The sequence below is a fragment of the Eschrichtius robustus genome, chromosome 1 (assembly GCF_028021215.1).
Source record: "Eschrichtius robustus isolate mEscRob2 chromosome 1, mEscRob2.pri, whole genome shotgun sequence".
Lineage (NCBI taxonomy): Eukaryota > Metazoa > Chordata > Mammalia > Artiodactyla > Eschrichtiidae > Eschrichtius > Eschrichtius robustus.
Window position 1 is genome coordinate 198,946,562 of NC_090824.1, and position 66,731 is coordinate 199,013,292.

Here is a 66,731-nt window from a genome sequence, read left to right on the forward strand (position 1 = left end):
ACATCTCTGTCCCCCCTTTATGTTGTAATTGTCACAAAGTACATCTGTATACATTGTGTGTCCATTACATAGATTTATAATCACTGTTTTATGCATTTGTCCCTTAAATCATATACAAAGTAAAAATTACCAGAAAAATACAGTAATTCTGGCTTTTCTATTTACCTACATAGTTGACCTCATTCTTGTACTTTATTCTTTCGTATGGCTTTGAGTTATGTCTAATGCCCTTCATTTAAGCCTGAAGTTTCCCTTTAGCATTTCTCGTAGGGCATGTCTCCAGGTGACTGGCTGCCTCAGCTTTTGTTCATCCAGCAAAATCCTATTCTCCTTCAGTTTTGAAGGATAGTTTTGCCAGATACAGTATTCTTGTTTGACAGGTCTTTTCCTTCCAGACTTTCAATATATTATCCACTCTCTGGCATCCATGATTTCTGATAAGAAATTGGCTGTTAATCTTATTCAGGATTTCCTGTACATGATGGGTCACTTTCAAGCCTCTCTCTGGCTTTGATGGTTTAATTATAATGTGTCTTGGTGTGAATCTCTTTGAATTTATCCCGAGCTTCTTGCATTTGTAGATTCACATCTTTCACCAAATTTGGTGAAGGCCATTATTTTTTCAAATATTCCTTCTGCCCTTTTCTTTCTCTTCTCTGCTTGGATTTCCATTATGCATATGTTGTAAGCTTGATCAGGTCCCACAAGTCTGTGGGTTCTGTCCACTTTTCTTTTCTGCTCTCTAGACTGGATCTCAAATACCTACCTTCAAGCTCATTGATCCTTCCTTCTACCTACTCAAATCTATTGTTATATTTTTCCAAAGAATTTTTTAATTGTTTTAAGTTTCAAAATTTCTATTTGGCTCCTTTTTATGGTTTGTGTCTCTTTATTGGTATGTTCTACTTGGTGAGACATTATTCCCCTATTTCCTTTACTTCTTTGCTTATGAGATCCTTGATCTCTTGGCATATTTAAGATGTTCTAAAGTCCTTGTCTAGTTAAGTCCAATGTCTGTGCTTCCTCTGGGACAGTTACTGTTATTTTTTCCCAAATAATGGGCCATACTTTGTTTCTTTGCATGCAACATAATATTTTTTGAAACCTGGACATTTTGAATATTATAATGTGGCAACCCTGGGTTTGTTGTTGCTACTTTGAGGGAGGTTGTAGTTGTTTGTTTAGTGGCTTTTCTAAAATAAATTTGTAAAGACAGTATTCTTTGTCATTAATGGCCACTGAAATCTCTGTTATTTAAGCTTATTGGTCAGCTAGTGATTTAACAGAGATTTCCTTAAATGACTTGATCTAATCATCATTGTCATCACCGTCATCACTGTCACCTCCCAGTCTTTGCAGATTGGCTCTGTGTTTAAGCACTCCAGTGCTTAGTCAAGCTGTTTATGACTGCAATTCCTGATTCTCTGGAGCCTACATGTCAGTTGGAGGTGAAAGCTTAGGACCTTCTCAGGTCTTGAATGAGCATGCCTCCAGTCCTGTGCATGTGAGTGGCTTTCTAGATTCCCTGTATACCTGAGAGCTTTTCAAAGCCCCTATATCCCTATACATTTCCTTTCCCAGTCTCTTCTTTCCTGGAATTTTTCAGTGTGTCTACTGCTTGTCCCAGTTGTTATCTCTTACCCCCAGGCAGCTATAGCAAGTATATTTGTCACTAAATGCTTTGGACAAATGTTTCCCGGGGAATCTCATGTGTCTCTGAGAAGGTTCTGAGGCAGACGAAAGAAAGCCAAGCCCGTGAGTTGATTCCTCAGGGAGTCACCAAATGGATCAAGACACATAACCACAATTATTTGAGAATTGGGTCCATATTACTCCCTCTGCACCAGGAAGCTAACTAAGTATGTGGGTTGCTATCTTCATAGTCACTGCCGAGCACAGGAGTAAGAAATGGCAAACAGGTGAATTAAAAGGCCACAGAGCCCTCCCTGAAATTCAGCAGCTTCCTTTTTCATTATGCATCCTCTCATTGTTTTAAGTTTTTTTTTTTGTTAGATTTCAAACTTCAAGAAAAGTTGATTCTGAAAGATTCTGCCAGCTTAATCCTTGTTTCAGGGGAGGGATGGCATTTTGGAATTCCCTACCCTACCATGTTCAATAATGACTCTATGGACAATGGAACAAAGTCAATTTGATGGATAACCGTATGCAAAACAAGGTACTCGATCCATACTCTACATCGCATATAAAAATTAACTCAGAATGAAACATAAACTAAATTTAAAATATAAAACATCTGCAAGATGTAAAATGTAAAAATGTAAAACATCTAAAAGAAAACAAATGAGAAAATCTGTTGCCTTGGATTAGGCAAAGATTAGATATGACTCCAAAAGCATGATCCATAAAAGAAATGTATAAACTGAACTTCATCAAAATCTAAAACTTCGGCCCTTTAAAAGATGCTGTTAAAATAACGCAAAGATAAGCTACAGGTTGAAAGAAAATATACCTGATAAAGAACTTGTATCCAAAATATATAAATAATATTCAAACCTCAATAAGAAAACAACTCACTTTTTTACTTACAAAAGATTTGAAGAAACACCTCAATAAAGAATATATATAAATATTGAGACCTTCAAGATGGCACAGGAGTAAGACGTAGAGATCACCTTCCTCCCCACAAATATATCACAAATACATCTACATGTGGAACAACTCCTACAGAACACCTACTGAACGCTGGCAGAAGACCTCAGACTTCCCAAAAGGCAAGAAACTCCCCAGGTACCTGGGTAGGGCAAAAGAAAAAAGAGAAAACAGAGACAAAAGAATAGGGATGGGGGCTTCCCTGGTGGCGCAGTGGTTGAGAATCTGCCTGGAATGCAGGGGAAATGGGTTCGAGCTCTGGTCTGGGAAGATCCCACATGCCGCGGAGCAACTAGGCCCGTGAGCCACAATTACTGAGCCTGCGCATCTGGAGCCTGTGCTCCGCAACAAGAGAGGCCAAGACAGTGAGAGGCCCGTGCACCGCGATGAAGGGTGGCCCCCGCTTGCTGCAACTAGAGAAAGCCCTTGCACAGAAACGAAGACCCAACACAGCCATAAATAAATAAACAAACAAAAAAAAGAAGTGTTCTGAGAGTAGTTGAGAAAAACGTTACCTTATTAAAGATAGGTCGTAGAAAAAAAAAAAAAAAAGAATAGGGACGGAACTTGCACCTCAGGGAGGGAGCTGTGAAGGAGGAAAAGTTTCCACACACTAGGAAGCCCCTTCACTGGTGGAGACGGCGGGTGGGCAGGGGGGAAGCTTCGGAGCCACGGAGGAGAGCGCAGCAACAGAGGTGCAGAGGGCAAAGCGGAGAGATTCCCGCACAGACGATCGGTGCCGACCAGCACTCACCAGCCCGAGAGGCTTGTCTGCTCACCTGCTGGGGTGGGCGGGGGCTGGGAGCTGAGTCTCTGGTTTCGGAGGTCAGACCCCAGGGAGAGGACTGGGGTTGGCTGCGTGAACGCAGCCTGAAGGGGGCTAGTGCACCACAGCCAGCCGGGAGGGAGACCGGGAAGAAGTCTGGACCTGCCTAAGAGGCAAGAGACCATTGTTTCGGGGCACACGAGGAGAGGGGATTCAGAGCGCTGCCTAAACGAGCTACAGAGATGGGCGCGAGCTGCGGCTATCAGTGCGGACCCCAGAGAAGGGCATGAAATGCTAAGGCTGCTGCTGCAGCCACCAAGAAGCCTGTGTGCAAGCGCAGGTCACTATCCACACCTCCCCTCCTGGGAGGCTGTGCAGCCCGCCACTGCCAGGGTCCCGTGATCCAGGGACAACTTCCCCGGGAGAACACACGGCGCGACTCAGGCTGGTTCAACGTCACACCGGTCTCTGGCGCCGCAGGCTCACCCCGCATTCAGAGCCCCCTAATCAGCTGCTACTTTAATCCTGTCCTGTCTGAGCGAAGAACAGATGCCCTCAGGTGACCTACACGCAGAGGCAGAGCCAAATCCAAAGCTGAACCCCAGGAGCTGTGCGAACAAAGAAAAGAAAGGGAAATCTCTCTGTGCGGCCTCAGGAGCAGTAGATTATATCTTGACAATCAACTTGATGTACCCTGCATCTGTGGAATACCTGAATGGACAACAAATCAACCCAAAATTGAGGCAGTGGACTTTGGGAGCAACTGTAGACTTGGGGTTTGCTTTATGCATCTGATTTGTTTCTGGTTTTATGTTTATCTTAGTTTAGTATTTAGAGTTTATTATCATTGGTAGATTTGTTTATTGATTTGGTTGCTCTCTTCATTTTTTATATATAGATATATATTTATTTTCCTTTTTCTCTTTTTTGTGAGTATGTGTATGCTTCTTTGTGTGATTTTTGTCTGTATAGCTTTGCTTTTACCATTTGTCCTAAGGTTCTGTCAGTGTTTTTTGTTTTTGTTTTTTTTTAGTATAGTTTTTAGTGTTTGTTATCACTGGTGGATTTGTTTTTTGGTTTGGTTGCTCTCTTCATTCTTTCTATTCTTTTTTTATTACGTTTTAATTTTTAAAATTTTTAATACTTTAAAAAATTTTTTATTTTAATATTTTTCTTTCTTTCTTTCATTTCCTTCTCCCTTTTCTTCTGAGCGGTGTGGCTGACAGGGTCTTGGTGCTCCAGCCTGGTATCACGCTTGTGCCTCTGAGGTGGGAGAGCCGAGTTCAGGACACTGGTCCACCAGAGACCTCCCGGCACCATGTAATATCAAACAGTGAAAGCTCTCCCAGAGATCTCCATCTCAATGCTAAGACCCAGCTCCACTCAACGACCAGCAAGCTACAGTGCTGGAAACCCCATGCCAAAAAACTAGCAAGACAGGAAAACAAACCCACCCATTAGCAGAGAGGCTGCCTAAAATCATAATAAGATCACAGACACCCCAAAACACACCACCAGACACGGTCCTGCCCATCAGAAAGACAAGATCCAGCCTCATCCACCAGAACACAGGCACCAGTCCCCTCCACCAGGAAGCCTACACAACCCACTGAATCAACCTTACCCACTGGGGGCAGACACCAAAAACAACGGGAACTACGAACCTGCAGCCTGCGAAAAGGAGACTCAAATACAGTAAGTTAATTAAAATGAGAAGACAGAGAAACACACAGCAGATGAAGCAGCAAGGTAAAAACCCACCAGACCGAACAAATGAAGAGGAAATAGGCAGTCTACCTGAAAAAGAATTCAGAGTAATGATAGTAAAGATGATCCAAAATCTTGGAAATAGAATGGAGAAAATACAAGAAACGTTTAACAAGGACCTAGAAGAACTAAAGAGCAAACAAAGAATGATGAACAACACAATAAATGAAATTAAAAATTCTCTAGAAGGGATCAATAGCAGAATAACTGAGGCAGAAGAACAGATAAGTGACCTGGAAGATAAAATAGTGGCAATAACTACCACAGACCAGAATAAAGAAAAAAGAATGAAAAGAATTGAGGACAGTCTCAGAGACCTCTGGGACACCAAATGCACCAACATCTGAATTACAGGGGATCCCAGAAGAAGAAGAGAAAAAGAAAGGGACTGAGAAAATATTTGAAGAAACTAGAGTTGAAAACTTCCCTAACATGGGAAAGGAAATAGTCAATCGAGTCCAGGAAGCACAGAGAGTACCATACAGGATAAACCCAAAGAGAAACATGCCAAGACACATATTAATCAAACTATCAAAAATTAAATACAAAGAAAAAATACTAAAAGCAGCAAGGGAAAAACAACAAATAACATACAAGGGAATCCCCATAAGGTTATCAGCTGACCTTTCAGCAGAAACTCTGCAAGCCAGAAGGGAGTGGCAGGACATATTTAAAGTGATGAAAGGGGAAAACCTACAACGAAGATTACTCTACCCAGCAAGGATCTCATTCAGATTTGATGGAGAAATTAAAACCTTTACAGACAAACAAAAGCTAAGAGAAGTCAGCACCACCAAACCAGCTTTACAGCTTTACAACAAATGCTAAAGGAGCTTCTCGAGGCAGGAAACACAAGAGAAGGAAAAGACCTACAAAACAAACCCAAAACAATTAAGAAAATGGTAATAGGAACATATATATAGATAATTATCGTAAATGTAAATGGATTAAATACTCCAACCAAAAGACATAGACTGGCTGAATGGATACAAAAACAAGACCCGTATATATGCTGTCTACAAGAGACCTACTTCAGACTTAGGGATACATACAGACTGAAAGGGATGGAAAAAGATATTCCATACAAATGGAAATCAAACGAAAGCTGGAGTAGCAATTCTCGTATCAGACAAAATAGATTTTAAAATAAAGACTATTACAAGAGACAAAGAAGAACACTACATAATGATCAAGGGATCAATCCAAGAAGAAGATACAACAATTGTAAATATTTATGCACCCAACACAGGAGCACCTCAATACATAAGGCAAATACTAACAGCCATAAAAGGGGAAATCGACAGTAACACAATCATAGTAGGGCACTTTAACACCCCACTTTCACCAATGGATAGATCATCCAAAATGAAAATAAATAAGGAAACACAAGCTTTAAATGACACATTAAACAAGATGGACTTAATTGATATTTATAGGACATTCTGTCCAAAAGCAACAGAATACATTTTCTTCTCAAGTGCTCATGGAACATTCTCCAGGATAGATCATATCTTGGGTCACAAGTCAAGCCTTGGTAAATTTTTAAAAATTGAAATCGTATCAAGTATCTGTTTTGACCACAATGCTATGTGACTAGATATCAATTACAGGAAAAAAATCTGTAAAAAAATACAAACACATGAAGGCTAAACAATACACTACTAAATAACCAAGAGATCACTGAAGAAATTAAAGAGGAAATCAAAAAATACCTAGAAACAAATGACAATGAAAACACGGTGACCCAAAACCTATGGGATGCAGCAAAAGCAGTTCTAAGAGGGAAGTTTATAGTAATACAATCCTACCTCACGAAACAAGAAACATCTCAAATAAACAACCTAACCTTACACCTAAAGCAATTAGAGAAAGAAGAACAAAAACAAGCTGAAGTTAGCAGACGGAAAGAAATCATAAAGATCAGATCAGAAATAAATGAAAAAAAAATGAATGAAACAATAGCAAAATCAATAAAACTACAAGCTGGTTCTTTGAGAAAATAAACAAAATTGATAAACCATTAGCTAGACACATCAAGAAAAAAAGGGAGAAGACTCAAATCAACAGAATTAGAAATGAAAAAGGAGAAGTAACAACTGACACTGCAGAAATACAAAGAATCATTAGAGATTACTACAAGCAACTATATACCAATAAAATGGACAACCTGGAAGAAATGGACAAATTCTTAGAAAAGCACAGCCTTCCGAGACTGAACCAGGAAGAAATAGGAAATATAAACAGACCAATCACAAGCACTGAAATTGAAACCATGATTAAAAATCTTCCAACAAACAAAAGTCCAGGACCAGATGGCTTCACAGGCGAATTCTATCAAACATTTAGAGAAGAACTAACATCTATCCTTTTGAAACTCTTCCAAAATATAGCAGAGGGAGGAACACTCCCAAACTCATTCTACGAAGCCACCATCACCCTGATACCAAACCCAGACAAAGATGTCACAAAGAAAGAAAACTACAGGCCAATATCACTGATGAACATAGATGCAAAAATCCTCAACAAAATACTAGCAAACAGAATCCAACAGCACATTAAAAGTATCATACACCATGATTAAGTGGGGTTTATCCCAGAAATGCAAGGATTCTTCAGGATAGGCAAATCAATTAATGTGATAAACCATATTGACAAATTGAAGGAGAAAAACCATATTATCATCTCAATAGGTGCAGAAAAATCTTTTGACAAAATTCAACACCAATTTATGATAAAAACCCTCCAGAAAGTAGGCATAGAGGGAACCTACCTCAACATAATAAAGGCCACACATGACAAACCCACAGCCAACATCATTCTCAATGGTGAAAAACTGAAACCATTTCCTCTAAGATCAGGAAAAAGACAAGGATATCCACTCTCACCACTATTATTCAACATAGTTTTGGAAGTTTTAGCCACAGCAATCAGAGAAGAAAAAGAAATAAAAGGAATCCAAATCTGAGAAGAAGTAAAGCTGTCACTGTTTGCAGATAACATGATACTATAAATAGAGAATCCTAAAGATGCTACCAGAAAACTACTAGAGCTAATCAGTGAATTTGGTAAAGTAGCAGGATACAAAATTAATTCACAGAAATCTCTTGCATTCCTATACAGTAATGATGAAAAATCTGAAAGAGAAATTAAAGAAACACTTCCATTTACCACTGCAACAAAAAGAATAAAATACCTAGGAATAAACCTACCTAAGGAGACAAAAGACCTGTATGCAGAAAACTATAAGACACTGATGAAAGAAATTAAAGATGGTACAAACAGATGGAGAGATATACCATGTTCTTGGATTGGAAGAATCAACACTGTGAAAATGACTCTACTACCCAAAGCAATCTACAGATTCAATGCAATCCCTATCAAACTACCAATGGCATTTTTCACAGAACTAGAACAAAGAATTTCACAATTTGTATGGAAACACAAAAGACCCCAAATAGCCAAAGCAATCTTGAGAAATAAAAACGGAGCTGGAGGAATCAGGCTCCCGGACTTCAGACTATACTACAAAGCTACAGTAATCAAGACAGTATGGTACTGGCACAAAAACAGAAATACAGATCAATGCAACAGGATAGAAAGCCCAGAGATAAACCCATGCACCTATGGTCACCTTATTTGTGATAAAGGAGGCAAGAATATACAATGGAGAAAAGAGAGCCTCTTCAATCAGTGGTGCTGGGAAAACTGGACAGCTACATGTAAAAGAATGAAATTAGAACACTCCCTAACACCATACACAAAAATAAACTCAAAATGGGTTAAAGACCTAAATGTAAGGCCAGACACTATCAAACTCTTAAGAGGAAAACATAGGCAGAACACTCTATGACATAAATCACAGCACGATCCTTTTTGACCCACCTCCTAGAGAAATGGAAATAAAAACAAGAATAAACAAATGGGAACTAATGAAACTTAAAAGCTTTTGCACAGCAAAGGAAAATATAAACAAGACGAAAAGACAACCCTCAGAATGGGAGAAAATATTTGCAAATGAAGCAACTGACAAAGGATTAATCTCCAAAATTTACAAGCAGCTCATGCAGCTCAATATCAAAAAAACAAACAACCCAATCCAAAACTGGGCAGAAGACCTAAACAGACATTTCTCCAAAGAAGATATACAGATTGCCAACAAACACATGAAAGGATGCTCAACATCACTAATCATTAGAGAAATGCAAATCAAAACTCCCATGAGGTATCACCTCACACCAGTCAGAATGGCCGTCATCAAAAAATCTACAAACAATAAACGCTGGAGAGGATGTGGAGAAAAGGGAACCCTCTTGCACTGTTGGTGGTAATGTAAATTGATACAGCCACTATGGAGAACAGTATGGAGGTTCCTTAAAAAAAATAGAACTACCATACGACCCAGCAATCCCACTACTGGGCATATATCCTGAGAAAACCATAATTCAAAGAGAGTCATGTACCACAAAGTTAAATGCAGCTCTACTTACAATAGCCAGGACATGGAAGCAACCTACGTGTCCATCGACAGACGAATGGATAAAGAAGATGTGGCACATATACACAATGGAATATTACTCAGCCATAAAATGAAATGAAATTGAGTTATTTGTAGTGAGGTGGATGGACCTAGAGTCTGTCATACAGAGTGAAATAAGTCAGAAAGAGAAAAACAAATACCATATGCTAACACATATATATGGAATCTAAAAAAAAAAAAAAGTTTCTGAAGAACCTAGCAGCAGGACAGGAGTAAAGATGCAGACATTGAGAATGGAGAGGAGGACACAGGGAGGGGGATGGGTAAGCTGGGAGAAAGTGAGAGAGTGACATGGACATATAAACGCTACCAAATGTAAAATAGATAGCTAGTGGGAAGCAGCCACGTAGCACAGGGAGATCACCTCGGTGCTTTGTGACCATCTAGAGGGGTGGGATAGGGAAGGTGCGAGGGAGACACAAGAGGGAGGGGATACGGGGATATATGTATATGTATAGCTGATTCACTTTGTTATATAGCAGAAACCAGCACACCACCGTACCCCAATAAAGATGTTAAAAAAAAATGTTAGCAAACTAGAAATAATAGGGAAATTCCTTGAAGAAACATTTGCATTTGATATGATTATCTACATAAGAAAATTAAGAGACCATCTAGGCAAGCTATTTGTTTTTTTTTAAAATTATGGATACAAAGTCAAATAAAATTAGTGTATTTGAACACCACCAACAATATGTTAGGAAATGCAGTTTTAATGTCTTACTCCAAGTAGCTAACAAAAAATAACATTCCACAGAATAAATCTAACAAAAGATCTGCAAATGATTTATGAGGACAAATTTCATACTTTATTGAAGGATATAAAGGAAGACCAGTTGGAGAGGTATACCAGGTTCATGGATGGGAAAATGCACTATAATAAAGATGGAAATGTTGAAGGTTAATCTATACAATCAATATAATTTCAAAGATTTTTGTTCATAAAACTTGACAAACAGACCTTAATATTCACAAAGAAATGTTGAAGCCCAGAATAGGCAAGACACTTTTGAATAAGAAGAACAGGGATGAAACACCTATAAGATGTGAAGACTGGTTATAAAACTTAAGTAAATAAAAGAGTTGATTTGGTGAAGAAAGAGATAATTAGAAAAATGTAAAAAATAATTACAAAACCAATCCAGAATACGACAGGCAATATTCACAATGAATAAAGCTAGAATATATAAAAAGCTCTTAAAATTAATAGGGAAAAGACAAAACTGAGTAGAAAAATGGCAACAGCAATTTACACTAGAGGAAACACAAATTAACTATAAATATTTTGAAAATGTGCTTAGGGAACTGCAGGTTTTGTTTTTTAAGCCGTATCATCAAACTCTCTAAGTTTCTGTAGCAATGTGGAAATTTTGAATTTTTATATTGCTGGTAGGAGGGAAAGTTTTTACAATCACTTGGCAAAGGAATTTGGAGGTATCTGCGGCATTGCATTGATTCTAAGATGCCTCTCCCTGATCTCCACCCCCTACCCCCATACACACACATTTTAACATTTCTGAAATGCAGATCCATTTTACAGTTGTTGGTGTCTTAAGATTTTGAATGATAGCATTTTGGGTACAACTTACATTAAATGTCCTCTCAGTTTTAATAAAATACGTAATAAAGTTGAAAAAAAAGAATATATATAAAGTATATAAAGCTATAAGTAGATAATAAGAATGTAATGAAGAAGATACACATAGGACATTAGCAAGATGGCAGACTAGGAGGTCTCAATCCTAGAACCCCCAAAAAACAACTACTAAAGTTTTTATCTTTGAGGTGTTCTTCGTCCCGTATAGTTTGTGCCCTACAAATCACTGTTTTGGCTTCCTTGATGTAACAGGCTTCTCTGATGTAACAGGCTTCTCTCAGATATCTTGTGTACTACTTTCCTACTGCTGCACAAATCACCACAAATGTAGTGGCTTAAGACACCACAGGTTTCTTAACTTACAGTTCTGGAGTCAGAGTCCTAAAATCAGGGTGTCAGCAGGGCTGCCTCCTCATGGAGAATCTGCTTCCTTGCCTTTTCTGGCCTCCAGAGGCTGCCCACAGGCCTTGGCTCATGCCCTTCGTCCATCGTCAAAGACAGCAGTGCAGCATCTTCAAATACTTCTCCACCTGACCTCTGAATCCCTCATCACATCTTCTTTCCTCCTACTGACCCTTATGATTATATTGCGGCCACTTGGAAAATCCAGAATAATCTCCCCATCTCAGGGCCTTTAACTTAATCACACCCACAAAGTCCCTCTAGCCATGTAAAGCGACATGCTCAGTTTCTGGGATTAGAACACAGACACAGCTGGGGCCTTTATTCAGACCACAGCTATAACCTTGGATTGTTTGCTGATGAGGATGATTTCTCACATCAATCTTCCATCCTCTGACTTCCGGTCCTGAACAAAGACACTTACACTGAAAAGTGAATAAACAATGATTTAACTGTCACAAAGGAGGTTTTCCCTAATGTATTGATTTTCTATTACTGCATAACAAACTCCCACGAACTTAGCAGCTTAAAGCAATATACACTGATTTTCTCAGTTTCTGTGGCTTGAGACAGAAATCGATTTAACTGGTCCTCTACTCAGTCTTAGAGGGCTAAAATCGATGTGTTGGCCAAGGTGTCATCTCACCTATGCTCAGGATGCTCTTAAAAGCCCCTACATTTGTTTCTTATCTCACAGTTGCCTTGTGGCTGGGACCAAGGTCCCTGATTGCTTGCTGGCTGTTGGTGGGGATTGCTCTCGGCTCTTAGAAGCCACCCTCAGGTCCCAGCCACGTGGCCGTGCACAATGAGGCAGCTTACTTCTTTGAAGCCAGCAGAAATTTCTCTCTTCAGTCTGCTAAGGAGTCATATCAGGTAATAATCACAGAATGATTCAACCATCACCTTCGCCACGTAACACAACCCAATCAAGGGAGTGACTCACAGGTCTGATCACACTCAAGGAGAGGGGGTTACACGGGGTGTGTCCTCCAGAGGGTGGGAATCTTGAGGCCATCATAGAACCCTGCCTACAACACCATGCATTAATTTTGAATCCTTCTTTTAGAAAAAGAAGTTTAAAATTTTTAAATGGAAGCTGAGCGCTTAAATTTTTCCTAGTACTATTTTTATTTCTTAATACCTTTAAAATCATGGGCTAAGAATGGGGGTGGGATAAGGGAAAGAGAGCAATGTTTATCGATTACCAAATATGTGCCAGGCACTGTGCTAGGTCCTATACTTATTCCATATCAGAGAAAAGAACTGCATTCAAACCGATGTACTATAAGAAATGTGACCAAATCAAGTATTAAGAGTGTTCTTAAGGCTTTTAAGTACAGATAAGAAAATCAGACAATCATAACAAATGCCATTAAATTGATAGGCCAAAACTAGTGTTTCAAAATTTTCCTAAATATGTGACCGGGTATGCTTTTGATGGTCTTGGAAAACAAATACTCCACATTTTCCAGTGCAATGAACTTTTTATTTATAAAGCAAAACAGATTTCATTGCACAGAATTTAAAACATACCGTAGCTTATGTAACTAAATTTAATGGCCTAAAATATTTTCTCCTAAATCACGCTGCACATATTTTATTAATCTATGAATAAAATTTATTCCAGGATGGTACTATACATATTTAATCACAGTCAAATCTTTCTTCATCTAGAAGATCAAATATAGCTAATATTGCTTAGAAAACAGAAACTACAGAGGGCTTTAGAATTAAGAAATATTTTAAACCACATTTAAATTCAAATACTACTTAACACAATTTTCACCCTGAAGCGGCGAGAAGTTTGAAGTACTGGCTTTTGTTCAGAGCAACCAAGATAAAAACACCAAATAATTTCAGTTTTCAAAATGATTTTATTAAATATTTAGAGACTTGAATTAAGGTTTCTGGCAATATGGCAATGCTAGAATACATGTAGCAAATTATAAGTTGAAAACTAACTCAAAATTATGATAGCTGTTTTTAATTGCTACCTCTCTGTTACCTAAACAAATATAGGCTGATAATATAGCCGAAAAACTACAAATATGAAAGTTAAATATTAGAAAAATAACTCATAATATAGAAAAGAAACATGAGTTATTTCACTGATGTAAAAATGCACTAAAATCTTGTGTTCATAAATAAGATACTCTAATAACATATGCCTAAAATTCAAAAGGGAACTCTATTATAAATCATAAAATTTCCAAGGAGCCTTTTGGCCTAAAATGCTTTCATTCTTGGTCTCAGCCCAGATAAATATTTTGGAAAACTGGAAGAAAAATTGTATTTCACAGTTGTTTGAGGTGTCTGAACATGGTTGGAAAAAGAAGATATTTTTCCCATTCTTATTTGGGCGCTTTGCCACTCATTCACACATGGCATAAATTTAAACTTTCAATTGGCATGGACAAAATCCTCTATGAGGAAATCACAATCCAGAAATAAAAGCTGGAAATTTCTGATTTCTGAAGCCGAGCACAGAACAACACCTGCAGAACCCTGTTTCCTCAAGGGTGACCTAGGCTTTCACTCCAGCCAGGTGTCCGCACTGCTAGGTAAAGCCCAACTCAAGGCTTTTCGGCAACTGAGACATCATGTGAAAGCCCCTTAGAAGGAAGTAAACTAAATGAACAGTATACATCATTCCTATAAAATTAAAAAAAAAAATATATATATATATACACACACACACACACACACACACACACACACACACATATGGGATCAGAAGCTGGAATCAAAAAGAACTCAGTGGCTTCCAGTAACGGCAGTCTAGGCAGTACGTGCCAACTCTCTCTCTCTCTCTCAGCTGTCTTTGCAGCTGGGCAAGACAAAAAGTTGCTTGAAAGCATCCAAACGCTATCAAGGCAGTGAAAACCTACAGGACTGCAGAGACGCAGACCTACACTAGGTGAGCCTAGCACGTGGGACCGCTTTCCCCACAGGGATGCCTGCGGACGAGGCAATCGGAGCTGAGCAGGGCTTTCAGAAGGATCGCAGGGAAAGGGAGCTCAGGACCTAACGAGGAGAAGGGGCCCCGCTGAGCCCTCCTGGCTTTGGGCGAGGCTAGACTCTGGAACTGAATCCAATTTCAAAATCTCAAGCCCCTTCTGGACCACAGTGATCCAGGATCGTAAGTACTCCCACCCACCTTCCAGAAGCAAAAGTAAATCCATTCTGAAGGGAAATCAACATCACCCTCCCTCAAGGAATCTATTTTCCACATACAATGTCAACACACAAAACACCACCAGTCAGGCATCCTAGAAGAGAAGTCAGCATCACGAAACACAGAAGCAGACCCAATCAATCAACTTATCAGACAGACTTTATAAGAAAATCAAAGATGAGACTCAGAATTCTGTCAGAAAATTAGAAAAAATAATTTCAAATACCAGATGGAAATTCTAGAACTGAAAAAAAAAAAAAAAAAACCCTACCGAAATTGAGAATTGAATGAATGGGTTTAAAAAATTAGACACCTCTAAAGAAAAAAATTGGTAAGCTGTAATATAGGTTAGAAATACCCACAATGAAGAGACAAAGATGTTAGAAAAAACCAGGAAAGAACGTGACTGAAAGTTTTCTAAAACTGATAAATACTTTTATGTCATTAATGTTGAACAACCCCACAGCACAGAATCATCTGCGCCAACAAAATCAGCACCATCCATGTTGTGGGAAACTCCCTAAGACAGATAACCCCATATCTTCAATAAATCGCAAAAGAAAAAAAAGAGATGAAGTGTAAACCTAAGAATTCAAGCGACTTCAGAAACAGGTCAACCAATCACAACATGGGGACCGTACGTAACTGGATCACGATTCAAACAAACAGTCTTGGGAAAAAACAACTGTGACATCCATAAGACAATTGGAAACTTGAACTCTAAGTAGATATGAAGATACTAGAAAATTATTGTTTTGTTTGTTCTTAGGTTCAATAATGATTTGTGATTATGTTAGAAAAAAGCTCTTATCTTTTGGCAGTAACTGACATATTTACAGATAAAATGATAGAATGACCGAAATATGCTTAAAATAATACAGATTGGGTAAGTAAATGGGTTATATATTAAAGCAAATTTGCCATGAGTTAATTATTGAAACAGGTGATGGATTTATGCAAGTTCATTATACTTTTCAGTTTACTTTTGCCTGGCTTCAAAATTCTCCGTAATAATAAGGTTTTATATAATTATCAGTAAGCTTGACCATCTTTATTGTTTACTTGTCCATTTTAATTGCTTCTATGATATAGCTTTGTTTTGCCTATTACTTATACATTTGTGGAGCTCATTATTAGAAAAATTGGCCCTTTTTCCATTAGTATCAGAATTTTGTTTATGGCTGTTTTGTGGCATAGCTTTCCATTTTAAAGCAGTCAAATTTATCAATATATTCTTTTATAAACGCATGTCATACTTGAAAAGGCACCCTTCCCTATCCCGAGTTCATAACATTCATCCAGGGTTTCTTTAGTACTTCATGATTTCACTTTCTCCCCCTCCACATTTAAATTCCAACCCACTTGGAATTTATTTGGGTATTAGAGTGAGACTAGGATCAAACTATTTTTTTTTCCAATAGCTACCAATTGTCCCAACACTATTTACTGAATAATCCATCTTTCTATTGATTTGAAATGTTGCCTTTTATCATATCACTATAAATTCCCTTATATATCTTGAATATATTTCTGTTACTGTTCCATTGGTTTTCTATCTCAAACCAGTAGTATTGTTTTAATTACTGCATCTTATATTTTAATGTTATTTGTTGAATTTTTAAAATTTTTTTCTCCTACCTATTTTTGTATGTTTATTCTTCCTCATACACTTCCAATGACTTTCAAGTTTCTTTAAAAAATTCTTATAGAATTTTAATTGACTGCATCATCATTAATTGATATGTAGGCAAAACTGTTACCCTTATACTAAGCCTTTCTATCCAAGAACAAAAATCATTTTTCTAGCAATTCAAACCTTCCATCTCTTGGTATGTCTCAATTTAGAGGGTCTGGTGCATAGCAATCATGGGTAAATGTTTACTGAATGAATGACTCCGTTGTACCAGTATTTGGGGGATTAAGTGTCATTAGTAGAGAAGTTCGAAAACTTTCAGAAGTCAGTGGAGTTTATAAACAGAAGACATTTTGATGTTACAGAAAAAAATCCAGTGCTTTTTACTAATTAGAACCTTCAATTGGTATCTGTTTTGTACACCTGATATTTAGAATGACCTTAAAGCTCTGTACAATTCCAAGGTATCTTTAGAATTGCAATAAATAAACACATATAATTTAATATTAATTTACCATAAAAGGTACTTTGACTCCTATTCCTTTGAAAATTGATGGTTTACATGGGTACACAGAAGAGGGAAAACAGTGAGTTGGGAAACTAGCTAATACATTATTGTATTAAATTAGAAGAGAGGTAATGACATAAACTAAGCTAATGGCAACAGACATAGAGAGATTAATTAAACAAGGTGAAAAAAAAAAAAAAGGAGTCTAAAAGGATCCCAGAGTCTGAGCTATGGTGGCAGAGAATAATGATACCAACAACAGAAATGGGCCAATTATGAGGTTAGCCAGTTTTGAGGAAGAAAATAATTTTAATTTAAAACAGGTTGAGGGACTTTCCAGGTGGTCCAGTGGTTAAGAATCCGCCTTCCAATGCAGGGGACAGGGGTTCGATCCCTGGTTGGGGAACTAAGATCCCACATGCCGCGGAGCAACTAAGCCCGTGCACCCTGGAGCCCGCACATCTCAACTACTGAGCCCGTGCACCACAACTAGAGAGAATCCTGCAACGAACAGCCCGCGCGCCGCAATGAAGACCCAGCGCAGCCAAAATAAACAAACAAACAAACAAACAAACAAACAAAACAGGTTGAATTGGAAGTAAAGCACAAAGTCCAGTGCACAATAATGATGACGTTCTAGAGGCGGGGCTAAGATAATCACTTGACAGTCGTACGTCCAGAGACGAGGATGAAGCTCTGGGAATCAGTGTTATATGAACAATGTGTTTATTTGAACCCATCTAACCACTTAACAACAGCTAAGTGAAGTGCCACTGCTCACTGTTATTCTAGTCATCACTTTTTTTAAAAAGAAAGAAATCAAAATATAAAAATATTTTGATCAAATAAAAAATACACGAAAAATGCTGTAATCCTCTTTTTTAAAAACTCAATTATATAAAGCTGAAGAAGACCACTCAGTCCCGGTAACTGAGCTTTACAACCAGTGATGCCAAGAATCAAGCAGGGAAATGCCCAAGATGCTTACTTTAGGTTTGATTAGAGAACTGGGGGAAGAGGGGACACTATCACATAAATCATAAACAAACAATCCTTCTAAAATCACCAAAATTAATTGCTAAAGAAGAAAAACAAGGTGAAGCTTGTGCTAGTTTTATACTGACAGGCGTATCTATAGAATTATAATACACATCTCACATGAAGTAAAAAAAAAAAAATCAGGCTTTGAGTTTCAAATTCCACTGCAAGACATCAGTCAGCTTCATAATCCACCTTTTACTCAGTTTTTGAGACAAAGCGATGTTAATGTTATTTCACACCACTCTCTGAGCCCATGTGTAAGTTCAGCAAAGATTAATTAAAACTCTAATCATTAGGCTCCATTAATCTAAGCCAAGTACCAGTAACTCTGTAATATGAAGCTTCAAAATGTATGACTTCCATTGTACCTGACACCTTAATGAATTTTGGTGACACAGAACATAACACAAACCTAATTTGAAATCTTTCATTAACTTGCTCCATTTTATTTGACGGCATCCATTATAGTAAGTTTTCAATGTGTCAGACTTCAAAATAAACCCAGAAAATATCATTTATAATTTATATTTTTCATTAAGTTGGACTTGCTCTATTCCAAATTAGGTATGTTACCACACTATGTATTCTTCACAGTGTAACATTTACTGTTTCAAATCCCATCTTTCCAATACTCTCTTTACAACATCTCAGCGCCCCATCCTAAAAGATTAGAAACTTTGCCGTAAAAAAAAAAAAAAAGTTTAAATGTATTCATCTGAAAGGAGACAGAAAAAGTGAATAATGCCTTTAATCTAGTTTTGACTCCACTGAGCACTTAAAGTTGGGTGGATACACATACACACAGATAACATAAGGGATCACATTTGAAATATAAATAGTGTATTTTTAAAATAGTTTGTGGTGATTTATATATCCTGTATCATAGATATTTCAGATTAAAGATTCCATCTAAAATAGACATTTTCTGGGAGTTACTCCATGGGAATTCCAGAGGAACACTGTAACGTTTATATTCGTTGGAATATGTATCCACAAGAAATTGAACTCAGCATGGAAACTAAAATAAGCCTTTCAAGTATTTAAAATAAATTTTCCAACATCATCCCAAGGTGAAAAGTGACTTCTGATCATGTTTTCATTCCTTTCCAAGTATATACTGCAAAGAATTTCTCATTAGTAAGGCTTTACATAAAATTACATACCATGACCTGATGATATTTCCTGATGATGGCTTTAAGCCACTTAAACTTTGCCTCCTTGTTAAATACTCTTGTGAGGTATATGAGAGTCAGCTTCTGGACCTGTGTGGAAAATTTAACAGCCAAATTTTATCTGACTCAACGATGGAACCTAAGGTACTCAAATTTGCTAAGAAGAAAGGAGCAGCGCTTGATAACTACTCGTATCAACAGATTGATCATCTAAAGCACTGCTTTAACTTTTATTGCTCTCGTACACAAAAACCTTCAATGCTTCACCGCTGAAAATAAACTCAGCCTCCGTAACTCGCTGTCCTTCACCATCTCGCTCAACCTCGACTCTCTGAGCCTCAGAGCAAAAACCCCACCCCGCCGGCCGGAGGGCCCGCACTCCCAGCGCGCTGCGCCTTCCTGACTCGCATTTACACTGCCTCCTGCGCCCAGAACGGCCATCCCTATGGCCCCTCCTTCCGCCTACAGGGAGCACAGTGCCTTCGAGCCTACCCCATTCCACTCGACGAACATCGGCCTCTCCTGAGCCTCTCCGGGAGAAACAGTTTCTTCCTCGCGGCAGCGTTTTGCGTGTTCCCCTCCCACGACGGCTCCTGAAGGGGCTGAACCGAGACATTAGGACAGCTACTCAGCAACTGAACACCGAACCCTGGAGCGTGGACAAGACAGCTGCTGCCCGGACGTGCTGCGACCGCTTGGTGGCTCTTTCTGCTGGTTTTGCTGCAGATGTTCTCCGTGCAGGTTTAAATTATACACGTAAATGTGGCATTTGCCTGCTACGGCAGCAGCAGGCTGTAAGGAATTGAATAGAGCTGTATGTCTAAGGCCAAGTGATTTCTAGGAACATGAAGTGACTTGAAACAGTCTAATTCTGGTCCCACCCTAGAGCAAAACAAAGAGCTAAGTAGTGAATGATAGCAGGAAGAAAGTCCAACTGCAACTGTTTTTATCCTCTCTTCCTCTCTATGATGACTGAAGGTTTGTGAATGAGAGAGATTATACGTTGTTTTCCTAGAATGTCTGGACAATTCGCTGATTTCCTAAAAACCGGTAATAACTCCAGGAATTAGACTAGTGGGCTATAAAATAAGGAATGATGTATACTGAAATCAATCTGATCCAGATAGGCTCACATCAAAATTACTTTCACACAGAGAATAAAACTCATTGTTCATGAGAGTTAGTGGATGAAAGCCTCATAATAGCTAGAAAAGAAAAACCTTGAAAAATTTTCCTTACCTTTATTGCTGCAATTAGTTTTAACTAAGAAATGGCAATGACAAATAACTGCTGATTATCCCCTAAGATGTAATAAAAAATATCTTTTAAAAATTTGGTAAGTGATACAATGAACTTATGAAAAAACATAATAAATTTGTTTGTAGTCATATGCAGTTTACTGGAATGAAAACTTCAGGTTAAAAGATTAGTGTAGGGACTTCTCTGGTGGCACTGTGGTTAAGAACCCTCCTGCCAATGCAGGCGACACAGGTTCAATCCCTGGTCCGGCAAGATCCCACATGCCACAGAACAGCTAAGCCTGTGCTCAACTACTGAGCCTGCGTGCCGCAACTCAACTACTGAGCCTGCGCTCTAGAGCCTGCAAGCCACAACTACTGAGCCCACGTGCCGCAACTACTGAAGCTCGCGCACCTAGAGCCCGTGCTCCGCAACAAGAGAAGCCACTGCAATGAGAAGCCCGGGCACCGCAATGAAGAGTAGCCCCCGCTCGCTGCAACTAGAGAAAGCCCTTGCGCAGCAATGAAGACCCAACACAGCCAAAAATAAATTAAAAAAATAAGAATAAAAATAAAAAAAAGATCAGTGTAGATTAAAACTCATCCCATAATTAAACCTCATTCTGAAAAGTAACAGACCTAGAGGGTCAAAGTTATTCTACAAATTACAAAAAAGAAAAGAAGTGCTAACACATATACATACTTTATGTGCTTAAATGACCATTTTAGACTTAACACCAACCAAAAAATGAAAATGTCCAATCAAATATCTGTGAACAGAAAAAAAAAATCATTTCATTTAGAAACTCTTATTAAATATTTATGCTTTTTAAACCTCTTTTTAACTCTCAATACAGATTTCCGGCCCAACAGAATTAACCTAATTAAAAAACATGAAAAACGGCTTTTAATTTAAGGACACCGCCTGTATAGAAGAACACTGATGCCCGTTTGTTGGTTTCAGATATGAAATCAAATAGCACGGCACATGGGCACAGAACTTACTTGCTTCATGACAATTCTATTAATGAGTTTCCCATAATGCCCCAAGCAGAGCTCATTGTCGTTTCTGACCTAAAATTTAGATGGGAAACTAATTTGAAAACCAGTACAAATGCTACATCTGTTTTCTGAGTAGCAAGAATAATAATTATATACCACAAACGTTACAAACATGTGCTAAGTGCCAGGCCCATGACCTTGCACTTTCCTATGGGCCTCACCTAACCTTCACAGCCATCTGGTGAAGGAGGCACTATTATCATCCCCATTTAATGGAAGAGAAAACTGGGGCCCAAAGCGGCTGAGTAATTCACCATGAAGTCAGCTGGCTCAAGTGTGTATTTTCCAACACTGTATTTGCTGCAAAAAATTAAAAGTTACTCTACAGGGAATGTAATGGAAATAATATTTCAATACGTACCTATTCTCCACAGGGAGAAAGGAATTCTTAAAAGAGAAGTGAAGGAATATTGGCAATATCACATACTAGTAGAGAAAGAATTTTATTTTTGAAAATAGAAAAATTAACTAAATAATATTTTTAAATACAGTGTACCAATATTTTCATATATTTGGCTTAGAATACCTAGAATGCAGTAATTGAAGTGTCTGCATTCATCTGTTTTAAAAACATGAACATTTTTGGAAATCAGTACCGATCTGTTTTTATTTATATGTGAATAAGAGTACTTTGAAGAATACAAAACTAAAGAGTACTATCAAATTCTGCAGCTTTATTGTATTCATTGCCTACGTATGTACATACCTAGAAGTCCTTCTAAATGATTTACACCCAGAGACTGATGCAGATTTCAACAATGGTTTGACTGTAAAACTGATTCTTCCCACTTGCTTTGTATATTTTATCTGAAGTACATTCCAATCTTCTTTCACCTGTTCCCATGGCTAGCGTTTTAATACAGTGCCACTGGCTTTCAGACAGAAAACATCGCAGAATGTCAGACCAGTTTAAGGGGCCCAGTGAGAAGATCATGAAAAGAGAGACATCCAAGGAAAGTGTGATCTGCCAGAATTTCACACCATTCTTCCAGGCAGTCCAGAGATCATCTTATAGGATAAAACCAGTTCTGAAAGCAAAGGAGCAGCCATTATGCCTGAGTACTAACTGCTCTTTACCCATTGGCGGCTGTGGAATTTTCTGTACTGCTACTTTTTATGGATTCCAACAAGTTTTTAATTCTTTCACTTGCAGGCTTCTTTTTCTTCTTGGCAAGAGACGTACTATTTGCTACAGAAGGTAGCAGCAGGGCTGCCAGCCCCCAGGGCTGATTATTTGATGGCGAAAGGCGATCTCTATCTTCCTGATGTAAAATCCAGGCACTTTCTCTGGCCAGATCTATAAATTTTTGCAGCTGACTTTGACTTACATTTTTGCTAATGTTGAGAGAAGTTTCAAAAGGATTCTGAATGTGCAGTGGAGAAGATTCAGGTTTGTTTTGTTCCCTTCCCTATAGATAATTACAAGGAAGAAAAAGATGTGTAAATATATGAAGGGCTCAGATATAAGAACTGTTTGGTTTAATAAAACGTCAAAAATGCATAAAATACCAGCATTAACTTTACAGAGTAAAGAATTTCTTCCCCAAGGGGACTGGGTATACATGCATGTTATGAGTTAGTGTATATGTGTGTGTGTACTTCGGACTGATTTTTTCCACTGTAGTTTTATGAATGTTCTCTACAGAAAAATAAATTAGCTTTATGAGCTATGGATGCTGATGTCACTGCTCCGATGAGAGGCGTCTGGACTGAGTCAACCAATGAAAGTGTTTTTAAAATAACACAACATTTACCTAACAGAATAGAGCTGGGAAGGAAAAAAAATATGAAAAAGAAAAATGGCAGAAAATAAGAGACAGTTATGTTTGAAACTTGCTAAAAACATACTTATTACAGTGGGAATAGAAGCACACAAAATCAGAAGCCTTAAATTAAATATAGTAATTAATGTTGCACAAGTATGAAATGAGAAAGGAAGAGAAGGAACAAAGGATTATTCATTTAAAAACACTAGACGTTTCCCATCTACATTCCTAAAGATCCAACTTAAGGCTCTGCCAGGTAAGATACAGAAATAAAAAGAAAAGCTAGAGCTACGAGTCAACACAAACATCAGTGATCCACTAGCCAATATAATCTTTTCCTCTTCCAAATGATACCACATATATGACTCAGATATTGCAAAACCAGTAGTCAGGTCTCCAAAGCGAGCAGCCCCTGTTAATTCCCTAACTCCTCTCAAGCCACTGCCCAGCAGGGTCCTGCCTGACCATCATCTCTGAACCTTAAGGGGTAAGGGTACAGAAAGGGTGAAGAACTCCCTATGTTCCGTGCCCTTTTCCTCCTAGACTGCAGTCCAGAGCTCTGTGCCTCTACCCTCTCCCAACCCCACACTTTCTTTCTTTTTTATTTGTTAAAAACAAGACCTCCATGAGCAGGATAAGGGTTAGGGAAGAATGAAAACAGGAGAGGTGAAGAAACCAAAACAGAATATCTGAGTATGTGTTTTACGAAGCCAGTCTTCTCAGGGCTGTAACCAGATACCCACATGCTGAGCAGAACAGACCCGGAGTGCCATCTCAAGTATCTCCCACGTGCAAACAAGTTTTGCTCAGGGTTTACTCTGATAGATTCTCTTTACGGAAAATGTCTGTCATTCCAGCTACTCAGATGAACCCAAATCATAATTCACTTGCCTAAGTAATTTAAACCCTAAGGGCTCAAACTGAGGGAATCATTAAAATCTATCTTTGGGACTAGGTATTCTGTTTCTTTCATAGAAACCCAAATCCAGTTTACAGAGGACCATATGTAAAATCATGCTCTCTAAAAAACTTTCAGAATATATTCCACATTTTCAAGGACACGGTATTAGTAGTAAGTGACACAAAGTTACTTGGCAAAGTGACAAAGGCAGATGTTGAAAAGAGGTGGCCGTTGCTCCTCCAGACACTAGATGACTGGTCTTAGCCAAGTCATGCATCTCCACTAGGGCACCAGTTTTCTCATTACTCTCTATCACCATAGAGGTGACACGCAATGACATTTGTTACAGTGCTTTGAAAACTAAACTCGTTAAATATTAGTGCAGTAGAAGACCATATACCTAATAACCAAACATTGAAACAGTATTTACCTGTCGAATATTAATGGAATTTTTATTGAATGCGAAATTTCCAAAATATTCAAAAAATTCTTTCAGTAGTAATTCTGTAAGAAAATAAAACAAGGAAAATAAGAAGAAAGTCTGTTTCAGTGCAAAAAGGAACAAAGAAAAAGAAAACACCTACCTAGTGTTTCTGCGTTTCCTGAAGGTTTAATTCTATTGAAGTCGCGAACAAATGTACAGTTGTGGCCTTCTATTATACACTTATCTTCTGCATCTTAAATAAACAGAAATGAAAAATATTTAACATTCTATTTCAAAGATATTCCCTACTTCAGAAATCTATAATCACATAAAGTTATAGAGAACTGTGTCCTATTATTAGTCAGTGTTTTTTATATATAGTATAGATGGTTAGTAGGATTAAAACTCCATTAAAAAAGATCTGAGAGCAATTTTACTTCGGTAAAATTAACTTCACATGTACTTTAGCAAACTAGAATTGTCTATCAACACTCGATGATTCCTAATCTATCTTTTGAGGTCATCAGTTTTCCAGCTGAAAATGAGGACAGTTCCCATCTTTTACCAACTTAAATCTTGGCACTATCTTTGATCAATAATATTTAATTTAGATTTCCATGTTCATTCTTATCACCCTTTTGTGCGTTTACTTTCAACAATTCATCCACGATACCTACAAATTGAATGTTCTAAGAATTTTGAAAACCTTCCAGTAATTTCTAAGATGCAGGCCTCTAGAGTGACTGGGATTCAGTACCACACATTTAACAGCACAGTGGACTTAAACATTCACCTTTCCTAACAGTATTTACATCTTCAGAGGTAATCCTTTCCCTAGTTATCAATAAGTATACAGCTACCATGAAATCCCGCAACCATTTTAACCTACCTTCCACTGCACAACGTGCAGGCAAACTCCCATTCTGAAAAGTCTAATCAATGGCCACCCAAAAACGGCTTTTCGCCTTCCCTAACGCCAAGCTGGCGCTCCAGCCTTTCTGTTCCGTGCTCCGTCAGCACTTGCCCGACTGCGCTATGACTGCGTGCATGCTGTCTGCTCCCTTACCCCAGTCTGGGGCTACAGAGGCCACTGTCCAGTCAAGGCAGTGATGACCTTCCCTCCCCCACCCCCCCGCCCCCGTCCAGTCCACAACGACAGAGTCCAGCGTACAGCGGGCACATAACCAAGCATCTGAATGATCGCTGATATTTGACTTTGAGTGCTTATCTATAACAGCCAGAAAAAAATTTAGAAAGAGATAAACAAGGTTCCTTCAAACTTCTGTCTCCCCTTTTTTATGATTTTGGTTATTTTTTGGTTAAGACCTGAGTTACTGACTTAAGTATTCAAAAAGCATTCCAGATTCTACCATTAATTCTAGATTCTAAAACTAATTGCTATTAATTTTAGTAGCAAATTTTATGTACTCTACTATACAACTGAAGAACTTATATACAGTTCCACTTAGATCTACATTTTATGGGACCTGGGCATATGTTTTATTATTTCAAATTATCAACAGTTTATATTTTTTGTGACACAGGCCAGTCACATATATTGATGCTCTTTTAGCTGCTATGTCCTTTTTTTCCCCCAGAAATATAATTCTAATAGAAAAATGAGATCCACATTAAAGTATTTCTACATTAAAGTATTTCTAGGAATGTACAGTGATGAAAAACAGACTGTGTCTACGACTGCTGGTCTTCACTAAAAGAGTTTTTAACAAAGTAGTAAAACTTAAAGGACAAAAATTATCCTCTGATTTAAGATATGGCCATTTTTGTTTTTTCAAAATCCCCAAGGCATTCAAACCTAAGAAACAACTCAGCTGTTAAAGTCTTCCCCTTTTTTCCCTCGCCCCTGTTTTTCTGCTATTAAACTATCACCCAAACAACAGCTACACAGTCCAATATAACAGCCACTAGACACATGCGGCCATTAAAATTAAAAATTCAGTTCCTCAGTCACACTAACCATATTTCAAGTGCCTGATAGCCACAGATAACAAGTGGCTGCCCTAATGTACAACATGATCACAGAAGTTCTACTGGACGGTGCTGCCACAGAGAAGCGGTTCTCAACCTACTCAGACGTAAGATACCCTATTACTGTTCGTTAATTCCCGTGGCAATGACTTTCTTCTTAAATGTACTGTATGAAACACTGGCAAAAATTCTTAACTAAATACAAACTTTCTCAGCTGTGGAAAAAACAGCCATGTAAGCACCTTAACTCATAATAGAGTTCTTCCCCTGAAGTGAACTTAAAAACTATACGAAAAAAATTAAGATTATGTATTTGCTAAATTTGATTTTCTTGCTTCCTTTGGAAATCTTTAGATTCTCAATGATCGGTACAGCAATTACTGTTTTTCAACATGATACATATGACAAATGAAATTCACTGAATAACATTCTCACAGACATATCCAGAATGATAAACGTACCCACATTTTTCAGGGAACTAATATTGAACTACCGTAACTCATAATCTGCCAGAGAGATCACGACTGGCAAGAGCTGGTGTATATATTGATAGATTACTAGGGGCTGCAGTAGAGATAATCGTATCTATGGGGTTATATAATTATTTAGGTTAATCTGCCTGTTCGAAAGAGCCAAAATCAACACTGCACCAGCCACAGGCATTTCTAACAAACAACCTGAAGCGGACAGGCATCTAAATAAGGGACGTAACAACAGGCATCAAGTTTACATGAAAACTGATTAATTTTTCTTTGGTAACAAATCCTTTATAATGTCCTACTTTTATAAGAAGAGTTTACTGGAATTAAACTTGAATAGCTACAATTATATAACTAACTCCATTCAGCTTCTATTATAACTATTAGCAGCACCAAGCCTTCCAGTATGCCACGGGTCAGTAGTAACTGAATGAGAGAAGCCAGCAGGCGACAGGTGACTCTCTCTGCTCACTGGCGAGGCTGACTCTGTAATACTGGGGGGGGGGGGGGGGGGCAGGGGGGACACACTCAGGCAGTTGCCATTTTGCTTCCTTCTAGCCCACCCGGCCAGAGTGATTTCTGAAAATGCACATCCAAGGGAGCGCCTCTCAAGTGCTTGGATCTAACTCTGTGAAGACTCTGAGTGTCATGGTTATACCCTCCTCCAAAGCAGCTTTAATACCTCGTAGCTCACCCGACTCCAGAGTAATTCCTACTTAGATGCTGTTCCTCACACATGTGCACCTGGAACACAGACTGCTTACTATCAATCACCCGCGCTAATCTACAGGCAAGGCCAAGTCCTTCTACGCGCCCCCATCACGCCGCGTGCCCCAGTGACACTCAGCCCCTCTGGGCGGCAGCCTACACGCTGGTTCAGAGCACGCGCTCCGGGGTAAAGATGGCAAAATAAACTCGGGCATCTACCTTCACCCCCTCCCAAAGCACCACTGAAAGGACAGTAAAATGACATAAAATCTTACAGGTGGAGCCAAGAAGAGGCAAGAGCAACCACCATCTTTAAGACGAAGAACAGACGGGCAAGCAGCAGTGACGCAGGCGGTGTGGACACACTGGGCCCTAAAGCAGCAGTGAGGAAAGCCAAGGAGAAACCAGACGTCCAGGCAGAGCTCCCAACGGCTCAGGGGCTGGAGCGCCAGGTCCGGCCCGGACGCCTGACGGTGACAGAGCACTGAGACCCTCCTCCGATCTCAGGTCTCTTCCCGACGGAAAATGTCGCGTTTACCCTGGAGACGGCAGAAGAAAGAACCTCTAGACTGGGAGATGCAAGACACAGCTGAGGGTGGGAAAATTGTTCTAAATGCAATAAATGGCATAATAAATGGCAAAGTTTCAGCATGCCAGTAGCCAGGCCGTTTCTGCCAGAAAAAAGATCGAAAGAGTCCTTTCTGGGGAGCCTGAAGCCCCAGAGGAATGAGCCGGAGATGGGGGCTCTAAAGCCCCAGCGAACAGCCCGGCCGGGCCCTCTATCGTGTGTCACAGCCAACAAGCTCCACCTGGGCTCAGACTCAGATTGGCTTTTTAGTTTCTAATTCAAACATGAGCAGAAATTCAAAGATTACCAGACACCTGCGGAAGGCCTCTAACATGAGACTAAACAAAATAAAATGAAAAACTATTTTTAAAAAACAGAGGCTAGGTAAAGAAGAATTCATTAACAGAATATTTGATGCTTCTATTTTGAGAAAAGATTTATTGAGATAACTCGTGGCAAGTCTGAGATTCAATTAATGTTAAGTACATGAAAAACTAAGCAAACAAGAATAAATAAGGAATATTAAAAACTATTAACTCCAAAAAAATATACAAAGTTGGGCAGGAAAGGAAATTAATTTTAGTTTACTCCATGGATCAGATATGAAGAGTGCTTCCATAGTCACAATAGTGTAAAGAGTGCACAGCAAGATCATGCTATAGCTGTAGTCACAATACGAGGGATGGAAAATACGTGTGTATGTGTGAGGGCCCTACAGGAGGAAGAGTTATTCCTCCTCTTCCATAAAGGGAAGTCACAGACAGTGCTGAATGCTAAAAAAAAAAGGAAAATCAAGATACAGCAATTCAGGATTTTATTTTGGAAATATGGTTTAAAATATTAAACAGATCAGGTAAGAGAGTTAAAAGTGGTTGCCTACAGTGAGAGACTAAAGGAGTAGAAGGCACAGGCCCAGAGGGCGAGTCACGGTCACAAAGTCTGCAGTAACCATGCGCATCTGTAACTCCGCTAGAACTGAACTTCAAAAGCCACGGGCCTTTTCATCAGCCACTATCAAGGGAGTGAAGGGAACCAGTGTGCACGTATTTGAGATACACAGATACGCATATACATACAGAACACGTGACCAAGGACTCACGTGCAGAATATGTAAAGAATTCCAACGAATGAATAAGAAAATGACAGATAATCCAACAGAAAAATAAGCGAAAGACTTACAGAAACTTCACAAGAGATACCCAAATGGCTAATACATATATGAAAAGGTGCTCAATGTTATTAGTCACCGGGGAAAAGAAAATCAAAACGAACGGTGATGCCACGACACATGCAATTAGAAGAACTACCATAAAAAAAGATAATCCCAGGTGTTGGCAAAGACCAACAGCATTTACAACTTGTATATTAGGCCTGCGGGAGTTCACACTTTGGAAAACTGTTTGGCAGTGTCTCTACCAAAGCTCAATATACCCGAAGCCTGAGACTCAGAAACTCTACTCCTCAGATACACTGGACAGAAATGAGTACCTGTGTTCAGTTCTCACCAAAAGAAATGTGCCAGCACAGTCACACTAGCACTACCTGTCATAGTTCCAGACTACAAATTACCCAAATGTCCACCAAAAATAGAATTAAAAAAACTTTTGGAATATTCATATAACAGAATACTACATAGCAATAGAAATGAATGGTCCACAAATGCACTAATAAGATGAATGCACCTCCTAAACACAATGTTGAGAGGGAAAAGCCAGACACAGAAGAATATGTACTCTGTGATACCTTTTACATAAGAGACACGAACAGGTAAGATTCATCTATGCTGTCAGAAGAGACTGGGCTGGGGGAAGGTGTACAGTGACCGGAAAGGAGCGCGGCTGGTACTTCTAGGTGCTTTATCCAATCTGGGTGGTGGTTACAGAGGTGTGTTCAGTTTGTGAAAATCTATACACACACACACACACACACACACACACATATATATATGCACTTTGATGTGTATTATATTTCAGTTAGAAAAAAAAGTATAAGCTCTGATAAGGGCTTGCACTTTAATTCTGGCTCCAGCGTGTTCTAACTACGTCAACTTAGGAAATTGAGATGATGCTTAAAATTTTTTAGCCAAGTGCCTGTCACTCAATAAATTGTTACTGGGTCACAGAACGCTAGCAACTAAAGCTCTCTTCTGTGCTGGGGTCTCCGCATCAAATTTGCTGAAAATGCTACCCAGTCGTTTCTTCCTCAAACCTTTAATTCGTCACAGGAGAGAAAAACAGGAATCCTAAACAAAAGAACTCTAATCAAACAACTGATTATAAGAGCAAGATGCTATATTAAAAGCATTAAACACAGAAGTAAATATAACAAAGGTAGCAAAGCCAAAAAAAGGGCAGAAAATGCAAGAAAATAAGACACATGGGGGAAAGTAGTAGCGACTAAGAAAAGATAAAGAAACAAAAATTCAAGAATAACCAAAATACGAAAGTTGCCATCATGCTCAGTACAAAAGAGCCTTCAACTTTAAAATGTTCATCCAATCATTTCAATCTATTTACTGAACTTCTCTAAGCCAGGAGCAGAAAATGCAGAGACGAGACGAATCAGACAGCCTGCCCTAGAAAAGCTTGGCCAAGGCAGGCAGGTAAAAGAACGACAACAATCCACCAGCTGTTACAATCCAGGTACTTGGAAGCGGACAAGGCACCGCCTCCTGGGAGGGAGGCGGGAGAGAGAAGCCAGGAAAGACCTAACAAGCAAGCCTTTGGACTGGGCGTGTCTTCTCTGCCGTGATCATGAGGACGTTCTCCAGGCAAGGAGAGAAGGCAGGAGGAAAGGGCCACCTCCGGCGAAGGCACAGAGATGTGCAGAAGTGCAAAGGGCTGCAGCTCCCGATCTGCACACAAGAGGGAAGGCACAAGAAGAGGAGGAAAACGAAGATCACGAAGGACCCGAAACACAAGGCTAAGAAGTCTGGACTGCAACTTCTGGATTTCAAACAGTGGTTGACAAAGTCCCAGAAGTGCTAACAGGCGCTCCAGAAATTGACGCTGCCTTCTACTAACAAACAAGCAAGCAGGCAGGCAAGCAGGCAGGCAATCGAGTAAACGGGGTCTTACTGTCTTCTTTGTGAAACAACACAAATGACAGGCTCTACCTGAATATCAAATGAGAGGCGCAGTTTAGAAGAAAAAGACTGTAAGAGGACACAAGTCCCTCAGCTGCTTAATTACGGAGTGCCCAAGATGGCTTTGATTATTTCACGATTTAACATTGTTTTTATTCTTAGCCATATACTGTTGAATGTACATCAGTATGGGACCACTGGTTAAAGTCAGAAAGTATAAAAAACATGGATTCTGAAAAATACTTAAATGAGTAGGAAAAAAATATTTTGACAAATTCTCCTCAAAATCATCTTCACCACATCCTTCATATACATGCATCCACAAAAAATTCTTTTACAACAAGTTCAAGATTTCACTAGAACTTCAAAAACCAAAGATAAAAAAGTAGCAACAATTATATCAAATTCGCTTTACATTTATTGGCAATTCACACCTATAATGTGCTATGTGGAAAGAAGCAACTGAAATGGCCCCAAAATTTCTCTGACCATGTTTAAAAACTAACATGAAGAATTTTCAAACAACCAATTTGGTATTTTTAAGTAGAAAATGAAGGAATTCCCAAACTAGTTTTGTCCGTTTTGATGCCATAAGATGTGAATAAATTTAAATTTGGTTTAAAATAGATTTGGAATAAAAACTCAACATGTCATTTTTAATTCGTTCACAAATCATATTCTTTTTCTGAAACAATTAGTGGAAATTAAAAAAAAGATACTAGGAAATTACTGAAGGATTTCAAGAGAGAGAATACTACAATTAGACATGAATTTCCGAAAATCACTCTGTTAAGAATGGATCAGCGGGAAGGAGAGAAGCAGTATAAACCTCCCCGGGCAGGGATGCGAGGGGCCTGAGCGCGGCAGGCTGGCAGCACTTGTCAGACTGGAAGAGAACAATCACGACGTTAGGCGCAGTCAGCCCCCAACATAAACCTGCCTCAATTCCTCCTCTTTTTCAGCTTCTACTCTTTCTTAGCTTCGGAACTCCAAAATTCCATGATATTTCCCCAAAATGGTTTCTAGGAGAGCAGTCGTAAGCATCAGGGCACACAGCAGGGACTGAACAGGAAGTGCTTTTTCCAGGTTGCTTATTGGTGAGATCTACCCATGTTTTCTGTTTGTTTCTTACCTCTTTACTAGATTGAGTTACCTGAGAACATCGTCTGTGCCAAAAATCACACCTGACACAAAGTAAGTCACCAACAGATCTTCAGTGAACGAATGACACCAAACGATGAGATGGGCACCGATGCGGACGAGGCCCTTTATTCCAACCTCAGAGGTGAGACACAGGCTCAGCACTCCACCTCCCTGAAAACTTCCTACTTTCCACTAACCTGCCACATGGAGCTTTTTTTCCAGCTTACTTTCAAGCTGTACCATCACTTACAGTGTTCACAGGAAAGAAGAGATTACTTCTAATTTGAATAATAAGGAAAAGTGGCATGGAAGAGAACTTAAAAGAATTTAGAGAAGAAAAGGCACATTCTAGGAAGAAAAACACACAGCATAAACGAAGGAGCTAAGAGGAAATGTTATGAACATGGTATTGGCTGAAACGTGGGAACACATGAAGAGAAATGGTGGGAGAAGAGGTTGGAAAAATTGGATGTGGCTACAGGTGAAAATCTTAAGCACCAAGCTAAGTCAACTGCTTGAGGTTTATTCTATAGGGAATAAAATTCCTTTAAGGTGATTTTAAACTGGGACGATTCAGGGATGTACTGGCAGCAATATATAGGAGGGGCAGAAGATGGAGTGTGTATACACTTTGAGTAAATCCCTGAATTATCTTCCTTTTAGAATTTAGGACTGTAATACTTTAGAATCTCATAGAGCAGTCTATCAAAATTTCAATTTATTTAAAATATAAATTAAATAGTATACTAATTTTAAAACCATTTACCTACGATTCCTTATAAGCTTTAACCAAAAAAAAAATTTAGGATCTCTGTAAAGCAATTATGATCCAATAAAGACGCTAAAACAAAAAAAAACAAAAAAAATCATGAAACAGTTTTTAGTATCTCTAAGAGAAATCTGGAAATAGCTTCAGACTTGGAAAGCCATCTCTGAAGCTGGGATCCTATCAGAAGCTGCATCTGGGATATATTTTTTTCCAAGGTCATTCCAAGCTTGGTAAACCAAGGGAGAGGTTCCAACTGGCTCAGGAGATTGTAAACAACGTTGCCAACTGACACAAGACAGAACTCTCAAAAAATTCTAAAGGCCTCAGCTTCACAAATCATCTGCTCTCATGACCCCTGGTGGACATTAAGAAAATTAAAAGCTCTTAAATTTTAGATTCATAAGGCTTTGAAAATACATGACCACCAACACACACACATGGTTTTGATAACACATGGTAATTCTATCCATTCAAACGTCAGAGAGAAAATAGATGCTTCTAGTCTCACCTGCAAGGGTTTTTAGGTAGTCTAGTGTTGGAAGAATAGGGGGTGATCTCCTCTGGAGAAAAAAGATGACCATCACGGTAAGGGAGAAATTTGTAATCCAAGCACCAGGAATACTACTCGTTAACGAATGTGCTCGAGCCCAGCATCGGATACTGAACACCAAGGCTCTCACTCGGGAGTCCAGGGCACCATATATATAAAGGAGTTCAGAACTCTTCAAGGCAATCCTTCAAAAGAGAAAAATTACAGGAATTTTCAAACCCCCAAATTATGATCCCAGAGTAGAATAAAACACATACCTGGGGACATATCTAAATATCTTACTCTATCTGAACATATTCAGAATAACAAGAGCAGATCATCAAAAGCATTATGTATTTGCAATATAAAATTTAACGTGAATGGTTATACTTTCATTACCCTTAAAACATTCTTTTAACTGCTGACAACCACGATGCAGTTCTAAAGCTTAAAATGTTTAAATCAAAGTCCCTAAACATGACCTAATAAGTGAAATACTACCTAAGCACTCTTTATTAACTATCAGTAAAGACACCAGCACATCTGTAAATAAGACGCTTCACACTTCAGTTGCACACCTGGATTATCTAGTCCTTTTTTTTTTTTTTTTGAGCTATCAGTTCATGTGTTTATTTGTTGCACCCATTGCTTTTCCAGTGTTTTTAGGGGGCATTTAAGAACCCCTATAGTAAATCGTCCAGATATGAGTCTATAAATTTAGATCAGAGAAGATACAGACAGAATGAACAAAGTCAGCACCAGAATGTATTCGGGCTGTAGGCATTCCAGCCCGATGGTTCTGCAGATTAATTAAAATTTGAGCTGCAAGTTTATTTCTGATCTTCCTATCAGAAGTAGCTAGAAACGAAATGCGGTCATCTGTAGGATTTACACTGGCCACAAGGAGAAACATGGTAATTCTTCCAGGGTAAAGATTTCCTGATAACTGAATTTCAAAAACAATTTGATCTCATTGTAGATTATAGGTGAAATAACCTTATACTTTATCATCTAAATCAGGACACTTTAGAATGGGAAAGGGGGGTTATCTAGTCCTTTGACAGACAAGGAAAACATTCTACTTATTTTATCAAGAAAGTATAAATGTCTTAAAATTCAGCCAAAATTACTTAAGTTTAATATTTATAAAAACCACAATCCATGAAGATAAAATGTCTATTAAGAAATCAATCTTCAGAGCCTGTTTTCAGTAAGTTTTCTAGTCACAATGTTACAGTGCAAAGAATTCTAAGAATTATTTTAGAATTAAGCTCCTACTGATCAAGACATGTTGTGTAATTACTCAGAGAACTGAGAGGGCACAACATCATTTCACAGTAGCAACTCCAGACTGTCTACTAAGTACCACCATGGACGGCATTTACTTCCTGAGTTTAAGGAAAAGAGCAGAAATGTCAAATTAGAAATTCATGGTGATTAAATGTTTTATCCATGTAAATGAAGGTAAATTAAGCAGAAAAATAAATATCAAATAGTGCAAGGTATCTGATATAAAAAAACAATGAGAGTATAAAAACCTGAAGCATATTAAAACAAAATTTTTAAAACTATACCAACAAGACTATGAAAATAACACTATTACAAAGATAAATGTCCTTTTAGAGACACAGATGTAGAGGACAAACATATGGACACCAAGGGGGGAAAACCGCGGTGGGGTGGGGATGGTGGTGTGCTGAATTGTGTGATTGGGATTGACATGTATACACTGATGTGTATAAAATTGATGACTAATAAGAACCTGCTGTATAAAAAAACAAACAAACAAAAAAACAACTAATACTAAACTTTCTTTGGGTTATTTGTATGGAAATATGTTAATATAAATGTTTCAGACATTACATGAAATTTCTAAAAATCTTATATGTTCTGGTATAATGTTATAAGTCATAATTCTAGTTATTACTTTAAAATGTATATCTCAGAAATAACTAAATTTCCTTGCCAATTGCATTATTATGAACGTTCATCAAATCTTTAACCGTGGTCATTTTTAAGTCTTTTGTCATTTACAGACAGTTCCGGGTGTACTCTGATGCTTTTGCAAATATGTTCCTATAAAAGGGTTTCATCTTCAAGGAATTCATGGAAAAGACTCTGACAAGTACAGGTTTCTGGTAACTGACTGTACTGCTGAACTGAATGAATAAGCATTTTCAGAACTCTAATGGAAAACTGATGAACTCACAAAAGTGCTAACAAAAGATCAAGATAAAAAAAAAATTAATTACATGGGACTGAGTGAACTGATGAGGATGATGATAATTTTTGTGACTTTCTGTTTGAATAAAAAAAAAAAATCCCACAAGGACTCAGAGGCAAAAAATATACAAATCAATTCTCACTGCAAAGTAAAGGAGCTGTTACAGTGGAGGATTACTGGACTGAATGTCACTATTATGACATAGTATGAGTGTGTTTCGTGCTTGGTAATTGCAATCATTGTTGCTTTTGTTGTGGTCGTCCATTTACAGTGCTTGGTGTCAGTTTATTTATCTCTTGTAAAAGTAAAATACAGTGTGTGTATGTGAAAAAAAATTTCAATAGTTTAAAAACTATTCTGATTGTATGGATTTATATAAAGGTGTTTCTAAAAAAAAAATGAATGATGTAATCTTTCACCTCTAAAAAAAAAAAAGTCATTTTATTCTATTTATATACTATAAAGAAAATACAGTAATGATAGAAATACAGTATATATTTTTATTATTCAGAAGTCTTTAGCACTGACTTGTTAGTGAACACTGGACTTTAATCAAAACTGCTCTAGCTTGGATCTCCTGAATCTACTTGTAGTTCTGATCATGTATCTAGCAGATAGTACAGTGGAACCAAACGCATGCAATGAGCACACGAGAGTATAAAGAAGCAAACTCCTCAGCTGAGAAGTCTTCCCTACTGAGAACCAAAGAAAAGTCGTCAGAGTATAAAAGAACTTGTCATTCTCATCCCATGTGTTTTAAAGCAAACAGGTTGATAATAAAATGAAAACATGTTGAAGAAAAACTATGCAGTCTCATTAGGCTGCTCAGACCACCGTCTGACTTAAGCAAATGCTACCTTTGTTTGGACACACAGTCGACTGCCTCTGGAAGCAGCTGAGAGCACAAACCCAAGGTGCTGCTTTATTTTCCAAGTGCGCTAGAAGGCTATATACTTCGGAATTTCTGAGTTGTTATCAGGCTACGTAAGTAAGAACAACGAAACACAAGTCTTCTCAGAAGATGTTAGTTAGGCATGTTAACATTTTAATAACTGAAAACCCCACTTTTCAATTCAAGTGTTCAAGTTTTAAAAAAATTATTATTAAAGCATATCAAAGAGTCGAAAGCCATTGTTTCTGTACAAGAAAAACTATGCTAATACCTTATAACATTCACATTTAAGATAATAAGTAAGAGACCGTACCTATTGTTAGTAGTCAAGTCACACTGAAATCCAGAGGCCTGGTGTGAGAACCGGACAAGGGGACACCGAGCATTTAGTATTTTCTGTACTCCCACACAGCCCGGGCCAAAGTGGTCAAGGCATTCTCCTATCACAGACAGGATCTTCTGTGTTGCAATTCTTTCCGAAGGAACATTTTTCACTTGAAATTCCATCAGAAAATTTCCTGAGGCCTGAATAATAAAAACAGTTGTAAATAAGAGCTTTTCATAAAAAGGAATTTCTTAAAAAAACTTTTCTAAAAGGATGCTCTAAGTCATTTCTGGCCAAAACACACACACACACACACACACACACACACACACACACACACACACTCCAACAAAACCCAAAACAAACAAACAAAATCAATAACCACACAAACACATACACAAAAAATTCTTCATGCAATCACAGCCAAAAGCAGACCAAAAATCTTCAGTTGTCAAAATAGACAACCTACAGACTAGGAGAAAATATTTGCAAACAACGTGACCGACAAGGGCTTAATTTCCAATATATACAAACAGCTCATACAACTCAATAACAAAAAAGCAAACAACCCAATCAAAAAATGGGCAGAAGACCTAAACAGACATTTCTCCAAAGAAGACATACAGATGGCCAATAGGCACATGAAAAGCTGCTCAACATCACTAATCATTAGAGAAATGCAAATCAAAACTGCAATGAGGTATCACCTCACACCCATCAGAATGGCCATCATTAAAAAGTCGACAAATAATAAATGCTGGAGAGGGTGTGGAGAAAAGGGAACCCTCTTGCACTGTTGGTGGGAATGGAAATTGATACAGCCACTATGGAGAACAGTATGGAGGTTCCTTAAAAAACTAAAAATAGAACTACTATACAACCCAGCAATCCCACTACTGGGCATATACCCTGAGAAAACATAATTCAAAAAGAGTCATGTACCACAATGTTCACTGCAGCTCTATTTACAATAGCCAGAACACGGAAGCAACCTAAATGCCCATCGACAGATCAATGGATAAAGACAATGTGACACACCCGCACACACACACAATGGAATACTACTCAGCCATTAAAAAGGACGAAATAATGCTATCTGCAGCAACACGGATGGACCCAGAGATTATCATACTAAGTGAAGTCAGAAAGAGAGAGACAAATATATGATACCTCTTGTGTGTGGAATCTAAAATATGATACAAATGAACTTATTTATAAAACAGAAATAGACTCAGAAGACATAGAAGACCAACTTATGGTTACCCAAGGGGGTGGGGGAGGGATAAATTAGGAGTTTAGGATTAGCAGATACAAACTATTGATACTATATATAGAATAAACAACAAGGTTCTACTGTATAGCACAGGGAACTATATTAAATATCCTGTGATAAACCATAATGGAAAAGAGTATGAAAAAGAATATATGTATGTATAACTGAATCACTTTGCTGGACACCAGAAATCAACACAACATTGTAAACCAACTATACTTCAATAAAAATACTTCCAAAAACTCTTCACTTTTCTTTTGCTTCTCTAGAGTATAAAATACTAACTTGAAAAATCACTGGCTTTTTGTAATTAACTTACATACCACAGTATATATCATAAAGTAAGACTATAGTAGAACCATAGATTCTATAAATTCTGTGAATGTACATGTGCCCTTTCCAAGTTAGCCTTTCCATTTTAATAAGATCTGTAAACCCACAGTAGTTATAATAGGAAATATATGCACGAGGACAGTAGATCAACAGAAGAAAACAGTACAAACAGACCTAACTACAGAAATTTAATAGTTAATAAAATGAACTCTGCAAATTACTGCGGGAAAATTGCTATTGAAACAATGAGCCAAGTGGCCATTAAAAAAATAAACTAGACTAGTCCAAAACCAAAGTAAATTCAACACAGACCAAAGACTTAAACATAAAAGGTTTTAATCAATAAAGTACCACAACACAATGGGTGAAAGTTTCTACAATCTTAGAGTGAAGGATTATCTAAGCATAACACGAAATTCCAGAACACACAAAAGAATACGGATGAATAAAAATTAAAACCATCTTAAGGCCAAGCATATATTCATTACTAGATAAAAGACAAATGAAGACGATAATACATGTCATATAAAGGGCTAACTTCCCTAATTTATGAAGGGTTTGTACAATTGGAAGGGAGGAAAGCCCACCCAATTCTAAAAATGGCCAGAAACACTTGAATAAGAAACTAACAGAAGAAATAAAAATGAGTAAGAAACATAGAAAGAGATGGTCTTGTTTTCCAGAAGCTAAGAAGAAATTAAAATAGCACTGAGATTTCTCATTTATCAGTCTGGCAAAGACAAAAAGGGTGACAGGACCAGCGTTGGTGGGTGAGGGGAAACACACACATCCGTCAGTGGGAGCGTAAACCGGGACACACTTTTGGGACAACTTTAGTATTGAAATAGCAAAATTTTAAATACGTGTCAATAAGATTTTGATTAGCTATTAAAATCCTAGGAAATCACCCCAAAGGAATGCTCATACAGATGAGGTGATTTGCAAAGCTGTTCCCTCACTGCAGCGTTATTTGTGTGGTAGATACTTTTGAAGAGCTCTGTCTAGCTTAATAAAGCCTCCTACCCCTCTCTGAGAACTCAGTCCCCCGAAAGGATCACGGCCCTGACGACGCAGGCAGCTGACGCGAGCACTGCAGGGGCACACCCCCATCCAGCCAGCCGCCTCCACCAGCAACTGCAGCAGAGCTTCCGAGGCAACCACGTGGTTGAAATAGAACTCAGAAGCTTTGGGGCAGAGGCACAGTCTACAGCATGAGGATGAAAATGTAAAGAAAATCGAAGCGGGTGGGGAGAGGGGAGTGAAGGGAAGGGAGATACTAAGTAAAGCAAATACGTGGAGAAGAAACAGAACCCTTCGTGGACTCCTGATTGTTTATACTTCCCAGTGCTGTCCTTTCCTAAGACTCACCCACATTCCTGGCCCTGGGTTCTGGGATGCTTCCTCTACTTCTCTTGTTTGCTTGTTTAAGCTGCTTTGGGTTGGTTTCTGTTATGCACAACCTAAGAATATTACCTAATATAGTTGGCAATAAAGTGGGGAAGAAAAGATACCGTCCCCTAACTGTCTAACAAATAAAGCACTGGTTAAGTAAATTATGGTACATTCATTCAATTGAACATTCTGCATCCACTGAAGAGGATGCAGCAGACTGAACTGCTGAGACACTATTAAGTGGGGGAAAAAATCACGTTAAAATCTGTATAGATTATATTATAATCTCTTCCTAACTGCTCTCAACTCAGGCTGAAGAATAAAACAAGCCCAGAGAACCACAAACCAAGGGGGAGTGCTGGGACACACGGAGCACCAGGAGGTAAGAGGGAGGAGGGGCTCACAACTGCATACAGTGTTCAAGGAAGCTGTTTTATGGAGGATGAGTTTAAAAGTGCTCCTGGTTTTTTAAAATCTATTCTTATTTATCTAAAAATAAAAAATAAATAAAAGTGCTCCTGTTTTTCATGTTTCATTTTTAAAATGTTTCTATTAGCAAAGCTATTATAATCTTAAACAAGCACATATTTCAGAGTATATGTTTATAACAACACTGCATAAGTTAAACCTACATATGGAATGATGTTAAATTGTTTAGTGAGACTGGACCACTGTCTTTTAAAATATCTTTTCCTAACAGCTCTCTGTTTCAGAAATCTAAGACCCAACTAAGTTTCCAACTCCTTCCTCTGCTTCCAACAGAAAAAAATGTATTTCGTACTGTCTAGCAATCCTCTCAAAACACTCCATGAGCTGGCGTTATAGCACTAACCCAATTTTATGGCTAGGAAAATCGAGGCACAGAGAAGGTAAATAACTTTCCCAGGGTCATACAGCAGGTAAGTAAACGAACTATTCTGCACTCCCGAGCCCAAGCTTTCACCATTACAACACATTATAATGCACTGTAATTATTCAGCAAGGTCTTTTATTTAATATAAAAATAGCCTAACATAATTTAAGTGTCCCTGCCAGGAATTTAATACAATTTCAAGTACATGTTAGTCTTAATCAGACTGACCCATTTCACTTTCATGTGCTTCATATTTCTTGGCCAGTTTCAACTATGTAATTACATGCTGAGCAGATAAAGTATGGCGGGCACTGTGTGGGATGAGAAAATGAACAGACACGGATCCTGCCCTGCCCACGCTTAGGATACAGTGAGAGACACAGATCAACCACTAACTAAACGTAACGCAGAAGGACTCTGGAGACAGAAATATGAGCTACGCTGCAAAAAAGGAGTGATTAATTTTGACTGGAGCAGAGGGAAACATCAAGTATGGTTTAAGAAGGTGGGGTCAGGACGAGGCCGTGAGAGCCGTGTAGGAATGGCAGTCAGGAGCGGAAGGGAAGTGCACTCCTGAGTGAAGACACAGAGCTACGGTTCAGTCGCCATTCATACCCTAAAAGTGCCCCACAACCGGTAATTAAATGATGTGATTGGAAAACTGGGTGTGTGAAGACAGAGAAAGACAAACGATTACTAAAATGAATTATGAGGCAGATCATTTCAATTCTATGTTAAAACGAAGAACTGTTCTAAGCTTGTGGATGATCCAAGCTGTGTTTTAAGATAACTGCAGCAGAGACTGAGGGCTGGAATACCAAGGCATGACACGAGAAGCACGTGGAAAGCAGGATGTTGCTACAATCATCTAAGTGAGAATTTATAAGGGACCGTGTCACTATAGCTTTGAGGATGTAAATGAAGAGGTAGACCTGAAAGATTAGCTTAGATAGCTTTGCTTAGACGACAGCAAATGTCAGGAAAGCTAAAATGCCACTGATTAACATGTGACACATAACTAAGAACTTTTATAAAAACTTATAAAGAATATTTACAAGGAGATGAAGATAAAGTTCTGTTTTCAAAATGTTAAGTTTGAAGTTTCAAATGGACATCTACACAGAGATGATTACTAGTTTGAAATACATAAGAAAGAACAGTCCTAAAAACCTAAGATTTTACAAAAACACAGAAGGCTTTTCAAATCAAAGTTGTAATGAAATTAAAGCACCTCATATTGTTTGGGATGATGGCAGACACGCTGATTAAGTTTACTCTGTCAGACACGCATGTTAATAAGAACATAAATGGGATATACAATTTCTAAACTGTAACAGGAAAGACAGGAAGGGAGGAAAGGGCAGAATAAAGAAAGAATCCAACAGGAGGAGGAAAGCAAAGGAATGAAAAGCAAAGAAAAAGCATAGAAAATAGGAAATTAAAAATAAGACAGTAGAAATAAACCCAAAAATTACCAGTAATAATAAATAAAAAGACTCACAGATTGGAGTAAAAGCATAAAATTCAGTGATCTGCTATTTATACTCAAAACGTAACAACATATGTGAAGGCTGGAAATACTGATGTAGGAGGAGAAGGTATGTGAGACAAGTAACAAGCAGCCATCTTAACAAACAAAAAAGAATTTAAAGAAGAGGCATTTACAGAGATGATGGACAAAACTTAATGATAAATGAACAACCCAATAAAAAGGTATAATAATCATATACCTATATGTAGCTAACATAGTCTTTGAATAAAACAAAAATCAAAAGAATTCTGAGGAATGAAGAGAAACAAAAATCATGAGATGTAAAAAGTATTTCAGTAACTAGATCATGCAGATGAAAAAATTAGTTAATACACACATAATCTGAATAGCACAGTAAGTAACCTTGGCCTACCCAAAAAAATTCTCAACCCTCAAAAAGAACAACCATTTTATTACATATTTAAGATATTCACAAAAAAATGATAATATATTAGACTGATACAAAGAAAGACTTTACAATTCCAAAGAATCAGTATCAAATAGACCCTATTCTTTAACCATATTATTTCTTAAGCTTAGAAATCAAGCTGTAATTTTATTACATCCAAAGATTTCCTTTATTTTTTTCTGACAACTTTGTGATTTAAAGAAATGTAATTACCTTGTGAGTACTAAAGTTTTCAATTTCATCTAGATCCAAAAACATGTCCAAATCACATCCTAATTTTCCAAAACTGTTCACTGAAGAGCCAAAGGGTCTGACGGTGCAGCCCGGAAAATACGCAGCTGCTACATCTTCAATAAGAGAGCAGGTGAGATACCGGAGCTTGCTGTTCTCCTCTGTTAGCTGGAATTCCCTCAAGAGAGTGTTCAGCTGATCATCTACCTAGCTGGCCAAAACAAAAACAAGAGAATACAGAGAATGTTAAGGTCATGTAAAATAATTGTCATTTTACTTCTAGAAATTTGATGGCTTAGGAGACCTACCTTAAAAATACGCAATCTTTTTACATTTAGCCTTAAAAGTGGATTTTACAAATGCCCTTTAAAAAGCACTGAGGAATGAGGACACCAGCAAAAAAAAAAAGGTTGGCTAGAATTAAAACTACTATTTTTCTTAGGCCATGAGTATAAAGTATTGTTTTAGGAAAATGAAAATAGTAAAATGCCCCAGTAGAGGAGGTCAAAGCAACCACAAGGCTGGACATTTAAATGAAGTTGGGGAGAGAGAAGAACCAATGTTAAAGGCAAGTAACACCAGAAATAAGCAAGGCTTCAAGGGATGAAGGCCCAAGGTCCCCCAGTTCCTCAGAATAACAGTCCTGTATGTTCCCTAGAAGGCTGGTGATAAAACGATCACACCGTGAAGGTGCATGCTGGAGCTGAATATTTAAAATAAAAACCACAGCCTTAAATGCCCACGTTTGAAAATAATATTGAAAATAACCGAACTAAACATTTAACTCAAGAAAAATAAATAACAGAAAGCAGAGGAAATGCAAAAGGTTAGAAGTTTTAAAAATTAGAAAATCAACCCCCAAAATAGTATTTTGATAACTAAAACCATGAACATATTCTTGGAAAGGACTAGCTAAACCTTTGACAAGTCTGAGTAAGAAAAACCAAAACTACTATAAACATTACTAGAGCAGAAAAAGAGAGCTAAAACCAGAAATAAGATATTTTAAAATTTATAAAAGGATGCCATGTACAATTATATGTCACGTTGACAAGAGAAAGAAAGCGAGAATAATCCAAAGGCCCAAAACTCTGGCAGAATGTGGTTACTTCCGAGGATTACACATGGGATACGGTGGCAGGGAGTAGGGAAGGATTTCTTTTACTTTTCACTCAGTATGAATATTTAATGATAAAAACTTAAAATATACAAAACAAGTCAAACACACACACATATCAAGTCGGGGAAGTATGCCTACAAACTTACACTTTCTGCACAACAAAGTAATTCAAAAAGCTTCTTGCTTGAAGGAGAAGACTGATTCCTGCATTGAATACTTGACTGTTCAGAAGTCTGGTTTAATGGAGTCTTCAACTTTAAATTGAAGTAACGTGATCTGAATGGAATTGCAGCCTCTGTGCCCAGGCTTGGAGTACGAGTTACATTCTGCAGTGAAACTACGCTTTCCTTCTGACTAAATTCTACAACAGCATAAAGACCCTATACCAAAAACGTAAGAAGAACAGAACACATTTCAAAATACTATTTTTAACATAGTATTTTAGTTCATATTTCAAAGCAATTATCATAACATACAAAATACTAATTTTTAAAATTTACAATGATATGCTTCTAACACGAGCAATGGTTTTAACCACTATAAGCAGATAAAGAAAAGGAACATTATAAAGTGGTATTACTTAAGAGAAGCTGAAAATAATGCTGAAATAGAAAATTAAAAGGCAAAACAAAGATCTCCCACTGGCTTCTACACCTAAGATAATGGAACGATTTAAAGTATTCAAATTGTGAAATGATTCAGGTATAATTATGCTTATAATTCTGTGGTACTCCTATAAGGATTTCTATTCTCATATCAAAAAAAAAAAATCTCACTGAAGAAATTTAGACAAAGAAAGATGTAGGATATCAAAAAAGAATCTAACTTTACCATATTGCAGAGGCAACAGAGCAAAAAATAACTTTAAAAAAAAAGGATGAATGTTAAGTTAGATTGTTTTTCAAATACTTACAAAGCTTTCATAGAAGAAGTGGCTGTTAACAGGTCCATGCTGGGATAAGTACTTGAGAAACTTCTTCTCGCTGATTTTATTTGGGCAGTGGATTAACACAGTCCGCTGGGCCTGTTCTCGTCTCTCTTTCTGCACCTCAGAGAATCTCTTTTTTGGAGTCCTGTCTTCAGAGCCTATGAATGAGACAAAGGCATTCCCAACACACACACGTAAAATGTAAAGCATCTCTTGATATGGTATATAAAGATTTTACACCTGAGCACAACCAGCTTTATCCTCATTTCATCTTCTTCCTTCTCCTTTACAAGGGTGAAGCTATACTACTCCCAGGCTTCCTGTTACCATTCTCTTGTGATTACCACTAAATTGTCCACTCTGTTTTGACTGACCACACTCAATGCATAGCGCTAAAAAGGGAGCGCTCCACAAAATTTTAAAAGTAAAACCACTTCCACAAATACACACATACAAAGTCTGTATAAGCTATAACATTCCAAAGCCTAAAAAAAAATGATTACAAGCCTGAGCGCAACGAGACAATGAGTTTAGAAGTTTAATGTATTAAAGTAAGTTATTAGTTTTGGGGACTTCCCTGGTGGTCCAGTGGGTAAGACCCTGCGCTCGCGATGCAGGGGGTCCGGGTTCGAGCCCTCACTGGGGAACTAGATCCCACATGCCGCAGCTAAGAAGTCCGCATGCTGCAACTAAAAGATCCCACACACCGCAATAAAGATCCACACACTGTAACAAAGACCCGGCGCAGCCAAAATTAATTAATTAATTAATATTAAAAAAATAAAATAAGTTATTAGTTTTTCTCTGTAAAGGGTCTTGATCTGGCTCAAACAATTAACAATGAGTTACCAACTATCATGGGCTCTGCATCACAGGGAAATCTGAGAGCCTGAACCCTAGTTGCTGCCCACAAAGAGCTCATGATACTTTTTACTAAAGAAATAGAAGGGGTTTTTATTTTTCCCATTAAAAACCATCCAGGGGTTAGGGAGTTTACAATCACAGGAAATGAAGGCAAGAGCTGTGACAGGCAAGAAGTAAATAATCCACTGATCACAAAGGAAAGACCAACAAGCGAACTAAACACAAGGAAAAAGAAAATCATTCAAGTTCTAATTCCAAAGAGATTAAATGTAACCGATGCACAGAAATCAGCAAAAGCTTTCAGCCTCATCTTCTTTCAAAAGGTCACAAAACTGATGGATCAAGGAAATGCCGCACACACACTGAACCTTCATTTCAGCAAACCCCAAGCCATCCTCATGGACGAGACAGAGGAAGGCAAGCAGTAAGAGGCGGTGGGGCCCTCCAGCCTGCTGGGCAGCATACACCTAGAGGCAGGTCTCACCAGGGCACTCCTGGCCCTGCGCTACTCCACATTTCTAACAACTGGTCAAACATACTGCGCGTCTTCCCTACACTCACTGTAGAGATGCTAAACGTGCATCTCTTAAATACGCGTCCTCTTCTCTACTCCGGATGCCAATTCTTCAGCATCAATCTCTCATTTCAGGCCTGGAACACAGCAGCCTGATTGCTAAACTGGTCTCATTCGCTCCAGTCTTGTCCTTCTCAAGCCACTCTCCACACTGCTGCCAAAGTCATCTTTCTAAGATCATCGTTTTTAGAAAGTCTTCTTCTCTGACTTCCCTGCCGCGTTCGTGATGAGGTCTAAGCCCCACAGCCCAGCTATAAAGCTCCCGGCACCCCGGCCCCTCTCCTCAGCCGTGCCAACTTCAGCCCTCCTCCTCCACCCCGCTCACGCGCGGTGCTCTGCACACGGCACCGGCACACACACTCTGAGCTCTTCACGTCTTCTCCTCTCCGGCTGGACGCCCACCTTCTCATTTTCTGCCCCGCAAACTCCCATTCATCCTCCAAATCGTGCTCAGCTCTGTGAAGAGGTGACTCTCCTCGGCAGAATCGCTTCCACCTCTGCACTAGCTCACTTCAACATCTATGGAAGAAGGTAAGTCACGGTGCTGTGTTTACTTAACAACATGGAAGAATATCTGTCTTCCATGCTGAGGGCAGGGACTATTCTTACTCACTTTGACCTCAGTCTACTGACAGTCCTTCCAACTGGTCCTTCTTTTTTTTATGGTCCAGGCTTTTCTCACCCACTTTTCCAGCTGTAATTACCACCTCTATCTTCTTGTCTCTGATATTTACTGAGTCTAGACTGATGTCCAACTGCTTATTGTAAAAGTAAAGTCAAGCTGTAAAATTTCACAGAGCAAAAGTATAAACCCTCCCCTAGTTCTCTCCCTCTAATACCCACTTATTAGGCTTGATACTTAGCTTTCCAGACATTTTCAAGGCACACATAAACATATACATTTGTATCTCTCCGGAGATAAACATTTTTCACACAATTACTGAAAATGTACTATACATTCTCTTCTGTAATATGCTTTTAAATATTTAATACATTGTTGATATCTTTTTGTGTCAGTAGATATATGTTTACCTCATTTTTAAAATAACTGCATAAACATTCTTAGGTGTTTATGGTAATTTAGTCAATCCTCCGATAAATACTGAGATGGTTTACCATTTTCACTATCACAGACAATACTGCAATATCACTGGCATACAATGTTTTGCACCATTATGCAGGTATCCCTGCAGCTGGATTACTGGGAAGAGCAGGGACGGAGCGCGAGAGGGAGACAGCGAAGTCTGATGACAGACGGGGCGACAGGCTTGAACGGGACCGACAGCTCTAACCCTGAACAGCAGCAGGCACGACGGAGTAGACGGGACAGAGTCATGACGGGGACAAAAAGTTCAGGTAGCGTAAGTACATGGCCTTGCAGAAGGCTTGTCAAATCTACAAACAACACGAAGTTGGGAGGAAAAACTAGCAAGTGTTAGTATTTTAAGACAGACTCAAATTTGCAACGGTCTTGATAACATAACTTGATAAGCATAAGCACAAAACATATTGTCCTGCGTTTAGAATTAAAAACAACATAAAGACACAAGCACATAATGGGGGGGGAAATTCAGCCAGCAGCAGATGGACAAAAGAAGACCAAAAGTTTGATTTGATGAAAGCTCAAAATGAGCCAAGGGAATGTCTTGACTTCTGGGGTGAGGAAAGGGAGAAGACAAATATAGATATAAAATCCAAATCCAAGGGGGTAAGAGCACTTCTTTCCTATTTACTGGTCAGGCCACACACGGAGCACACGCTCTGTTCCGGATGTGACGGATATGAGGATACTGAGGAACCAGAGTGCATCTGGAGAGGCGTAATGAAGGTCTAGAAACTCTGACAGATAATTACTGTAGATAAAGCGGGGATTTACAACCTGGAAACAGACTAATGAGAAATGAGAGCCGTCCTTCCACCGGTGCAGCACGTTCCAGTGTTCACGGAAACATTCCCTTCTGAATCTCACAATAACCTTTAGAGATAAACAGAGCAGGCAGCATTACTGGTGCAAAAGCTGCACCAAGGCAAACATCTAACACGCTGGGTAGCCTCCCGCAGAGTTTAGCTGCTGTTTGGCGGCCCGGCATCCGTCCTCCTTGTCTGTTCACAGCACGAGCCTGCCTGTGCGGCCGGCGGACGGGGGCGCTGTCGGCAGTCACCCTGCATCACACCCCACCAGACGCACCAGGGCTGTCAGAGGGTTTTAAACAGTTCCTCTTGGTCCCGGAGGTGGGGCTGTGATGATCAACAGCTCTTGCTTAGAATCTTTCAAATCTTTCAAATTCAGGCAAAAGATCATTTTATTCTTCTCTTTGGAGAAAGCTGCAAGCTGCTAGTGGCCATCGCCATCAACAACCCACTAGAGAAGAAGAACCTGAGATAAGGAGGCCACCAAACAATAGGTGAGGAAACAGTACTTCCCTCTGACGCATCCATCCAGGCGACCTTATTAGAGCAGTCACGTCTCTTTCTGGAGTCTGGTTACACGGTTGGTATCTCCTCCCTTTTCTACTTCAGCAAATTTGAGTTCGTTTCTGTCCCCTGCACCCAGAGTCCTGAACAATACACTGCATATTCTTGTTCTTAAATCAGGGTTCTTTCCACTACTCCCGTGAAAGCTACGTCAAAACTAAGACCAACAGGGAAATGGGAAGTTAGCAGAATTAGCTCATTATAAATATTTCTCAGCCACTAGAGCCCAATCAAAATGGAACTGACTGACATATGAGAAACTGTGTGTTCCGTGCTACTATAAAATGTAACTAGCTAACTTTTGGCAATGAGTTCTCACACTGAGTGAAAAACTGAACTGAAGATTTCTCAATTTCCTTCTAATTATAAAATTATATGCTTCTAAGTGAGTTATATAGTGTAATCACCTTCTTCTCTTTAAAAATGGAAAAGAAATTCAAATGAGGATTTTGTTACTTGTTATGCCTCACAAGACTCCCTGGATATTTAGCCAGTCATATTATCCTAATGATACAAAATGAAACACATTTCCTGAGAAAAACAACAAAGCTCTGCTAAGTGAAGCCTTGGAATCAGAAGGGTTTATTCTCACCTTTGCTACTGAAGAGATAAGTGTGATCCATTTACCAGCCACCTGTACCAGCCTGTTTCCACATCTACAAAATGGAGTAATAATAATTCCTTCCAAACCTAGTTCACAGAGCTTTATATCTCAAAGAGCATATGAAAATACCCTAAAATTTAAACCACTATACACATGTTAAATCACAATAGCGCCTTTGGCAAAAGCCTTACTCACATTTTCAGTCAATTAAGAGTTTTTGACAGAAACTGCTTCTACTAAATACAGTCCAATCAGCATTTCAATGAACTGTCATAGAAGTGATATTTCCAACTCTGTCAATATGAGTCTTTCATACAGTCTGATGAGGACAGCAAGCCTATCATTTATTTTGGGGGAAAATACCGTAGTTGTTTAGCCTTCTTTAGAACTGTTCCCAGAAATAATTTCCTACCTTAAAACTACAGCTCCAAGAAATGGTAGAAATCAACACCTTTTGTTTAACAGCGGGGCTCGAGGTCTAAATTAACTCAGCGGCAAGTCCCTTGGCTCTCTGCGCCTCTGTCTCCATCTCTAAAATGGAGACCGTGACACAATCCTGCCAGACTGTTCTAAGAATCGTAAACAACGTAAACGCAGCTCTTGGATCACAAGCGGGGGGACTGGACTTCTCAACACACCAGCCTATAAACTTAGAACGCCTGCCTGTTCCAGCCCAGGCAAATCTGTTACCAAGCTGGTTCTGCTCCAAACGGCCAGAAGACTAAAGCAAACGTCAGTAATTGCAGAGGTAGAGCCCCCACTGGAGGACCAGGGGTCCTGGTTATTCATCAAAGCTTCACTCCACTCGGCCTCCATCGGCAACTTGCGAGCATCGACCTCGGTTACATCTGTGAGCGAGGAAGCGACTGGCTCAACTGCGGCATCACTACCGTAACTGGCAACAGCGTTTCGCCCAACTGTCAGACACGAGCAAACTCTGCTCCTGGCCTGCACTGCGGAGCTCTGAACGACTTCATCACTGGGCACGCAGTCCCCGCAGGAAGGAACGTCCCACACCGCGCCGCCGCCGCCACCACCACCACGAGCCACGCCGGCGGCCCTAGGTTCCCCGAGCGAGGCCGGGACCCTGCCGTGCGGTCCCCCCGCCGCTTCCACCGGCCCTGCGCCCGCGCTCCACACCTGTCTCCGCGACCCCGGCCCCGGCTCCACACCTGTCTCCGCGCTCCCCGAGGACTGCTCTTCCTTCCCGAGGGCTGCGACCACCGTTCCTGGGCAACTGAGAAGCCTGCGGAGAGGACGCTGGACTTGACTTCTCTGAGCACGGAGGGGCAAACTGGTCAACAGCCCCAAGCCACGAGCCGCCATCATCAAAGCGGCAGGAACACGGACGAAAGGGCGCCGGGCTTCCGCGCATGCGCGCGGAGGAGGTGGGAAAGGATGGGAAGCCTAGCGGGTCAAACTAGGCGAAGGACGTTCGCTTATACAAGAAAGCGAGTTGCGGCTTGAATGAGGCTTTCGCACGTGTCTGATTTCCCCTCTCCCACGGTTCTCTAAAAGAAGGCTCGCAGGAGAACGAGCACGCCACCTACTCTTTCAAACTGAGTCATGAAAATAGAACCAGAGAGCAAGGGCATGAGGAAGGAGCACTGACTTGCGAATCTATACTTAGAAGACGGTAAACGGTAACACTTTTTCTTTACCAAACACTGTTCTAAGTGCTCTACGTGGGTTGACTTTTTTAATCCTTACAACAGGCCTGTGACGTAGGAACTCTTATCTCCATTTATTTATGGGGAGGTTAAGGCATAGAGACGTTGAGTAACAATTCCTAAAGTTCTACAGCCAGGCAAGGGCAGAAATGGAAGTTAAACCTAGGTTTCCTTGTTCGGGGTTTTTTTCTTTCCCTCCCTTCCTCCCCTTCCTTCCTTCCTCCCTCCCCTCCTCGCTCCCTCTTTCTCTCTTTCTGTAACAGTTTGACTGAGATTTAAGTCATATACTACACAATTCACCCCTTTAGGTGTACCATTCAATGGTTTTTAGTATATTCACAGAGATGGGCAATAATCACAGTCATGCTTAGAACACTTCATCACCTCCAAAAGAAACCTTGTGCCGGCTAGCTACCACCCCTAATCACCACACTCCCCCCAGCCCCCACGTACCTACTATGTGTGTCCTCGGAATTGCCTTTCTGGACATTTCATACAAGTGGAATCAGACAATGTGTGTTTTTTTGTGACTGGCTTCTTTCACTTGGTATAATGGTTTCATGGTTCGTCCATGTTGTAGCATCTATCAGTACCTTATTCCTTTCTATGGCTGAATAATACTCCATTGTATGAATATGCCACAGGTGGTTATCCTGTCATCACTTAAGGGGCATTTGGGCTGTTTGTTTTGGGTTGTTTCCACCTTTTTGTGCTGCTATGAACTTCCATGTACAAGTTTTTGTGTGAACATATGTTTTCACTTCTCTTGGGTGTATACCTAGGAGTAGGATTGCTGGGTCATATGTTTTAACTTTTTGAGGAACTGCAGGCTATTTTCCAAAGCAGCTGAATCATTTTCATTCTCATCACTAGCGTATGAGTGTTCCAATTTCTGCGCATTCTTGTCAATACTTCTCATTTTCCATTGTATTTACTTATTCCATTCTATTTTTGCTCAGTAGAATTCTAATTCTAAAAAGGTTTTATAATAAGCATGTGTCAACGTATTAATTTAGCCATTAAAAATTAAATATAGGGCTCTTGAAGGATAATGGTAGTGTTTTATTCTTTAAACTGTGTGGTGGGGCTACAGTGGCTCATTGTATTAGAATTCTTCTTACCGTACACATGTTTATGAATGTTATTTTGTATCTACCCAACGTTTAATAAAAAGTTACACTCATGTTATCTGATTCTTTTCTTGTTAATGACTGCTCTTTTGGAAAGGCCAGTGCAAATACATTCTGGTCAATAAGTTGGAGGTTCTGGTTAGCTGAGGTCAGTTCATTCAGGTTTCTCTACGTCCATCAGTAATTACCCCCATATTGCCAAGGAGGAGGGTGGATGGGGGAGAGATGGAATGTGAGGTTGGGACTGACAGATACAAACTATTATATATAGAATGGGTAAGCAACAAGGTCCTACTGTATAGCACGGGGAACTATATTCAATATCCTGTGATAAACTATAGTGGAAAAGAATATGAAAAAGAACATATATATATATATAAATATATATATATATATATATAAAACTGAATCACTTTGCTGCGCAGCAAAAATTAACACAACATTGTAAAGCAACTCTACTTCAATAAAAAAAAAAAAAATTACCCCCATAGATTCTCTCAAACATGGGAAAAAACAACCAAACTTCGAGGTATTACTGAATATTTGTTACAGATGGCAGCCTTAATTTATTGACTTACGATTTTACCTTCTATTATGGATTGAATTGTGCCTCCACCAAAAAAAGATACGTTGAAGTCCTAACCCCCAGGACCTCAGAATGTGACCTTATTTTGAAATAGGGTTATTACAGATGTAATCAGTTAAGATGATGTCTACTGGAGTAGGGGAGGTGTAACTGGTGTCCTTATAAGAAGACAGCCATGTAAAGTCAGACACACAGGGAGAATAACAGGCGATAACAAGGCAGAGATTGGAGCGATGTAGCCAAAAAACAAAGAACACCAAAGGTGGCCAGCAAACCACAGAAGCTGGGAACAGACAAGAAAGAATTCTTCTGTAGGTTTCAGAGGGAATGTAACCCTGATAACACCTTCACTTTGGACTTCTATCTTTCAGAACGGTGAGACAATAAATGGGAAAGTAGGGGCTGAGGGGCATAGAAACAAGAGACTTTTAGCATCTTGGTATTTTTTTAAAAAACAAACAGGTATTATTTTTATCATTGAAAAGAAAAAGGAATCCTATGCAGATTGGAAAGCCAATAGAAAAAGAAGTAGCAAATTCTTAAATTGTGTCTACGTTTCATATGCCACTAAAATACTTTTTACACGGTAAGCTAGTCTTTGATAAAATGTGAATGTGTGTGATATAAGGCTCCAGAAACCATATATTCAGGTTGTGCCCATGTAATTATTAACTCCACACTCTTTCACTCTCAAAAGTGTTCCCATTCGGATGATAAATTGTCCGGCTACCTTACTAATGCCCTTTCAGATCCTGGTTTCCTGTTCAAGTCACCAAGAAGGATTTTCACATTCAAAGCTGAATATATCGACTGAGAACTACTCAGCAAGCAGAGGTGCCAGGGAAAGCTTTACTAGCAAAGAAAAGCAAACTTATAGTCACTGGGATTTTGAAAGGAATGAGCTATCACAGTCTTGCAATTTCTGTGAAATGTTTTTTATCTGTAAAGTCATGAAAATTTTTCATTCTCTACAATATTTATATTTTTGCTGCAATAGAAAAATAACACTTTTCCTCACTATAGAATTAAATTAGTCAGCCCTCTCTATCCACCGGTTCCACATCTGCAGGTTCAACCAATCACAAATGGAAAACATTTGAAAAATAAAATTCCAGAAAGTTCTAAAAAGCCAAACTTGAATTTTCCCCATGAAGGCAACTATTTACATAGCATTTACAGTGTATTAGGTATTATAAGTAATCTAGAGATGATTTAAAGTACAGTTGGCTCTTGAACAACACGGCTTTGAACTGCGTGAGTCTACTGACATGTGAATTTTTTTCAATAAATATATCGGAAAATTTTCTGGACATTTGTGACAATTTGCAAAAACTTACAGGTGAAACTCATAGCCTAGAAATATCAAGAAAAATAAGAAAAAGTTTACGTTATGAATTCATAAACTATATGTAGATACTAGTCTATCCTCACATAGGCATAAGGTGAGTGATATTTAATATGAAATTAATAATGAGTTAGTTTCCTTACTCTTTTATAGCTTTGCTTTCAAAGAATTACATTACCGTACTGTATGCCTCCGTGTCGTAATTGGAGAAGTTGTGTATCAGCCTATCATCCTAGGTAAGTGGTTTTTTAAAAAATGTAACAATGTTTCCAATACTGTATTATGACTATGATTGTAACACTGTATGCCATAAAATTTTATGATTCATTCATTAGTGCATGTGAGCTGTGAAGCAATCTTATCCATGCCACTAGGCGACCATAAAGTAATCATATTGCTGCTTCCTCGTTATCAATGCAGAATTGTTCTACCTGTAAATAAATACAAATTTCCTTTTCACATTATCTTTTCATATTTGATGGCTAGCGTTAGTAATATGTATGACATCTACAGTGTTTTTTATCATATAAAACAATATTGATGTAGGTACCGACAGACAATTCATCTTATAAACAGATGACATAAGCTTACAATACCGATAAATCCGATACAGTAAATGTATTTTCTCTTCCTTATGACTTCCTTAATAACATTGTCTTTTCTCTAGCTTACTTTATTCTAAGAATACAGTATATAATATATAAAACATATAAAATATGTGTTAACTGACTGTTTATGTTATTGGGAAGGCTTCCAGTCAATAATAGGCTGTTAGTAGTTAAGTTTTGGAGGAGTTCAAAGCTATATGTGGGGACTGCCCTGGTGGCGCAGTGGTTAAGAATCTGCCTGCCAGTGCAGGGGACACGGGTTCGATCCCTGGTCTGGGAAGATCCCACATGCCGCAGAGCAACTAAGCCCGTGCGCCACAACTACCGAGCCCGGGTGCCACAACTACTGAAACCCACATGCCTAGAGCTCATGCTCTGCAACTAGAGAAGCCACCGCAATGAGAAGCCCCCCTCTCGACTCAACTAGAGAAAGCCCATGCGCAGCAACAGAGACCCAACGCAACCAAAAATAAATAAATTTTTAAAAATAAAATTTAAATTAAAAAAAAAAAGCTATATGTAGATTTTGCACTTCCCAGGGGTCAGCACCCCAACCTCCTCATTGTTCAAGGGTGGACTGCATACGGGAAGATGCGTGTAGGTTGTATGCAAATACTGTGCCACTTTCTATAAGGGACTTGAGCATCCGTGGATTTTGGAATCTGCAGGGATCCTGGAACGAATCCCTTGAGGATACTGAAGGATGCCGTACTTTACTTTTCCCTTCAAATCATCTTTGAGTAAAATCCACGGTTCTCATGCACAAATGTCTGAGATCCCTGCCCTCCTATTGTTGTCGAAACTCGCCCTCTGTTCACCGGTGCCGAATAGAAACACAGAGACAGTTTTGGGTGAAGTGGAAAGAGTAGTTTTTATTGCTTTGCCAGGCAAAGGGGGCCACAGCGGGCTAATGCCCTAAAGACTGTGTGACCCACCCTGGAGGGGGTAGTGAGGAGTCTTATACTGTTAAAGGAGCAGGGTGTGATCAACTTGTGGACACTCTTCTGATTGGCTGGTGGTGAGGTAATTGCGAGTCAGCGTCATCAACCTTCTGGTTCCAACCGGTCTGGGGTCTGTGTGCTTGTGGGCAGCATACAGTTAACTTCTTCCACCTGGAGGGGGTTTCAGCAGCTGCAAAACAGCTCAAAGGACATGGCTCAGAAGAGTGTCTACAGTCTTTGAGGAGGAACTAAATGTCCTTGACTTTGTTTAATGGCTAAAGTATTATTATTTTGTTTGCTTGACTGTTTTCCTTTCTTTCTGCATTTTCTCACTTCTCTGATTAAATTTGTTTTTCGACTAAAGTTCTTCTACAGACAAAAGGCAGGCGGAAGACACGGGTGGTGGTCTATTCTGGGAAGGCCTCGTAGGGTCCTGCTCAGTTACACCATGTGCAACCACAGAGCTGATGCTAGAGACTTCATCTCCTTTATCAAATGCCTGTGTGTTCAGTCAAAGGTGGAACTGTAGGCTTCCGCTGCCTTCTCTGCATCACATCATCTAATCAGGAAATGGCCCTTAGGGCACGAAACGGTCTACCTGGCCCAGGTTTTCATCTCTCGGCAGCAAGGAAAGCTCACCAACCCCTTTCACTAGCTTTTGACCAACACATGCAGAAAAACTTGTTTATATGTTGGTAAACAGAAATATATATTTCTCTTAATCCCACCCATCCATTCATGCATTGCTTAAGCCCAGAGAACCAGTCTCATAGCTGTTCTTCAAAGCTCAGCCTAGCACCTTGCATGAGGGCAACCCCTGGCTAGTAACCGGAGATTAGGCAAAAGCATCAGGAAGTGGGAACAAGAGCAGTGGCCTGGGAGTCAGGAGGCTGCATTCTGGTCCTGCCTCGACCCGAATCTGCTATGTGTGTCCTTAGGAAGGAAACTCAAGTTCTTGCTTTTGTCATTTTCGTCTGCTAAACTGCAGGAAGAGGAGCATGGGATCTTCTCTTTCCTCACAACACCAAGACTTAGAATTCAATTAAAACATATTCCCTTAAAATTCTGTGCCAGTACTATAAGGTGCTATAAGGTTTATATCAAGAGAAAACCATGTTGACTGTCATACAGTGTGAAGTGAGTCAGAAAGAGAAAAACAAATATCGTGTATTAACACATATATGTGGAATCTAGAAAAATGGTACAGATGATCTTAGCTGCAAAGCATAAATAGAGACTCAGACGTAGAGAACAAACATAGGGATACCAAGGGGGGAGGGGGAGAGGGATGAATTGGGAGATTGGGATTGACACATATACACTACTGATACTATGTATAGAATAGATCACTAATGAGAACCCACTGTGTAGCACAGGGAACTCTACTCAACACTCTGAGGTGACTTAAATGGGAAGGAAAGCCAAAAAAGAGGGGATATATGTATACATAGAGCTGATTCACTTTGCTGTACAGCAGAAACTAACACAACATTGTAAAGCAACTATACTCCAATAAAAATTAATTATTAAAAAAGTGAAAAAAGAAGAGTGAACCGCGTTTCTGCCCTCAGGGATCCACCTTCTGCTGAGGCGAACATAGGTAAGTTGTGTCTAGTGGTAAATGCTAGACAGGAAGGGAAGCCTGAAGCAGACGTTCCCAAAAAGGTGCGGTGTGTTGTGAGGGAGGGGTGCGCCGCTGGAACAGACAAGAGCGGTTCTCTCTCTCTCTCTGTCTCTCTCTCTCTGTGTCCATCTGTCTGTCTCTCTCTCTCAAGATTGTGAGCAGGTTGATGTTATAGGGATTGGGACTCACTCATCCCTGACCCTCTGGCAGTAAGAACATAATAGGTTCACAATTCATTGAATTATGAACTAAATTTTAAAACACTTGTGCTGATGCAGGGCATCTATTCACAAGCTGACCTATATTAGTTTTCATTTCTACTTGGTTTGATAGCCATTTTCTTCCATTTGCTCCCTATACAGTAAACAGACTTTTTATGATAATTTTACATGTTTGAAGACAAAGAATTTATTAATCTTCTACCAGTTTGGAATTAAGATAATTTGGACAGAGATGAGACTAAAGTTACCTTTCCATTGTTTATGAAACCGGGCTTTAGAATGAAAATTAAAATGCCAACTATGTGTGACTTTCTTTGAACCAGTCAGACTTTTTCAAAATTTCCTTCAGAAAGCTTGGCAATACTTTTCAGAATTACAAATGCATATAACCTTTGCAATTCTATTTCTAGAAATTTATTGTAGAGACATACTTTCTCTTAGAGGGAGAGAAAATAAATAACCTAAATGAAAGAGGAGACTCTTTATCTGCTGAACTGGGACAATCTTCAAGATACATTGTTAATTCAGTATCTTGTAATAAACCATAATGGAAAAGAATATGAAAACGAATATATATGTGTATAACTGAATCACTTTGCTGTACAGCAGAAACTAACACAATATTGTAAATCAACTATACTTCAATTAAAACAATTTTTTTATTTAAAAAAGATATATTGTTAAAATTGCTAAGTGAAGCAAACAGGGGGTAGGGCACTAAACACACACACACATTTGCTTGTGTGTGTACAGACTATCTCTGGAAGGACACACAAAAGATCTAGAAGCCGTTGTTGACTTTGGAGATGGGATTGAAAGGCTGGAAGACAAGTGTGGGAGGGGATTGTTTATACCTTGTGCAGCTTTTGAACTTTTAACCATTTTGAAACATTATAACTCTAAATTTGATTTTAAAGATTTAAAATACTCCTTCATTAAAAAATGTAAAATGTCTCAAATCTACAGCTTGCCTCCAAGGAGATGAATTGAGGCTCTAATGACCAGGGGCAGGCAGGGAGACTTACTTTCTTTGTCTGCATTTCACACCTTTAAACTTTATTTATCATGTATATATGGGCAGAAAAGGAAGTATGTACCTTGAAGCATTTTAGATTTTCCATATAACTTGGTTTTTGAAGTTATTATATACATTCTTCAATGCTATATGGTCAAACTACATTGAAGAATCATGTAAAGTTTTATGATTACATATTATAAATTTATTATAATTCAAACTGACCATTCACATCCATATCTTTGGGTTTTATGGTTTATAGCCATTTTTCAGCTGTTACTTGCAGTTCTGTAGTTCTAGAAGCTATCTACTTAAGAAACCAAAAGCTTCTTTTAAAATCATATTCTCTTTTAGTTAATCTTTATGAGTAGGTTGTAGAAACCAGGGAATTAAGGTTGGCATGATGTTCTGTGACATACAATCGATGAAAATATGAAAATTGATCATCTGACAAGCCAGTTGTTGAATATATTCAATGTGTTCATTATATAAACTCCTGGCTGCTCCAGAAGTTCAAGCCAGGAGGCCTTTGGTGAATTATAGCCTGGGTATCAGCTGCCCATCCCAAACACTCACTAAAACTCAGTCTTAGAATTCGTTGGGATTTATAATGGACAAATACGACTGCCAAAGTGGTGTCTCATGGTTATATTATGCAGGGAGATCAACTGTTCCTATGCAGTTTGCACAGAAATGATGATAAACTCTTTCCCCAGTTCCTTGGTATCTAGGAGGTCATCTGCTGTCCACATTTAGAGCAGTCGCTCAGGCCGTTCTATTCAGATCGGCGGAGCCCCTTACCCCTTCCCTGAGTCTGTCTATCTCAGGTTGTTCAAGAATCCCAGGCACAGGCTTCTGCCAGCGGACGGTCCGGTCAACCAACACCGGGAGAAAGAACTGATGGAATCTCATCAATTCTGACGGCACAGGCCTCCTTTCCGCGCATGCTGTTTCTATTATGGCCACACGGGGTCACTGTTGGAAACTGGTGATTTCAAGCAGTGCAGCGCAGACCCCTCCAAAGCTGGCGAGAAGCCCTGCGTACTGCCGGGGTCTCAACGTCCCATGAAAATAGCTTACATTCATTTTTAACTTACTCTGGGCCAGTATTGTATGCTGTCTAATTGCATCATTTTATTTAAACCTCACAATATGCCTGTGTTAAAAAAACAAAATTCCACCGAGTAAATTTGAAGCTCTTGATTAGTTTCATTCAACGGTTCCTGAACTGGGCAGCACCCAACCTTGCAACTAAAAGGCACCCCAAGGGGTTATACAAAATGGAGGGTTATTATGGAGAGACGGGCGGGACAAGGGAGCTATTAGCAAAAGAAAGGAAAGGATTATTTTCAGGCCAGGACACTTTTTGGGGGGTGGGGTGGGTAAGGGAACAGCAGGGATTTTATCAAACAGCTGGCCTCGTCTTCCTCTGGGGGTCGCGGGGGGAATGGAAAGGGCCCACGTGATAGAGGATGTCACTGGTGCTGACCAGAAAATTCCAGACTGGTTGATTAAGATTACATTTCCAGGGGAGGTTGAAAATGCAAATAGGTGAGGTATGAAGTCGAGGCTTGATATCTTGGGCTTTAGCCCAAGTGATGCCATTCTGGGCCTGTAGTTTTTCTCTGTAACACCCGTGAATTTTATTATTATCCCCATTTGATATATGCAAAAATTGAGATGTAGAAAGATTAAGTAAAATGACTAAGATCCTTTGGTGATCCTAACCCAGGTTTGACTGACTTTCTTAAGTCCATCCTTTCAATAGGTCCTTGCTTTCTGACCTGGTAATTCCATTTCTAGGAATCTGTCCTAATTAGAGGTGCACTTAAAGGTTTACATACAAAGATATTTGATGCAGAATATAATGGTAGGAATAGTGGAGGCAATCTAAAGGGCCACCAAGGAGGGACTAGTTAATTTATAATCCATCCATGGGTGAGAGTATTAATAGATTATATTTATCAAGTGATTAATTATTAGCGAGTCACTGTTCTAAGTATTTTGTTTTTGACTCAGTTAACCCTCACAAAACCTTAGGATATCCATATTATTATCATATTTCATCTAACCTAAGACATCCTCATTATAAGACACTCCATTATTTTATGCACCCCTAAGAAAAATCTGCCAATTAATCTAGGACACAATGCTTTTTAAAAAATTGTCAATGGTGAGGTGCACTCTGATTTCAGCAATATTAAAATATGGGGGAAATGTTCATCTTAGAATTGATAAAATAAACTATTATCATCCTCATTTTATGGGTGAGGAAACTGAAGCAGAGATTAAATAATTTGCCCAAGGTAAAAAAAAAAAAAAAAAAAAAAAAGGCTATGAGTAAAGGTAGAATAGTAATTCGGGTAACCAACAGTCCCAGCTTGGTCAATATCTCTTTCTTTCTCAAGAAAAAGTATGATATTTTAACAGTACTTTTTACAAACAACAACAGAAGACCCTTAAAGAAAGAGTAGTTGAGGCACCTCCAGACACATAGAGGGCTTTTGTACAGACCTCAAATCATGGGAAATATTTCTGTTAGGACCACAAGAATCTCTTCTATTAAGTGAACTAAACAGAGCTCTGAGCTACAAAGTTGCCTTAATTGAAAGTGTTGTGTGTCTTCATTCCCCCGAGATGCTTTATATAAAGTAGTGGCACTGACAGTTTTTCTCTTTCTCCTGTGACTTTTTTAAAGCGGTTGCTGCTGTTTGGAGAACGTGAGGATGGAACATTAGATTGAGAGTCCTGTACACATGCTTATAGTCAAATGTTTTAAAATGTGAACATCGGCTTTGGAAATGTGATACCAATGTTCCTGCAGTTTTACTTCGTATATTTCGCACTAAGTGTTCTTTCTCTTTGGGGATGGATGCTAGGATTTCTGAAGTTGGTCCAGGGACCCGATTCTTGCATCAGAAGCATTTGGTGAGCTTGCTAAAATAGAGAGTTCTGGGTTGTACCCCCAGACTTATTTAATCAGACTGTCTAGGGGTGGGATTCAGGAATCTGCATTTTTTTACGAGCTGTAAGTGTTAGGTATGCTCAGGCTTGAGAATCACTGCTCTGTGTGTGCGTGTGTGTGTGCGTGTGTGTGTGCGTGTGTGTGTGTAGAATCCCACAGAATTCTACACTTTTCTGAAGAAGTTGTTTATCCCATGAAAAACCCCTCATCTAATCTAGTCATTGCTAGAGTTATTATGCACTTTTCTCCATGGAGATGTTTTTTTGCCATATTTGTAATGCAGGGGAGGAAAACTTTTCCTCTTTCCTTCTAAGTTCTTTGGCTGATCTAATCATTAAATTGACGCAAGACACATTGAACAGAAGAAAAACAAATTGAATTTTTGTATGGAAGGGAGTCCATAAAAATATGAGACTCAAAGAAGTGACTAAAGCAAGCAGCTTTTATACCGTTTAGACAGAGAAACAGTAAATTTGTGAAGAATCCACAACACGAAGAAGTGTGGGCTTGGGGCAGTAAATTAGTGAGCAAGTAACAAGATTTGTTTACACAGCCTTCTCAGCCTTGAATTCCCTATCTCTGGTGATAAGGATGTCTTTCTACCCGCCTGGTACAGGGAGGATCACTTCACATGGGACATTTATTTCCTGCTTTCAGGGGGAAAAAGGAGGGTCAGTGTGTCTTGTACCAGCTGTTTTTCAAGTGAACTTAATTCAGAATAATCAATATACTAAACTGGTATATTTTGAGATGGTATATTTTACTATTTTACTCCCTCTTAATAGTAATAATAATAATGGCTATATTTGCCTGTACTATTTTTTTTTTTTTTTTTTTTTTGGTCTGTGTTGGGTCTTCGTTGCTGCGCACGGGCTTTCTCTAGTTGCGGCGAGCAGGGGCTACTCTTCGTTGTGGTGCGCAGGCTTCTCATTGCGGTGGCTTCTCTTGTTGTGGAGCACGGGCTCTAGGTGTGCGGGCTTCAGTAGTTGTGGCACACAGGCTCAGTAATTGTGGCGCACGGGCTTAGTTGCTCCGCAGCATGTGGGATCTTCCCGGACCAGGGATTGAACCCGTGTCCCCTGCATCGGCAGGCGGATTCTTAACCACTGCACCACCAGGGAAGTCCATGCTTATGCTATTTTTTTTTTTTTTTTTTTTACTTAGATTACAAAGAGTTCTACTGATTCACTTATAGGTGAGTTTTCATTGTGATCCTGTCTTTAATGATGAGGTCCATGACCTTAGATGCCAACAAGCCCATGAACTCAGACACATAGTCACCAGCACAGAAATATTCATTTTTATTCTTGCCACATTTAATGCTGACTCATATCTTATTTTCTTAAAAAAAAAAAAAAAAAGGAAAGGAAAGAAAGAAGAAAGAAAATTTCTTTGCAGAGGCAAGAGGGAAGCGAGATTGCGGTACCAGGTTTCTTTCCTCTGCAGGCCGGTGTCCCTTCTCGGGGCCATCTGTCACTGGCTGCATTGCCCACACCTCTCGAAATGTTGCTGCCAACAAGCCACAGTGAGAATGCATTTTTCTGGGCAGAAATGCCTGCAGGGGCTGCAAAGCAGAGGAAAGCAGCCTTGAGTTGGAGGGGACTGGTATCTGGGAAGAGTGTGATTCCCTTGCTTGGGATGGAGCCACACCTTCTCGCTGGGTCAGACCACTACTGCTTGGTCTGCGGGATATCCCCAGCTGGGATAGGAAAAGAGCAGCCTGCTTGAGGAGCCTCAGAGCTAAAGTCTCAAACACATTAAAATTAGGCTTCTTCCTGTCTGTTTCAGTGTTCTAAGAAAATGAGCATTCCATGGAGATCTCTGAGACCTAAAAATAGACCTTTAAATGGACCTTTCTAAAGAGACTCTTAAGATCTTCCTAACACCCCTGCAAAACTGTGTAGAACAGTCAATGATTTCTTAGTTGGGTATTTCCTTCAAAATGTCCTGGCTGTGATCAATTTCAGATAATTTTCCAAGAACCCCAGGGAGATTTGCAGAGGGATAATCCAGTTCACTGGTAAAAATGATACCACTACCACACAGCTGATGATGCAATAAATAAAGCAAGTGTTAGAAAACAGGCACCAAAGAAAACCGGAAGGTTTGGTTGCTTAAAGAGAAAAACCACAGCGATAACAGCTTCGAACTGCTGGATTGGTTACCAGGTTTCTCCACACACTGACCCAGGGTTTCTGTTACTAACCTGAGCCCTACTCAGCTGCAAGAAAAACCCAACCACTGGCAAGCTTGACTCTATTTCCCCTGTGTGGAAGACGTTAACTTTTATCATTCTATGTAAGCTATTTTTTCTCCTTATAACCTCTCACTGTTTTCTCCATTTAAACATTGGAATAAAAACCACATTTATGATGCATCCTGGTTTCATAAGTAAGGACACTAAAGCTCAGAAGATTAAGTAGCTTTTCCAAATCACACAGCTAGGGAATGACAAGGAAGAAAAAAAAGAAAAGAGAGAGAGAGGGAGAGAGAGAGAGAGAGGAAGAGAGAGAAAGATAGAAAGAAAGAAAGAAAGAAAGAAAGAAAGAAAGAAAGAAAGAAAGAAAGAAAGAAAGAGAGAGAGAGAAAGAGAGAAAGAAAGAAAGAAAGAAAGAAAGAAAGAAAGAAAGAAAGAAAGAAAGAAAGAAAGAAAGAAAAGAAAAAAGAAAAAAAAAGAAAGAAAAAGAAAAAAGGCATCTGGATGTTATGTAACTGACACTAAAACCCTTGTTCTTTCTTTTTTTTTTTTATAGTCTTTTTTTTTTTTAACATCTTTATTAGAGTATAATTGCTTTACAATGGTGTGTTAGTTTCTGCTTTATAACAGAGTGAAACAGTTATACATATGTTCCCATATCTCTTCCCTCTTGCATCTCCCTCCCTCCCACCCTCCCTATCCCACCCCTCTAGGTGGTCACAAAGCACCGAGCTGATCTCCCTGTGCTATGCGGCTGCTTCCCACTAGCTACCTATTTTACGTTTGGTAACCCTTCTTCTTTCTTTCACCCCAGACTTTGCATCAGGGGAAAAAAAAAAAGATACCAGATACTATGTAATTGATTATATTTGATTACAGTGTATTTATGGGAACAATATAGAGCAACATTTCTTTATATTATGCTTCTCTAAAAGGAGATGCATGTTATAGTAATAATAGATGGGATTTGTGGGTCACAAAAGTTAGCCTCTAGGGCTTCCCTGGTGGCGCAGTGGTTGAGAATCCGCCTGCCAATGCAGGGGACACGGGTTCGAGCCCTGGTCTGGGAAGATCCCACATGCCGCGGAGCAACTGGGCCCGTGAGCCACAATTACTGAGCCTGCGCAGCTGGAGCCTATGCTCCGCAACAAGAGAGGCCACGATAGTGAGAGGCCCGCGCACCGCGATGAAGAGTGGCCCCCGCTTGCCACAACTAGAGAAAGCCCTCGCACAGAAACGGAGACCCAACACAGCCATAAATAAATAAATAAATAAATAAATAAATAAATAAATAAATAAATAAATAAAAAGTTAGCCTCTAGACGTAGTTCTGTTCTTTGCTAGTAACATGATTTTGGCTAAGTCACCGCCCTGACATCATCTTCATCATTTATAAAGTGAAGGTGTTAAATTAAATCACCTCTAAGATCTTTGCTTACTTTGAGAATTGATCGACATCAGCTCACAACAAAATTGAAGCATGGATTTAAGTGATTAACAGATACACCTACATGACGACTTCTGACCTATATCAGGCTGCTATCATCTACATCATTATCTTTACGTGAGGGGCATATTCTCAGAAAGGTCCTCTCTGAGCTTCGCAAGATCCAGTTCATAAGCATCTTTCACTTCCCTTTACTTCCTCCACCTTGTTCATTTCCGTCATGGCACTTGTCAGAAGTTGACCTCTTATATGTATTTGTTTCTTCAGTGTTCCGCTGTCCCCAGGCTATAGGTTCCCTGAAGGCCATTGAGTTTGTCCACTACTGTTTCCCAGCACCTGGAACTGTGCCTGCCATATAATACTCACTCAAGTGGTGAGTAAACAAATGAGTGAGCAAATTGCCTTCTGAATAGTGTGGTGGTTATTCTTTGCTTCTCACTTGCAAAGCTAATTTTAGAAGCAGTCACCGGGGGTAAAGGCAACAAAATCTTAATTTCTGTGCATTACAAAAAAAAAAATCAGAATGATGTTCACTACAATGTTCACAGTAGTTATGGCTGACCTGAGTGTTGGGACAGGAGGTACATTTCATTATCTCTATTTACCAGAATGTCTTTACTGAACATAACTTGTTTTGCCATCAGATTTAAATTTTTACAAGGTACAGATTCTTGGTGTGACCTCTAATTTGGAGTTCTTTTGGGGGCAGTTAAAGCTACAACCTGAGCACCGGGAACAGGGGCGCTTACATGTGGTGTGTCTGGAGCTTCTCCAACTTTAATTATCTACAGCTAAGAAGAGGCATCTTACTTTTCCAGCCCCTCTCGGAGGTCTGTGCCCCGGAATATGCTCATGAATCTTGGATCTGGTGGGTGATGCCCAGGTTGTTGACTCTCCAGCAGTTCAATTAGCTAGAACCACCCATAGTGGCAGGTTTCAAGCAACCAGGATGGGGTTTGGGGGAGGCTGGTGTGGCCTCTGAGAGCAGGGCTGCAGGCAGAAGTAGGGAGGACTGCCCAGTGGCTTCACAGACAATAAATAGCAGCGGATGGACGGTGAGGGCTGTCCCTGGAGTCTATTGATCC

General features: G+C 39.2%; 1 protein-coding gene across 1 annotated transcript; it reads right to left on the reverse strand.

Annotated features, from left to right (window-relative positions):
* Positions 1-22,019: 22,019 nt before the first annotated feature.
* On the reverse strand, positions 22,020-51,239 carry MTPAP (mitochondrial poly(A) polymerase). Its single transcript, XM_068562763.1, has 9 exons — positions 51,070-51,239; positions 45,366-45,538; positions 44,599-44,832; positions 43,315-43,539; positions 37,299-37,510; positions 33,849-34,075; positions 24,760-24,852; positions 24,606-24,679; positions 22,020-22,917 (listed from the first exon to the last, which is right to left on the reverse strand). The coding sequence occupies exons 1-9, from the start codon at positions 51,224-51,226 to the stop codon at positions 22,582-22,584; spliced, it is 1,731 nt and encodes a 576-aa protein (XP_068418864.1). The 5' UTR covers positions 51,227-51,239; the 3' UTR covers positions 22,020-22,581.
* Positions 51,240-66,731: the final 15,492 nt, after the last annotated feature.

Bases quoted from the DNA above. Each gene is read 5' to 3' on its own strand.
- MTPAP (XM_068562763.1), bottom strand. From the start codon at position 51,226: ATGATGGCGGCTCGTGGCTTGGGGCTGTTGACCAGTTTGCCCCTCCGT. The intron at 45,539-51,069 runs GTGTGGAGCCGG...TCTCATTCATAG, and splicing joins CTCGGGGAGCGCGGAGACAG to GCTCTGAAGACAGGACTCCA. The intron at 37,511-43,314 runs GTAATTACATTT...TTTATTATTCAG, and splicing joins AAAACTTTAGTACTCACAAG to GCCTCAGGAAATTTTCTGAT.